This window comes from Zingiber officinale, chromosome 4B, assembly GCF_018446385.1.
Source record: "Zingiber officinale cultivar Zhangliang chromosome 4B, Zo_v1.1, whole genome shotgun sequence".
Taxonomy (NCBI): Eukaryota; Viridiplantae; Streptophyta; class Magnoliopsida; order Zingiberales; family Zingiberaceae; genus Zingiber; species Zingiber officinale.
In genome coordinates this window covers 74,522,512-74,594,600 of record NC_055993.1, presented here as the reverse complement: position 1 = coordinate 74,594,600, position 72,089 = coordinate 74,522,512, and the positions used below count along the sequence as shown (strand labels likewise).

The following is a 72,089-nucleotide window of genomic DNA, read 5'->3' as shown; positions in this document are numbered from 1 at the left end:
TCTGTCGTGAACAGAAGGCTCTGGGATCCATCACTGGATCGATTGGCCAGTCTGGATCGATCAGCCGATCGATCCAGAATATTGCCCGAGCACAGTAGCGTGCTGGATCGATCATTGGATCGATCCAACCTAAGCCCCACATACTGTAGCCACCTGGATCGATCCACGGATCGATCCGGCCATTCCAATCGATCCGTGGATCGATTGGGAGGCCTGACATCAGCAAGAAACTCTTAGTTAAGTTCCTTGACCATTAGGGGATGTAATATATGTCATGAATAGTTTAGATTACACCCCTTAGCACATGTAGAACCAAGAGATGATGATAGTTTAGTAAAATTTCAATTAGTACAGCTTCCGCACTTAGCTTTAATGATGGTCATGGAATAGTTAGCACAGATTAATGTAATGATTGGTCTCACAGCCTAGTCAGTAGAAGGCGGGTCGTTACAGAGTGGTATCAGAGCAGTGTTCCATACTTCCTACACACACATCAGCATTGTACCTGCAGCTTCCAAGTAAGAATACCTCTACTTAATTTATGCTCCTTGTTTTGTTATTACAGTTCATGTTTATATGCCTACTGCTTGTTAGTATGTGATAGTTTTTGAACATGATATCAGTAGTTATATAACTGTGATTTCATTAGTTATGTTATGTTCTCTATGTCCTTAGAAATGGCACGAGGACGCCCAGCTAGAAGGGCACTAGCTACTGAGCCCCAGCAAGAGGCAGGCAGTTCAGTGCCTCCTCCAGACCTTACAGCATTAGTGGCTCAGTTACAGCAGCAGCTAGCTGAACAGCAACAGGAAATAGTCACCTTAAAGGCTAATCAGCAGAATACCCCCACAGTCACCCCGGAACCGAATTTGACGACTCCGGTAGTCTTAGAGGTTCCACCAGCTCAGCCTACAGCACCAGCACCAGCACCAGCAGCCCCAGCAGCTGAGCCAAGAAAGGAAGCCTATCTGATCCAGTGGCAGCGAGTCAAGCCAGAGAACTTCTCAGGCACTAGTGAACCATGGGATGCACAAGCCTGGTTCAAAACACTGGAGAGCACGATGGAGCTTCTGGACTGGCCAGAACACGAGAAGGTGAAGTGTGCCTCCTTCTGCCTGACAGGAGACGCACGCATGTGGTGGGAAAGAATCAGAACGAAGCGCCCAGTAAACCAGATGTTATGGGCTGACTTCGAGAAGGAGTTCTTCGAGGAGTTCTTTCACATACGGGTCACAAACCGCCACTACGACGAGTTCACTGAGTTTCGTCAGGGCAACCTTTCAGTTGAGGAAGCCGTGAAGAAATTCAGCAGGTTGGCTCGTCTATGCCCAGAGCTAGTCAGCACAGAGAAGGAACGAATCCGGTTGATGCTCAAGATGCTGAGGCCAGAGATAGCAGTGAACGTGGCTGGTGGCATACATAGGCCACAAACCACAGAGGAGTTAGTGAGCAGTGCCTTGACCACAGAGCATTATCAGAACAGCATAAAGCAGCAGAGCAAGTCTCCTCAGAGTCCAAAGGCCAAGGAAACTCTCACACTCAAAAACAGCAAGGTCACAGCTCTAACTGGAAAGGGAACTCCAACAGCAAACGCAAATCAGGGAGTGACCCAAAAGGAGGACCATCTAGCAAGCGTCCCAGTTATCCAAAGTGTGCTACTTGTGGGAAATTTCACCCAGGGGTTTGTCGCAAGGGCATACGAGGATGATTTGAATGTGGACAAGAAGGGCACATGGCCAAGCAGTGCCTGAACAAGACCGGTCTTCCTCAGCCACAGCAGATTCAGTATGCAGGCCAGCCAGCTCAGTTATATCAGATGCAGGCCGCTCTAGAAGGTCCACTTATCAGCCAGGGCAGATTAAAAGCCATGGCGAATGCGAGGATCTACTCACTCACCAGAGAGGACGTAGCCAACGCCTCGACAGTTATTACAGGTCAGATTAGCATTTTTCAGTATAGTGCTACTGTTCTATTTGATACTGGGGCAACCCATTCATATATAGCCAGGGTGTTCTCCGAAAAATTAGAAATACCCTCCGAGGTACTTAGTGGTCAGTTTTTGACGGCACTACCTTCAGGAGAGATCATGGCATCCATGCACTGGCTCAGAGCAGTGCCGGTCATTATAGCAGACAGGGAACTCTTTTGTGATCTGATCCTGCTGGAAATGACTGACTACGACGTCATCCTTGGAATGGACTTCCTGATCAGATACGGTGCCTCCATAGAGTGTCGTAAACAGAAAGTCGTATTCCAACCCGAAGCAGAAGCACAGTTCGAGTACATCGGAGAACCAAAGAGAAAAGCCAGAAAATTTCTCTCAGCTATGAAGGCACAGAAGTTGATGGATTCGGGATGTACGGGGTACTTAGCACATGTAGTCAATACCAGCCAGGACAAGGACCAACAGCTAGCAGGGGTCCGAGTTGTATGTGACTACCCAGCAGTCTTCCCTGAGGAGTTACCAGGCCTAGCACCAGTCAGGGAGATTGAATTTGAGATAGAGCTCTTCCCCGGCACCAATCCTATTTCCAAAGCGCCATATCGCATGGCTCCAGCAGAACTAAAGGAACTTCAGGAGCAACTACAGGAGCTGCTTGACAAGGGCTTCATGCGCCCTAGTCACTCACCATGGGGAGCGCCTATACTGTTCGTGAAGAAGAAGGATGGAAGCATGCGGCTATGCATAGACTACAGGGCACTGAATCAGGTCACGATCAAGAACAGGTATCCTCTTCCCATAATAGATGACATGTTCGACCAGTTAAAGGGAGCAGCAGTGTTCTCTAAGATTGACCTCAGATCAAAATATCACCAAGTCAGAGTCAAGGAGGGTGATATACCGAAGACAACATTTAGGACCAGATACGGACATTACGAGTTCGTAGTCATGCCCTTTGGCGTGACCAATGCTCCAGCTACATTCATGGATCTCATGAACAGAGTATTCAGGGAGTATTTAGATAAGTTTGTTATTGTGTTTATCAATGACATTCTTATCTACTCAAGAACTCAGGAAGAACATGCAGAGCACCTGAAGACAGTACTACAGACACTTCAGCAGAACCAGCTATACGCCAAGTTCACGAAATATGAATTTTGGCTAGATCAGGTGTCCTTCCTGGGTCACATCATCTCCAAGGATGGTATTATGGTAGATCCCAGCAAGATAGAAGCAGTAAGTAACTGGAAGAGACCGAAGAACGCCAGTGAAATCAGAAGCTTTCTGGGATTAGCAGGTTATTACAGAAAGTTTGTAGAGGACTTCTCCAGGATAGCCTCCCCACTGACAGCTCTTACCAGGAAGAACAGGAAATTTCAGTGGACAGAGGACTGTGAGAACAGCTTCAGCGAGCTAAAAAGAAGATTGACCAGTGCTCCCATTTTGGCTCTACCAGACAATGCCAGCAGCTTTGACATCTGTAGTGATGCCTCTAAGTTGGGACTAGGAGCAGTATTGATGCAAAACGGCAAGGTGATCGCCTATGCCTCCAGACAACTCAAGGATTATGAGAAGAATTACCCTACTCATGACCTTGAGCTTGCAGCAGTAGTGTTCGCTCTCAAAATTTGGAGACATTACTTATATGGAGCTCAGTGCAGAGTGTATACAGATCATCACTCAGAAGGATCTGAACATGCGATAGCGCAGATGGCTTGAGGTGGTCAAAGACTACGATATAGACATCCTCTACCATCCGGGAAAGCCAATAAGGTAGCCGACGCACTTAGCGAAAATCCGGTGCTACCTTATTATCTCTTACTGCCATGTCACCGCCCATCGGAAGGAGATCGTAGATTTCGGTCTAGAACTCATCGTTGACGACTCTCTACTATGACCTTAGAGTCTACCTTGCTTGGTGATATTCGATCACTCAGGACAGGACCTGAAATTGAGAAAATCAAGCAAGGGCTAGCGTAATCAGAAAAGAGAATTCGAGTGTCCGATAGCGGGTGTTGTATTTTGGTGATGGACTCTGCGTTCCAGCAGGAGGAGCTACGAGGGAGATTTTAGATGAGGCTCACAAGACTCCCTACGCGATGCATCCAGGTTCCACCAAATGTATCAAGACCAAGAAACATTTTTGGTGGCCCGGATGAAGCGAGACATCGCCAGATATGTCAACATCTGCCTCACCTGTCAGAGGGTTAAGGCGGAACACCAGGAGGAGTTCTGCGGCCTATCGATTCCAGAATGGAAGTGGGAGGATATCTCTATGGATTTCATAGTGGGACTACCAACCACGAATGGTTTTGACGCCATCCGGGTAATAACAGGTTGACTAAATCACCCACTTCTTAGCTATCAAGATATCCTACTCCGTGGAGAAGCTAGCTCATTTGTATCTCCAGATTGTCGGACTACATGGAGTTCCACGGACCATCATTTCAGACGAGACAGTGATTCACATCACACTTCTGGGAGTGTGCAGTCGGCGTTGGGCACTAAATTAAAGTAGCACAGCATTTCATCCTCAGACAGATGGTCAGACGGAGCGAGTAAATCGGTACTCGAAGATATGCTCCGAGCGTGTGCCCTAGACTTCAAGGAAGTTGGTGCAAATATCGAGCTTAGCGAAATTTGCATACAACCTATCATGCCACTATCGGCATGGCACCCTACGAGGCTCTCTATGGGCGGAGGTGTAGATCTCAATCTGCGTATGAGAGTGGTGAGCAGAAAGAACTAGAGCTTCAGACGGATCTAGTAGCAGATACACAGCAGCTATATACAGCAGATCCGCCAGAGAATAGAGACAGCTGAGAGCCTTGAGAAAAGCTATCTTGATACCATACCCTTAGAGTTTTCCGATGGGGATACAGTGTTCCTCAGAGTAGCTCCCATGAAGGGAGTGATGCGTTTTGGGAAGAAGGGCAAACTTAGTCCCAGATATGTGGGACCATACCTTATCAGCAGAAGAGTGGGCAAGGTAGCATATGAGCTAGAGCTACCCCAGGAAATGTCAGCTGTCCACAACGTGTTTCATGTCTCTATGCTGAAGAAGCATACCCCAGATGCCACCCAGGTGATTGAGCTCCAGTCGGTACAAATTCGCGAAGACCTCAGCTATGATAGTCGGCCTATTCAGATAATAGACCGAGTGGTTAAGAAATTACGGAACAAGGAAGTACCATTAGTCAAAGTCATTTAGCACAGTCACACAGCAGAAGAAGCATGAGACAGAAGTACCCAGAATTGTTCTAAGTTCGAGGACGAATTTTTTATAAGGTATTGGGGATTGTAGCGCCCGAAAATTCTCAAACTTGCATTAGAATTATTCTAGGATTTTTCTGGAATTTTTAGATATTTTTCCGGAATTTTTCGAGTATCGGAAATAGCAAAAATAATTAGAAAAGTAAAACGGTCTAAGCGGGAATCAAACCCAAGACCTATGGTTTACGGATAATTCTAGTAACCGGTGAACCCAGCAGGGCCGTGCTGAAAAAAAGGAGAACCAATTATATTTATGTTAGAGTTGGATCGGGTTATCCACTTAATATAAATAGGAAAAACTTAAGTGTGGGTTGGTTTAATTTGGTTCGGCAGCCCTCTCCTCACAAAGCCTCACGCCACGTTTTCTCCAAAACCCTCACCGACGCCAACCCCTTCTTCTCTCCTTCTCTCGGCGCCACATCAAGGAAGACCTAGGGTTCTCTCCCTAGGGTCCCAAGGTCACTTTCCGGCAACGATTTCAGCACGAGGACGTTTCCCTCCGCGAGTAGAGCACGTGGACGCGAGCGAATCGTCGAGAAGTCGTCTCCACCGGAATTTCTAGCGATTGGATTTGTAAGAAATCTAGCATACGAGGTAAGAAACCCCTCACCTGCAGTATAATAGCTTCCGTTTGAGTTTTTATGCCTTAGTTAGGATGTATGCAGATTTTTATCGATATCTAGGGTGTATTTAACTCTCTTCGCAGATTAGGGATTTAGTTGAGCACCTCTAGATGGGCCGGACGCGTTTTCCCTCTTCAGATAGGAGGTTAGACGTTGTCGGGTGCCTAGAGGTGGTCTCCCTAATAGGGAGAAGAGTTAGAGCATCCTAGGTGCTCGATTAAAGGTCTAGCTCAGTAATAGACAGTTTAATTAACTTAGTAAATGCACTAGGAGCATTTAAAACAGCAAATTAGTTTTATATCAGCTTATGTAGGACTACAGTCCCATGGGTGGGCTCCCACAGTAGCCTCTAGGTTCAGACAACCTAGTTCTAGGTACAGATAACCTAGATTCAGCAAAATAAGTATATAGCATTCAGTATTTTACTTTCAGCAGTGGCACTGTACTGGATTAGATATCCACTGGGATGGACTCCCATAGTCGTCCCTAGGTTCAGCTAACCTAGTAAACCCTACTAGATTCAGAACTTGCAATCCCGGGTCTAGTTAGGGATGCGCGCACAGCAAGTACAGTTGCCAGGGCCCTACAGCAGCATGTTTAGTATTTTTATCTATTATATATAATAGTTTTCCAAATCAGTTTTAAAACATAATGGAATTCAGTATTAGCTCAGCTTCAGCTTAGCTCACTTTTGTATCAACTCAGCTTATTTCAGTTGTTAAATATGATAGCTTCATATACAGTTCTAGACATGTGATGATCAGTTTTATTTTATGTTCAGCTTATGTTATGCCATGCTTTGTATGATACCATGCCATGCCATGCTTGCATATTCGGTATGTTTTTCAAACCGCATGATTTAAAAGCATATTTGCATTGTGTGCATGATTTAGTGAGGTAGATGGTTTCTTACTAAGCTTTTTAGCTTACAGATACTATTTTTCTTATACTGCAGATACAGGTAAAAGGAAAATGGACTAGCAGTGGAGGCTGGAGGTCAGTGCAGATGAGGATGTGTGTGGCAGGAACTGGAATAAAGATCCTAGGGATCTAGTTTTATTTTACTACGCATTAGAACTTGTAGCAAGTCTAGTTATTAAAGTCTTGTTCTCTTTTCCCGTATGCTTCGCATTCTAGTATGGTTAATGGTATGAACTAGTGAACATGCATTACATTATGTCCAGAATGTTGCCCAATGTATGATAGAATAGTTATTAATATATGTTTAGAAGGTTTTACATTTAGTTTAGGGTTGACATGGGAAGTCTTGGCACGAACAAGTGCTGAAATCAGACTTCTAGTATGAAATCAGAAACCCCAATCGATCGGCTGATCGATTGGAGGCTTCTCAATCGATTAGCCGATCGATTGAGAAGTTCGTACCGCGAACAGTAGGCCTCTGGATCGATCAGCAGATCGATCCAGCAAATTCTGTCGTGAACAGAAGGCTCGGGATCACTGGATCGATTGGCCAGTCTGGATCGATCAGCCGATCGATCCAGAATATTGCCCGAGCACAGTAGCGTGCTGGATCGATCATTGGATCGATCCAACCTAAGCCCCACATACAGTAGCCACCTGGATCGATCCACGGATCGATCCGGCCATTCCAATCGATCCGTGGATCGATTGGGAGGCCTGACATCAGCAAGAAACTCTTAGTTAAGTTCCTTGACCATTAGGGGATGTAATATATGTCATGAATAGTTTAGATTACACCCCTTAGCACATGTAGAACCAAGAGATGATGATAGTTTAGTAAAATTTCAATTAGTACAGCTTCCGCACTTAGCTTTAATGATGGTCATGGAATAGTTAGCACAGATTAATGTAACGATTGGTCTCACAGCCTAGTCAGTAGAAGGCGGGTCGTTACAGAAAAACCACGAGAGCCCTTGTTGGTGAACAGTGTCGTTCTTAAAACCAAAACCCTCCAAATAGGAAATGATGAAAATGCTCCTCCCTCTTATCTCATTATTTTATCACAAGCCTCCCCTTTAAGTCTAGTCGAAGGAGGGTCAAGCCCGACTGACTAGACCAAGCCCAAAACAGAATCGCTACCGAACGTGAAATCATATCACTGGTCTCGTTTTATCACGTCGAACGAGTAGTTGTGGTGATGCTGAGTAAGTGACTCAAGTAGTATCGAGTAAGCGACGAGAAATAGTGTAGTCCAGGTAACGGAGATAATGCTGATCAGTTAAAAAGACGGGTAATCGAGAAGATGTCGATCAAGCAACCGAAAAAATGCGAACCAAGTAATCAAGAGAGTGTCGCGCGAGAGATGACAGCGATGCCGAGCGAACTACGAGAAATAATACCAAGTCGGCAACCGGACCAATGTCGAGTGAGCGACAAAACATCAAGCGAGCGACAGAGTAAAATGAAAGTAGCCCGAGTGACACACGGGATCACGAGTTGACCAAGCGAACGAGCGATGCCAAGCATGCGACTTCGAATATGCCAACCGGGCGATCGGAAGGATGTCGATCGGGTTGATAGACGTCGGGCGGGCGAGGCCGAGCACGTGACCGAGAAAGTGTCGGTCAGTTGACCGTAAGATGCTGACTAGACCATCGTGAGAATGTTGAGCGTTCGACTAAGTAATTTAAGTGTGGTCGAACGGACGACTGAGCGATATCGGTCGGACAACAACAAGAGTGCTAAACGAGCGGCCCGGAGAGTGCCGACCGGACGATCGTAAAATGTTGATCGGGTTACCATAAAATACGATCGGGTGACCTGAAAATGTTGAACCAGGTGATCATAAGATGCCGACCTGACGACCATTAGATGTAGAGGAAAAACCAGCGTGTGGCTAAGTGGACGATCGGGCGCAGGATCAAGCGGCCCAGAGAATACCGACCAGGCGACGAAAAATAGGATCGAGCGGCTGCCCGGCAAGCTATTGGGCGAACGCCAAACGAACGCCTGGACAAATACCGAGCGAGAGACGAAGCAGCGCTGGGCAGGAGTGGAGCCATAAGACTAAGCGGGAGCATAGCCCGTGAAATTGAGTGCGCAGAGACGAATGTCGTGAGTCGAACGGGCACATCGCACGTGAACTAAACTAGAGTGTAGCCCGTGAGTCGAAAGGCGCATGGAAGCGAAAGTCATGAGCCGAACGAGCACATCGCATGAGAAATCGAATGCGCACAGAAACGAAAGTCGTGAGCCGGGCGAGCTCAGAGCCCATGAGATATTCTGGTCTGAGACCAATGGAGGTACTCTCGTTCGCGACCATTGGAGAACCCGTGAAAATCGCTCGACCCTGAACAGGGGAGATAGGAGAACCCGCTGAGCAGGTCTGCGACCAATGAAGACCGCTCGGCCCCGAACGGGGGAGATAGAAGATCTTATATGCTGGTCAGAGACCAGTGACGACCGCTTGACCCCGAACAGGGGAGATAAAATATCCGATAAGCTGGTCCAAGACTAGTGACGACCGTTCAACCCCGAATGGGGTGGGGGGGATAAATGCTCTGATAAGCTGGTCCGAGAACAGTGAAGACCACTCGACCCCGAACGGGGGAGATAGATGCTCTAATAAGCTGGTCCGAGACCAGTGAAAACCACTCGACCCCGAACGGGGGAGATAGATGCTCTGATGAGCTAGTCCGAGACCAGTGAAGATCACTCGATCCCGAACGGGGGAGATAGATGCTCTGATAAACTGGTCCGAGACCAGTGAAGACCACTCGACCCTAAACGGGGGGAGATAGATGCTCTGATGAGCTGGTCCGAGACTAGTGAAGACCACTCGACCCCGAACAGGGAAGATAGATGCTCTGATAAGCTAGTCCGAGACCAGTGAAAACCACTCGACCCCGAACGAGGGAGATAGATGCTCTGATGAGCTAGTCCGAGACCAGTGAAGATCACTCGACCCCGAACGGGGGAGATAGATGCTCTGATAAGCTGGTCCGAGACCAGTGAAGGCCACTCGACCCTAAACGGGGGGAGATAGATGCTCTGATGAGCTGGTCCGAGACTAGTGAAAACCACTCGACCCCGAACGGGGGAGATAGATGCTCTGATAAGCTGGCCCGAGACCAGTGAAGACCACTCGACCCTGAATAGGGGAGATAGATGCTCTGATAAGCTGGTCCGAGACCAGTGAAGACCACTCGTCCCCGAACGGAGGAGATAGATGCTCTGATAAGCTGGTCTGAGACCAGTGAAGATCACTCAACCCCAAATGGGGGAGATCGATACTCTGATAAGCTGGTCTAAGATCAGTGAAGATGACTCGACCCCGAATGGGGAGATAGATGCTCTGATAAGCTGGTCCATGAAGACACGGGTTTAAGGTCGCCGCTCGATCGTCGGTGGAGACCTAGGTTTAATGTCGCCGCTCGACGGTCTTCACAGGGATTTATAGTAGCTGCTCGACTCTGGAGTTTAACGTCTCTGCTCGACGATCTTCACAGGGGTTTATAGTCGCTGCTTGACTCTAGAGTTTAATGTCGCCGCTCGACGGTCTTCTAATATAATTCAAACCCAGTCGATCAACACGGGAGTCTTCGTCAATGAGCTCGTGGCTCAGATAATATACACCTCGCCGATCGGCATGGGAGTCTTCGTCAATGAGCTCGTGGCTCAGATAATATACACCCGGCCGATTGGCACGGGAGTCTTCGTCAATGAGCTCGTGGCTGAGATAATATACACCCGGCCGATCGGCATGGGAGTCTTCGTCAATGAGCTTGTGGCTCAGATAATATACATCCGACTGATCGACACGGGAGTCTTCGCAAATATAATCCGGCCCATTGGCGCGGGAATCTTCGCAAATATAATCCCGGCCGATCGGTGAGGGAGTCTTCGCAAATATAATTTCGGTCGATCGGCGCAGGAGTCTTCACAAATATAATTCCGATCGATCAGCGTGGGAGTCTTCTCAATTGAGCATGTGGCTCTAATATAAGACAAGCCCGACCGATCGGCACAGGAGTGTTCGACCGAAGAACTATGGCAGATACTATGATCGAAAGAGAAAATACAACGGAAAAAACTGACCTACCGTCCAACAGAGGATCTGACTCAATTTCTCGACTCCCTAATACCCGTGGAGTGAGGAGAATATGATACGCTCATCGAACCCCACCAAGGTCATGAGTATAACAGAATTTTTCGGTGTCATCCATCTTCACGTTCTAGATCAGGCGAAGTTCCCACAGACAGCACCAAATATGTTCCTGTCGGGAATCTGGGAAGACGGAACTGCCAGAACGACGTATCTGGAATGTTGACTGCATCTCCATGACCCAGATGGTGTGCTGTCTTCTGTGTTGACCAAGTCATCCGATGTCCTCTGGTCAACACTACCTGCAGCCAGTGACCGGGTCGCCCTGATCTCTGGTACCCCGATGCTCGAGGTGGGTCCCACGAATATATAAGCAGCTGAATAATGTTAGAACAACTAAATAAATACAAGACGAGTACAGTGACGTACCCTAGCCCCGGGGGCGCCCTCGGATGAGTCGATGAGCTAGTCACGGTGCTGAGCGAGTCGTCGCGGCCTGGACGAGTAGATGAGTATGAGCCAACTGAGGAGCCGGATCTGGGGGTGACGACATGGAATCCGGTGCAGTATGGATCCAAGAGGCGGCATGTCAGCCGAAATATGATGACGGCTCTTGAGCCAGAGTAATACAGCGGCTCGCAGGCCAAGATATGATAACGGCACGAAGGCCAGAACATGATATCAGCACATTGACCCATATATAACACACAACTCAGAATCTAACATAAGGGTCGGGTGTCGAACAGTGACAAAGGCCTGAAGGCCGAAACACAACCCCACACAAAGCTGGACTAAGGATGAGATCAACGTGTGGAATACAGCCGCGCAGATTGCTGACAGGCGGCCTGAAGGCTAGCAAGCTGCAGCCGCCAAAGAGCGGCTATCGACGTATCGATGAACCTAGCGACCGGAGTGTACGCTGCCAGCACACAGAGTGGGAAAGCGGCGGCATCCTTCGGCATCCGAAGGTTTGTCCAGTAGTGGGATGGTGGCTGAAGTTGGGTTGCGAGAGAGAGAGAGGAGAAAACATGCAATGGCGTTCTCGCGTGAATCTGTGTGGCATCAGTGGTGTGAGGAGTTGAAAGCGGTTCCGACGGGAGTGGTTGTAGTGCCTGGCGGGAGTGGCTGCGGTGCCTAGCGACTGTGGCTACAATACCTGGCGGTTGCCGGCAAGCGAGGCTGCAGTGCGCGTAGAGCAGGAGAAGGCAGCGGCTGCTGCTGGTGCCAACGGCGTCTAGAAGGGGTGTGCGTGGCGAGGAAAAAAGGGGTAGGACTAGGCAACTGTAACACCCGAAAATTCTCAAAATAATTATTAGAAATATCCTAGTATTTTTCTGGAATTTTGGGATATTTTTATAGAATTTTTAGATTAGCGGAAGTAGCAAAAATAAATATAATCGTAAAATAGCCTACGGGGGAATTGAACCCGAGACCTATTGAGTCCTACGACTTATAGATAACTCTAGTAACCAAGTGAACTCAGCAGGGTCGTGCTGAAAAGAAAGGGAATCAATTATATTTATATTTGAGTTGGGCCGAATTACCCACTTAATATAAATAAAGATTTAAGTGAGGAATTGTTATTTTTCTTAAAGGAGAAAAACCTTTCCCTCACCCTAGTCACGCCGCCCCCTCCTCCTCTTTTTCTCTCGGCGCCAACCACAAGCAAGGCTAGGGTTCCGCCCCAAGGGCACTTTCCGGCGACGACTCCGACACGAGGACGTTTCTCTCCGCGAGAAGAACACATAGACGCGAGAAGGTTGTCGAAAGGATCGTCTTCTCCGGAAACCTAGCGATTAGAATCGTAAGAAACTTCGAGCAAGAGGTAAGAAACCCCTCACCTGCAGTATAAGTAGCTATTCGTATGAATTTTGTGCTTCAGTTTAGTAGTATATGGATTTTCGGCACAAAGGATGCGAATAGCGCATACCAAGTGTTCGATTAAATTGTTAGCACAGTTAAAATGCGACTTAGGCATTTTATTAGCTTAGACAAATGCAATAGAAGCATTTTTACAGCTTATATAGTCTTGCTACAGCTTTTATGGATTAGACGTCCAATGGGTGGGCTCCCACAGTCGCCTCTAGGTTTAGATAACCTAGTTCTGGGTTTAGATAACCTAATAAAAGCAAGACAGGAATTTATTAGCTTATATTCAGTATTTTATTTTCTCAGTGGCACTGTACTGGATTAGATATCCATTGGGTTGGGCTCCCATAGTCGTCCCTAGGTTCAGATAATCTAGTAACCCTACTAAATTCGGGACTTGCAAACCCAGGTCTAGTTAGGGATACGCGCACAGCAAGTACAGTTGTCGGGCCCAAACAGAAACATGATTATGTATTTTAATCTATTATGATAATTAGTTTTCAAAACTCCCAAATCGGTTGAGTATACAGTTTAACTTCAGTACTAGCTTAGTTTAGTTTAGCTCGGTTTATGCTTCAGCTCAGCTCTTTCCTATGATTATGTGTGATAGCTCTATGTTCAGTTTTGTTATACGTGCTTTAGATGATAGTATGCCATGACTAGCTTATGATTTCTATGTATTGTATGATAGCATGCCATGTTTTAGTCCAATCAGTACATATTTTAATAGCATGTTTTAAAAGCATATTGCATCGAATGCATGTTTTAGTGAGGTAGATGGTTTCTTACTAAGCTCTCAAGCTTACAGATACATTTTCCTTATACTACAGATAAAGGTAAAGGAAAGATGGACTAGGGGAGGCTGGAGGACAATGCGATGAAGGTGTGTGTGGATAGGACTTGGAATGAAGATCTCAGGGACCTAGCAATTTACTTTAACATTGGAACTTTAGTTTTATTCTTGTTACGCTCTCTAGAATGTTTAAATGCTATGAACTAGTGAACTATGTCATGTTAGAATGTTAGTTATTTATCATTAGGATGTTTCTCAGTCATTATTGGAGTTGTTGTATGTGATTTGGCACGAGTTAGTGCTGAAATCAGACCTTAGGCACGAAATCAGAAACCCCAATCGATTAGCTGATCGATTGGGGGCTTCCCAATCGATCGGTTGATCGACTGGGCAACTTGTTTCGCGAACAGTAGGCCTCTGGATCGATCAGCCGATCGATCCAGCAAATTCTGTCGCGAACAGAAGGCTCTGGGATCGATCACTGGATCGATTGGCCAGTCTGGATCAATCAGCCGATCGATCCAGAATATTGCCCCGAGCACAGTAGCGTGCCGGATCGATCACTGGATCGATCCAACCTGAGACCCGCATACAGTAGCCTGCTGAATCGATCACCGGATCGATTCGACCATTCCAATCGATCTGTGGATCGATTGGGAGGGCTGAAATCAGCTGGGAAACCTCTAGTTCAGCTCCTTGACCATGAGGGATGTAAATTACATTATGAATAGCTTAGATTACACCCCCTAGCATGCATAGAACAAAGGAATGACAATAGTTTAGCAAAATTTTGATTAGTACAGCTTCTGCACTTAGATTTAATGATGGTCATGGAATAGTTAGCACAGCATAATGTGACGGTCCGGCCTTACAGCTTAGTTAGTAGAAGGCGGGTCGTTACAGAGTGGTATCAGAGCAAAGTTCCATACTTCCTACACACACATCAGCATTGAACCTGCAGTTTCCAAGTAAGAACATCTCTCACTTTGTACGTTATTGCTTTCGTGTTTGTAGATAACCAAAGCATGCTTGTTTATGACAGTAGTTAACATGAAAACAATAGTTATTCCATTATGATTGTATTGGTCATGTATGTCCTTGGTTCCTTTAGAAATGGCACGAGGACGCCCAGCTAAAAGGGCACCAGCTACTGAGCCCCAGCATGAGGCAGGCAGTTCAGTGCCTCCCCCAGACCTGACAGCATTAGTGGCTCAGTTACAACAGCAGTTAGCTGAACAGCAACAGGAGATAGCCACCTTAAAGGCTAATCAGCAGAATACTCCCACAGTCACCCCGGAACCAAACTTAGCAACGCCAGTAGTCTTAGAGGTTCCACCAGTCCAGCCTACAGCACCAGTAGTCCCAGCAACAGAGGCAAGAAGAGAAGCCTATCTGATCCAGTGGCAGAGAGTCAAGCCAGAGAATTTCTCAAGCACGAGTGAACCATGGGATGCTCAAGCCTGGTTCAAGACACTGGAGAATACGATGGAGCTTCTGGACTGGCCAGAACATGAGAAGGTGAAGTGCGCCTCCTTCTGCTTGACAGGAGATGCACGTATGTGGTGGGAGAGAATTAGAGCGAAGCGCCCAGTGAACCAGATGACATGGGCGGACTTCGAGAAAGAATTCTTCGAGGAGTTCTTTCACATGCGGGTCACAAACCGCCACTACGACGAGTTCACTGAGTTTCGTCAGGGCAACCTATCAGTTGAGGAAGCCGTGAAGAAATTCAATAGACTGGCTCGTCTATGCCACGAACTAGTCAGCACAGAAAAAGAACGAGTTCGGTTGATGCTCAAGATGCTGAGGCCGGAAATAGCTCTGAACGTGGCTGGCGGCATCCATAGGCCGCAAACCACCGAAGAACTAGTCAGTAGTGCTCTGACCACCGAGCACTACCAGAACAATATCAAGCAGCAGAAGCAAGTTCTCTCATAGTCCAAGGGGCAAGGAGGCTCAGGCACTCAGAAACAACAAGGCCACAGCTCTAATTGGAAAGGGAACTCCAGCAACAAGCGCAAACCAGGAAGTTACCCAAAGGGAGGACCAGCCAGCAAACAGCCTAGTTATCCCAAATGTGCTACTTGTGGGAAATTCCACCCTGGAGTTTGTCGTAAGAGCACACAAGGATGCTTTGAGTGCGGACAGGAAGGGCATATGGCTAAGAAGTGCCCGAACAAGACTAGTCTTCCTCTACCACAGCCGATTCAGTATGGAGACCAGCCAGCTCAGTTACATCAGATGCAGGCCGCTCTAGATGGTCCACAGATCAGCCAAGGCAGATTAGAAGCCCCTCCAGCTATGACGAATGCAAGGATCTACTCCTTAACCAGAGAGGACGTAGCGAATGTCTCGACAGTTGTTACAGGTCAGATTAGTATTTTACAGCAAAGTGCAACTGTTTTATTCGATACTGGGGCAACCCATTCTTATATATCCAGGGCATTCGCCGAAAAGTTAGCAGTACCCCCAGAGGTATTCAATGGACAATTTTTGACGACGCTACCTTCGGGAGAATTTATGGCGTCCACGCACTGGCTTAGAGCAGTGCCAGTCATTATAGCAGACAGAGAGCTCTTTTGTGATCTGATAGTGCTAGAAATGACTGATTATGATGTCATATTTGGAATGGACTTCCTGATCAAATACGGGGCTTCCATCGAGTGCCGTAAACAGAAAGTCGTATTTTAACCCGAAGCAGAAGCACAGTTCGAGTTCATCGGAGAACCCAAGAGAAAGGCCAAAAAGTTTCTCTCAGCTATGAAAGCACAGAGATTAATGGATTCAGAATGTACGGGATTTTTAGCACACATAGTCAGTACCAGTCAGGACAAGGACCGACAGCTAGCAGAGGTCCGAGTCGTATGTGACTACTCAGCAGTCTTCCCTGAAGAGTTACCAGGCCTCTCAACAGACAGGGAGATTGAATTCGAGATAGAACTCATTCCCGGCACAAATCCTATCTCCAAAGCACCTTATCGCATGGCTCCAGCAGAACTGAAGGAACTTCATGAGCAACTACAGAAGCTGCTTGACAAGGGCTTCATACGTCCGAGTCACTCACCATGGGGAGCGCCGGTATTGTTCGTGAAGAAGAAGGACGGGAGCATGCGCCTGTGCATAGATTACAGAGCACTGAACCAAGTCACCATCAAGAACAGGTATCCTCTTCCCAGAATAGATGATATGTTCGACCAGCTAAAGGGAGCGGCAGTGTTCTCTAAAATAGACCTCAGATCAGGTTATCATCAGGTGAAAGTTAAAGAAGGGGATATACCCAAGACAACATTCAGGACTAGGTACGGACATTACGAGTTCGTAGTCATGCCCTTTGGAGTGACAAATGCTCTAGCTACTTTCATGGACCTCATGAACAGAGTATTCAGAGAGTACTTAGATAAGTTTGTTATCGTATTCATCGATGACATCCTTATCTATTCAGGAACTCAAGAAGAACACGCAGAGCACCTGAGAATAGTACTGCAGACCCTCCAGCAGAACCAGTTATACGCCAAGTTCACAAAATGTGAATTTTGGTTGGATCAGGTGTCCTTCCTGGGTCACATCATCTCAAAGGATGGTATCATGGTAGACCCCAGTAAAATAGAAGCTGTGAGTAACTGGAAAAGACCCAAGAACGCCAGTGAGATCAGGAGATTTTTGGGACTAGCAGGTTATTACAGAAAGTTTGTAGAGGACTTCTCCAGAATAGCCTCCCCACTAACAGCTCTTACCAGAAAGAACAGAAAATTTCAGTGGACAGAAGACTGTGAGAACAGCTTTAGCGAGCTAAAGAGAAGATTGACCAGTGCACCTATTCTGACTCTACCAGAGAACACAGATAGCTTTGATATATATAGTGATGCCTCTAAGTTGGGACTAGGAGCAGTGCTGATGCAAGATGGCAAGGTAATCGCCTACGCCTCCAGACAACTCAAGGAATATGAGAAGAATTACCCTACTCATGACCTCGAGCTTGCAGCAGTCGTGTTCGCTCTCAAAATTTGGAGACATTACTTGTATGGAGCTCAGTGCAGAGTGTATACAGATCATCAGAGTCTGAAGTACTTCTTCACTCAGAAGGATCTGAATATGCGACAGCGTAGATGGCTAGAGCTGGTCAAAGACTACGATATAGACATCCTCTACCACCCAGGGAAAGCCAATAGGGTAGCAGATGCACTTAGCAGAAAGTCCAGTGCTACATTATTATCGCTAGCAGCCATGTCACCACCCCTGCAAAAAGAGATCACAGACTTCGGTATCGAACTCATAGTTGGACAGCTCTCTACTATGACATTAGAGTCTACCTTGCTTGGTGACGTCCAGACAGCTCAGGAACAGGATCCTAAAATTCAGAAAATCAAGCAAGGATTAGCAGAAACAGAAAGTGGAGAATTCAGAGTATCCGATGGTGGGGTGTTGTATTTTGGCGACAGACTCTGTGTTCCAGATCAGGAGGAACTAAAGAGAAAGATTTTGGATGAGGCTCACAGGACTCCTTATGCGATGCATCCAGGTTCCACCAAGATGTACCAGGACTTGAAGAAGCGTTTTTGGTGGCCTGGGATGAAAAGAGACATCGCTAGATATGTCAGCACCTGTCTGACTTACCAAAGGGTTAAGGCAGAACATCAGAGACCAGGAGGAGTTCTGCAGCCTATCCAGATTCCCGAATGGAAGTGGGAAGACATTTCTATGGATTTCATAGTGGGATTACCCATAACCACGAATGATTTTGATACCATCTGGGTAATAGTCGACAGATTGACTAAATCAGCCCACTTCTTAGCTATCAGGATATCCTACTCCATGGAACAGCTAGCTCAGTTGTATCTCAAGGAGATTGTCAGATTACATAGAGTCCCACGAACCATTATTTCAGACCGAGACAGTAGGTTCACCTCTCACTTCTGGGAGTGTGTACAGTCAACATTGGGCACGAAGTTAAAGTTCAACACAGCTTTCCATCCTCAGACAGATGGTCAAATAGAGCGAGTAAATCAAGTACTCGAAGATATGCTCCGAGCATGTGCCCTAGATTTCAAAGGAAGTTGGTGCAAATATCTGAGCTTAGCAGAATTTGCATACAACAACAGCTATCAGGCCACTATCGGCATGACACCTTACGAGGCTCTCTATGGGCGGAGGTGTAGATCTCCAATCTGCTGGTATGAGAGTGGTGAACAGAAAGAACTAGAACTTCAGACAGATCTAGTAGCAGATACCACAGCAGCTATACAGCAGATCCGCCAGAGGATAGAGACAGCTCAGACTTATAGAACCCGAGACCTATTGGGTCCTACTACTTATAGATAGCTCTAGTAACCAAGTGAACCCAGCAGGGCCATGCTGAAAAGAAAGGGAATCAATTATATTTATATTTGAGTTGGGCCGAATTACCCACTTAATATAAATAAAGATTTAAGTGAGGAATTGTTATTTTTCTTAAAAGAGAAAAACCTTTCCCTCACCCTAGTCACGCCGCCCCCTCCTCCTCTTTTTCTCTCGGCGCCAACCACAAGCAAGGATAGGGTTCCGCCCCAAGGGCACTTTCCGGCGACGACTCCGACACGAGGGCGTTTCTCTCCGCGAGAAGAACACATAGACGCGAGAAGGTTGTCGAAAGGATCGTCTTCTCCGGAAACCTAGCGATTAGAATCGTAAGAAACTTCGAGCAAGAGGTAAGAAACCCCTCACCTGCAGTATAAGTAGCTATTCGTATGAATTTTGTGCTTCAGTTTAGTAGTATGTGGATTTTCGGCACAAAGGATGCGAATAGCGCATACCAAGTGTTCGATTAAATTGTTAGCACAGTTAAAATGCGACTTAGGCATTTTATTAGCTTAGACAAATGCAATAGAAGCATTTTTACAGCTTATATAGTCTTGCTACAGCTTTTATGGACTAGACGTCCAATGGGTGGGCTCCCACAGTCACCTCTAGGTTTAGATAACCTAGTTCTGGGTTTAGACAACCTAGTAAAAGCAAGACAGGAATTTATTAGCTTATATTCAGTATTTTATTTTCTTAGTGGCACTGTACTGGATTAGATATCCATTGGGTTGGGCTCCCATAGTCGTCCCTAGGTTCAGATAATCTAGTAACCCTACTAAATTCGGGACTTGCAAACTCAGGTCTAGTTAGGGATGCGCGCACAGCAAGTACAGTTGCTGGGCCCAAACAGCAACATGATTATGTATTTTAATCTATTATGATAATTAGTTTTCAAAACTCCCAAATCGGTTGAGTATACAGCTTAACTTCAGTACTAGCTTAGTTTAGTTTAGCTCAGTTTATGCTTCAGCTCAGCTCTTTCCTATGATTATGTGTGATAGCTCTATGTTCAGTTTTGTTATACGTGCTTTAGATGATAGTAGCCATGACTAGCTTATGATTTCTATGTATTGTATGATAGCATGCCATGTTTTAGTCCAATTAGTACATATTTTTAATAGCATGTTTTAAAAGCATATTGCATCGAATGCATGTTTTAATGAGGTAGATGGTTTCTTACTAAGCTCTCAAGCTTACAGATATATTTTCCTTATACTGCAGATAAAGGTAAAGGAAAGATGGACTAGGGGAGGCTGGAGGACAATGCGATGAAGGTGTGTGTGGATGGGACTTGGAATGAAGATCTCAGGGACCTAGCAATTTGCTTTAACATTGGAACTTTAGTTTTATTCTTGTTACGCTCTCTAGAATGTTTAAATGCTATGAACTAGTGAACTATGTCATGTTAGAATGTTAATTATTTATCATTAGGATGTTTCTCAGTCATTATTGGAGTTGTTGTATGTGATTTGGCACGAGTTAGTGCTGAAATCATACCTTAGGCACGAAATCAGAAACCCCAATCGATCAGCTGATCGATTGGGGGCTTCCCAATCGATCGGTTGATCGACTGGGCAACTTGTTTCGCGAACAGTAGGCCTCTGGATCGATCAGCCGATCGATCCAGCAAATTCTGTCGCGAACAGAAGGCTCTGGGATCGATCACTGGATCGATTGGCCAGTCTAGATCGATCAGCCGATCGATTCAGAATATTGCCCCGAGCATAGTAGCGTGCCGGATCGATCACTGGATCGATCCAACCTGAGACCCGCATACAGTAGCCTGCTGAATTGATCACCGGATCGATTCAACTATTCCAATCGATCTGTGGATCGATTGGGAGGGCTGAAATCAGCTGGGAAACCTCTAGTTCAGCTCCTTGACCATGAGAGATGTAAATTACATTATGAATAGCTTAGATTACACCCCCTAGCACGCATAGAACAAAGGAATGACAATAGTTTAGCAAAATTTTGATTAGTACAGCTTCCGCACTTAGATTTAATGATGGTCATGGAATAGTTAGCATAGCATAATGTGACGGGCGGCCTTACAGCTTAGTTAGTAGAAGGCGGGTCGTTACAGCAACATCTGCGCGGAGAGGAAGGCGAGGAGGCTGCTCGCGATGGCATCGGCACGGAGATGGGGAAGAGCAGCGGCTGTGGGCCTCGACCAGCAAAGAGGAGAGGGAGAGAAGAGGTGCCGAGGGAGACGACGAGCGTCGACGCAGAGAGGCTGAAGGGAAGGAGCTACTCACGGGGCAATCATCATCGGCGACCCTCCTTCGGTAGTGACCACGAGGGGAGAAGAAGTTCTTTCCCCATAGCGGCTGCGGAAAAACCACGAGATCCCTTGCTGGTGAACAGTGTCATCCTTAAAACCAAAACCCTCCAAATAGGAAATGACGAAAATGCCCCTCCCTCTTATCTCATCACCATATCATACTCTATGCTAAACTACAATAGCTAATTATGATCCAAACTATATGATCCTAAAAGGAATCTGTATCATATTTACAAACATCAAATGTTAAACAACAGCAGTAAATAATGATATCATAGTCAGAGTGTCAAACAAACATATAAATTATCATTAATATTTTAAACTTTAAGTGTGTATAATAATCTAAATAAATATTTATCTTTATTAATCAACATAAAGTAATAAAATAAATATATACTCCTACTAGATGAGTTCTTCTTTCATAAAGACTTTCGTATCCACAAAACATGCGCATGAAACACCTTAAGCACCAAGTCTTTGGTGAGTGGATCGGCCAACATGGAATCTGTGCTGATGTGCTCTACCATGATCTGACAACTCTAAACTCTTTCTTTAACCACTAGAAACTTGATGTCAATGTGCTTGGATTTCGATGAACTACGGTTGTTCTTGGCATAAAGTTCTGTGATTTTATTATCACAGTAGATCCTCAATGGCCTATTAATGTCATCAACGATCTGCACTGCTATGATGAAGTTCCACAGCCAAATCCCGTGATTGGATGTTTCATAGTATGCTATCAACTCTACTTCCATAGTAGAAGTAGCTATTAGTGTCTGCTTGATACTCATCCAAGATATAGCTCCTCTAGCAAGTATGAAAATATAGTCCGAAGTGGACTTCCTACTATCCAAACATCTAGTAAAATCGGAGTCTGAATATCTAATCATCTTCAGATGATCTGATCTCCGATACGTTAGTATATGTCCTTTAGTTCTTTACAAATACCGTATCACTCTCTTAACCGCTTTCCAATGTGACGGTCCTAGATTACTAACATATCTGCCTAGCATACCCACTATAAATATTATATCTGGTTGAGTACAAACTTGTGCATATATAAGACTTCTCATTGCTGACACATATGAGAATTGTTTCATCTCCTTATTTCAAGTTCAAGCAGTGGACACTGTTGCAAGTTGAACTTGTCACCTCTTGACACAGGTATGTCACCAGGTGTACAGTTCTACATACTATACCTTATAAGTCTTTTCAATATAGGCCTATTGTGAAAGTACAAGAATCCCTTTTGAATGATTACGATAGATTTGTATGTCTAAAACAAAGAATGCTTCACCAAGATCTTTCATTTCAAAATTACCAGATAGAAATGACTTGATTTTATACAACACACTCATATTATTGCTTGCAAGTAATATATCATCTACGTACAAAACAAGTATAACAAACTTGCTTTTATTGAACTTGGCATATATGCACTGATCGACGGGGTTCTCTTTAAATCCAAATGAGTTAACCACTTGATCACATTTTCAGTACCACTGACGGGATGCATGTTTTAAATCATAAATAGACTTCTTTAATCTACATACTAGGTGCTTTGAACTTAAACTCAAAGTTCTCTGGTTGCACCATATATATAAACTCCTCTATGTCTCCATTGAGGAATGCAGTCCTTACATCCATTGGATGTAGCTCCAAATCATAATGAACTACAAGTGTCATGATTATCCTAAAGGAATCTCCGTCGGTGAGAAAATCTCCTTGTAATCAATGTCTTCTTTCTGAGTGAATCCTTTGGCAACAAGACGAGCCTTATACTTTTTGTTTTAAATATCCATTTACAACTAACGAACTTCTTACTTTCAGTCAATTCGATAAGTTTTCAAACATCATTATTTGTCATATACTTTAACTTTTCTTGCTTGGGGTTAATCCACCTTTTAGGGTTAGAGCATTGTTTGACTTCTTAGAAAGATGTAGGATCTCTTTCTAAACCTATGTCAAAATCATGCTCTTGGAGATAAACATAATCACGAGAATTACTGGTTCTTCGTTCCCTTATAAATCACCTTAAAGGCACTTGTGTTTAAGGTGGTTGAGGTACTTACTCATCAATATAAGACAATACTTTAATTTCAGTGGTAGACTCCGTTAATTGCATTGGAGATGTTATTGGAATATCTTGGTTCACTACACTCACTGATATGTGATGCCCATAATATATGGTATGGTAATCATACCGCTACTGATCACACTAGTAGTGACAATAGGAGGATCACTAATGCTTTTCTCAAAAGATACTTCCCTGATTTATCACTCCAACTATTTGAATTTGGTGTTTTTCATTTTTAAAGAATGATTTATTAGAAGGATCATAAATTTATACCCTCTTGACTTCTCATAATAACTAGAGCTGTCAGACGGACCAACCCGTGGCGAGGTGGGTTGGCTCGTGGCGGGCTAGCCATTTGGCGGGGCGGGGCGGGCCGACATCTTGGCAGATTGAAAAATTTTCAACCCAACCTAATCCAAGGTAGGTTGCGGATTAGATGAGTCAACCCATGGGACCATCAACTTTTAAAAAAAAAAAAATTAAAAATGGATAGAGAACCTACGAGTAGGCTAATTTTTATGGGAACTTCCTTTATGAGTCGGCTAATTTGTATGGGAACTTCCTTTATGACCCATAATACTACCACTATGTTGTTTCTTTAGCTAGATTAATAATTCCATACAATAATACATATTCTGTAGCGGATGCTACCATTTTTTTATGTTTTAAAAATACTCACCACTTTTAAGAACTTAGAATGCCATGATAAAAAAAATCTCTTCAATAGGAAATGTATCATAACAACATGCACAACATGAAGTATCTTCTTTGTTTGTGCAAAGTCTTTGATGAGTGTGTACGTCGAAATAAAGCTAGAGGGGGTAATACTCGTGAGATGGACTTCGAAAGCTTTTTAGATTTTGTTTTGGCCCTTTAAAATACACACTTGAAGGATTAACATACTTATTCAAATGCCTTGAGTTATTATATCATTTCCATCTATTCCTTCTTATTGTTTTGCTTTGCTGATCTTGAAATTCACTCGCCAAGTTGTCATGTATCTTTGCTAGAGATGTTCACCAAAAGTAGATCGATGGTGGAGTCACCCATTAGGTGTTTTTATTTCTCAACCCGTGGGCTAAGCTAAGCCCGTCACAGGCTGACCCGCACGGGTCGCGGGCCAAGGTGGGACGACCCGTAACGGACTTGGGTTAATAAAATTTCAACCCAATCCACTTAAATTATTTGGCAGGGCGGATCAACCTGACGAGCCCAACCCAAATTGACGGCTCTAATAATAACCTACAAAATTACAGCTAATTGTTCTTGAGTCTAATTTTCTTTCATTGGGCCTATAAGGCCTAACTTCAACTGGACAACCCCAGACATGTAAATGTCTAATACTAAGTTTCCTACTTGTCCACATTTCAAATGAGGTTTTAGTTACTGTCTTACTAGGTACTCTATTGAGTAAATAAACTGTAGTCTTGAGCGTTTCACCCCACAAAGACTCTGGTAGAAAAGTGAAAGTCATTATACTTCTTATCATATCTTTTAAGATTTGATTACGACACTCAGCTACACCATTCTGACTGGGTGTACCAGGCATGATATATTGAGGCACAATCTCACACTCAACGAGATAGTTGGCAAAAGGTCTTGGATGTTGTTCACCTGATTTATCATATCGACCATAATATTCACCTCCATGGTCGGATCGGACGCTTTAATTTTCTTATCTAGTTGAAGTTCAACTTCGACTTTGAAAATTTTAAACATGTCCAAAAGTTACGATTTTTCATGAATAAAGTACAAATAGTCAAATCTGGAATAGTCATCTATGAAGCTAACGAGATAGTTGGCAAAAGGTCTTGGATGCTGTTCACCTGATTTATCATATCGACCATAATATTCACCTCCATGGTCTGATCGGACGCTTTAATTTTCTTACCTAGTTGAAGTTCAACTTCGACTTTGAAAATTTTAAACATGTCCAAAAGTTACGATTTTTCATGAATAAAGTACAAATAGCCAAATCTGGAATAGTCATCTATGAAGCTAATAAAATATGTGTGTCCATTCCAATATGCCTTAAGGAATGGTCCATAAATATCCATATGTATTAGCTCTAAAACGTCACTACAATGACTAGCCCTCTTGTTCCTTTTGTTAGTAGTCTTCCCCTTAACACACTCTATGCATATATCAAAATCTGATATGTTAAGTGAATCGAGAATTCTATGTGACATTAACCTTTCTAGGTGTTGTTTGGATATATGTCCTACACACATATGCCACAACATGGAAGAATTATCATCGATCAATTTGTGTTTCGTACTTATGCTATACATTATTATATTGTCAACTGTAAGAATAAAGGTGTTTAATTTATAAATCTTATTAACCAAAGGATCATTGTCAATCAAAACTAAATTAAGAAAAATACTAAACATTCTATTTCTAAATGAATAAGAATAACCTGATTTGTCCAAATAGAAAATTGAAATTAAGTTCCATCTGAAAGACGGTATAATAAATGTATTTTCTAAATTCAAAAAGACATTGGTTTCTAAATAAAGACTAAAAATACCAATTGACTTGACTTAAGTTTTCTTTCCATTTCCTATATAGATGTATCTTTTATCATCAAGCGGAAGTCGACTCCTGAAACAACCCTGCATAATGACACTTATGTGAGTAGTAGCACCAGTATCTATCCACCAAGTGTCAGTGGGTACAATAGCTAAATTGACTTCCAAACTAACAAAGTTAAGAAGTTTACACTTTTTTGCATGTCAATTGGTGTACTTGAGACAGTCTTTCTTTATATGATCTTTCTTCTTACAAAAGAAATAAGTGGGTTTCTTATCCTGCTTCTTGTGCTCCTTATGGTCATTGCCTCCAGAATCTACAGTTTGTTTTCCTTTTCCTTTGTTATTGATTCTCTTTCGCTTCTTGCTTACACTTTGAGAATCATATGCTAAGTAATCACTCTCAGATGTCTCCTTCTTTTGTCTCCCCTCCTATTGCACGCATTGAGCAATAAGCTCATTCAATATCCACTTTTCCTTTTGAGTATTATACGATATCTTAAAAGGAGTGAACCGTGCAGGCAAAGACATCAAAACGAAATATACTAACATACCCTTAGGCATATCGACGTTTAGTGCTTTCAGACTTGTCGCTATATTGGACATATCCATAATGTACTCCCTTATGTTTCCTTTACTATTGTATCACATGATTACCAACTTCGTAAGAAGTGTGGTAGTCTCGACCTTTTTATTTGAGGTGAATCGATTTGTCAATTAGTCTAGAAAACTCCTAGCATCTCTTTCCTCTGTTATTAAGCCCTTTATTGGTGTCGGTATGAAAAAACTCATTGTACTCAGACATATGCGATTTGATTTCTCCCACAACTGAAATTCAGCCCTCTACTCTATAGTGCTAGCACTGGTCAGAGGTGGTGATCATTCCTTAATGTATAGTCTAAATCCATATAGCCTAAGATTACAATCATGTATTCTTTCCATTCAGCAAAATTCGAAATAGTTAGTGTTGGGATGTTATTAATGCTGACAGTTACAGATTGTACTGAAATTAAAGAGAAAAATTTATTTAAGCTCACGATTTAATTAAAGCCAAAAATATGTATAAGATTATGTAAATAAAATAAAATTTTAAATGCACATAAATGGAATCTTTATGAGATATCAAGTATAACATAATGTGTCTTTCTTTGGGTCGACACATTATTTGTTAGTGATACTTTCTGATATAACTCAAACTTTAATCTGCCACACAATGTGTCTTTCTTTGGGTCAACCCATTGTGCGCATAATATGATATTTTATATGAGTTATATTTTGGTCCATAGCTTACAACAGCTATAATCAGCCACATAATATGCCTTTATTTGGGCCGACATATTTTGTACATAATTTGAACAAAACAATAATTTTGTTTCATAGTTGTGAGCTACCTTGAGCATATATTTGGTATAAAAATAACTTATCTACTGTATATGATTTAAAATCCTTTATGACGAAACTAGAGTTTCAAATAAGTTATATAAAATCATCATCAGATTCCCTATCAATATCTCTAAAATTTAAGGTAAATCATCAACTTTATTAAATTTAGAGAATCTCTTTTGATACACCAGCTACTCTAAAATTACCATATCTTTATTTATTTATTATTATTTCTCTCTCCTCTATATTTTTTTATTATTCATTTAATGTTTAGGGTAGTATTTTCATTCTCAAAATTTAAGGAGTTAATATTCATAGAATCTAAATTTAGAGAACTAGTAGAATATCATACAAAGGATTTTTTTAGATAAAATTTAAAATTTAAAATAAAATATATATTTAGAGTATCTAATGTAGATGCTATAATACATGCATACATTATACTCTTTAATGCCTTCCAATTGAATCGATTCAATTTAATAAGAAAACGATTCATTCAGGATTCTACTACATGCATGTATTGCAATTTTTTTATTTAATAAAATACTATTTTATTGAAACAGTTTGTTTATTTCATAAATACTGTTTCGTTGAAACAAGTTTTTTATACGGACTGTTTCAACAAATTGTTTCAACAACAATGCCAGGAAAAAAACGCAGTACGGTTTTTTTATAATGAACACTGTTTCATTGAAACAATGTTTTTTTACTCGAAACAATAACGGTTTAAATACTTTTACGAATAAAAGAAGTTGTTGAATTAAGAAAAGAATCTCAATCGAAAAAAAATATAATCGAAGTAAAAAACTGAATAAAAATAATTTTAATTAATTGATAATTATTATAGTTGTGAGTTTAAGACAGTTAATTTATTAAATTTTAATTTTTTTTATTTAAAAATTTTTTAGACTCGATTATTGCTTTGACCAATCTAATCAATTGAATCATCATAATTTTACTTAAAATTATGTTAAACAATAATAATTTTTGTTGTTCTTTTAAAAACATGAAAAATCGAAAACAAGTCTATATTAATTTTTTCTTACATATTTTTCAATGATAAAAAATTATGTTATATTAGAAAAACTTAATCTAGTATATAGAAATAAACATCGACGAAAAATTCAAACTTCATTATCAATAAAAATGACGAAACAGAACATGTGACTCTGATACCAATTAATAGAAGATGAATTTTCTCCTAACTGCATGAATTCTAGAAGCACAATAAGAACTCGAATAGAGAAAAGATAAAAAAACATATGAGCAGGGATCTTCGTTTCATCGAGAACATGACACAAGAAAGTAAATACATAAATACTGTAATTACGAAAAACTTGAACACAACTGATTTGTTATTGTTCTTCGTGTATTGCTCGTCGATCCAATAATCCTACTGAAGAAGAAGAAGGAGAAGAAAGTTGGTCTTCCGGAGGAGTTAGGGTTGACAGCGTCGAATCCTCTTCGTCAATGGGGAACGAAAAGACGTCTCAAAAAGATGCCCTAATCCTCTATAGACCAACTCATTATTGTTGATAATTCTAAATGCATGAATTAAAATGAATTAAAATAGTAAATGCTTACAGCGATCTCCCGCAGATCTGTAATCGGTGATGGCAAGACTCGCCGTCGGAAGAACGATCACAGGATCAGAAAGCTCTTCGCAATTCCACGAATCAAATCCCACCGCCTCAGATGTTCTTTCCTCTCTCTATGTCTCTTTATACCGTTGTGTGAAAACTTTTTCTCTCTTTCTTACCTCTAATAATCCTTGGACGCACCCCTTATAAAGGAAAATAACCTAGGGGTATAATGGATTTTTCCATTAAGAGTAGTGGGGAACGTGGGCATGTTCCCATGTTCCCATCTCCTACATCTCCCACTTGTTCAAGGTAAGTCACTAAGACTAGTTCATTCAGGTAAGTCACAAAGACTTAATAAATCACATAGACTATTTGAGAGTTTGGTCACAAAGACCTAATAAGTCACATAGACTATTTGAGGGTTTGGTCACAAAGATCATATTAGAACATCCAATCCATACTTAGAGAACATGGTTTGTGCGACAACAAGCACATAGAGCGATAGTTGCTAAGAAGATTGTTACACCTTACTAGCCGCTCTCTGAGCAATCAATGCTAATAAAGTTGTTATACTTTACTTAGTCGCTCAAATAAATTAGAGACACACTCTACATAGCACATAGCCTCTTTCCTGATGTCACATAGTCTTTATCCAGGATCCATCCAATCTCCCAATAGCACATGACCATTATCTTGGAGATATCCATGTCTTGCTATTTACCCAAATTAAATAATCTTCATTTACATCAATATAAACATCTCTAATCCTTTATAATGATCATTATGTCAAGAGAATGTTTCATATCCAATATTCACATTCATTTCTATACATAACAGAAATGGGTCGACCAGTGAGTAACATTTAATGATGTAAATATATTTAATTTTCCTTTTTAGCTAGAATATATTCATATTAATCAGTCGCTTTCCTAGTTATGTTCCATAGACCGAATCATACATAGCTATAGGATATATGCTAAAGTAGCAGACACCGATTAGAACTTCAAGTAAACAGCTAAATAGTCACTAAGGTAAAAACTTGAGATTAACTTATAATCTCAAAGGTCTCACATAGTAGAGAAATAGGGGGCTATTCTCCTACTACCTTTATTATCGCAATAACATATGTGGTATGAATCACATATTACGATGTTATTCTTTTTATTAAAAAGAGCACATATTTTACTCAAATTTAACATCGTACAGATTTTAATCTAGACATACCTAATGTCTAATCCTGAATTCAACATATGAATTCTAATATGGCCTTCAACAGGTTCAGTAAATGGTGGGTTCATTTACTTCGATCGTTATTAACACATAAATGATCTCATCTTGACACAATTATCAAGGCGACCTCAACTTATGGATCTGTCTCTAATTTCAGCTACATAAGTTATTTCATAAGTAACGGTCTTACCTCTATTTATACTTAACAAATAGAGATGATTGTCCATGTGAGTGGACCAATCTCAACCTGCCAACATGCTCACCGAGATCTTATATGAATGTAACAAATACAACATATACACTGAATAAATTATGGCAAATGACACAATCAAATCACAAAGTCTGATTGTTATTTCAATATTGTTATATTCTATGAAGTCCCAAAGACTATATATGTTCTTTAAATGACTTTTTAGTCATTGGCTTAGTAAAAGGTTCTACAAGCATAGCACGTATAGGGACATACTCAAGAATTACTTTTCTTTTAACTACAATATCCCTCACAAAATTATATTTAATTTCTATATGTTTGCCTTTGCTATGATATTTGGGATCCTTGGAAAAAGCTATTGTAGCTTGACTGTCACAGTAGATAGTTACTGGACTCCCACTATCCTCAGCAATTTTCAGATGTTTCAGGAACCTTCTCAACCAGACTGCTTCTTGCACAGCTGCTGAACATATCACATATTCAGCTTCCATAGTCGACAAAGCTACACAAGCTTGTTTCTTGCTATTCCAAGAGATGATGTGTCCATTCAGCAAGAATACATAGCCTGATGTGGATTTTCTATCATCCAAGTCCCCAACCCAATCTGCATCTGAATAACCTTTCAGACTCATATCTGATCCTTGAAAACATAGACAATAATCTGTTGTCGCCTTCATATATCTAAATATCCTTTTTACCGTCTTGCAGTGTCTCGGTCCTGGGTTTAACTAGAAGCGACTGACCAAGCCCATAATATAGTTGATATCGGACGTGTACACAACATAGTGTACATCAAACTACCAATAGCACTGACATATGATTTTTTATTCATCTAAGCTATTTTCTTTGGAGTTTTAGGACACATACTCTTACTCAAAACAGTACCTTTCACAATAGGTGTATGTTCTACGTTGCAATTTGACATGCTGAAATGATGTAACATCTTATTTATATAAGACTCTTATGACAGACCCAAAAGTCTTTTAAGATGATCTCTTATGATCTTCACTCTTAAGATGTATTCAGCTTCTCCCATATCCTTTGTATCAAATTGTGATGACAACCACATCAAATTGTGATGACAACCACTTTTTGACTTTAATCACATATCCTATGTCATTTCCAGCTATCAGCATATCATCAACATATAATGATAAAATGACATACTTTCCTTTTTCAATTTTCAGAAAAACACAATAATCCTCATTGATCATCTCGAAACCATAAGATAAAACGATTTTGTTAAATCTTATGTTCCATTGTCTTAACGCTAGCTTTAGCCCATATATAGACTTTCTAAGTCTACATACTTTCTGCTCTTGGCCTTTAGCAATGAAACCTTCTGGATGAACCATATAAATTTTTTCGTCAAGATCACCGTTAAGGAAAGCGATTTTTACATCCATTTGATGTAATTCCAAGTCATAATGTGCCACAAAGGCCAAAATAACTCGTATTGACACAAATTTTACTACGGGAGAAAATGTCTCTTCAAAGTCAATACCCTCCATTTAGGTATATCCTTTTGCAACTAAACAAGTTTTGTATCTGATAATCGATCCATCAGCTTTCCTCTTTATTTTGAGAATCCATTTATTCCCAATAGCCCTTCGGCCCGGAGGAAGATCAACTAAGTTCCAAACATGATTATGAATCATGGACTCCATCTCTTCAACCATTGTAACTTTCTATTTTTTTCTAACTCTACATCCCAATGCTTCCTCAATGAATTGAGGTTCGTTATCGTCAATTGGAAGTGTAATCAATGCCTCATTCTCAATATCAAACCTCTTCTTAGGTTTAATCTTACGAACACTTCTCCGTAAGTTGGGTTGTTGAGAAGTCAACTCATGACTCGGCATATCACTCCCACTCAGTTGATTAGACTCAGGTGTTCCTTTTGACACATCTCTTGTTGATAATATCTCATCCTCCTTAAATAGAGAAACATTTTATCAACATCACCTCTGATTGGGAACTCTGTTTCGAGAAAAAGTCGCATCTCTCGAGTCTATTTTGGAGATGGTTTCATCTAGTTGCTCACCTATGAAAACATAACCTTTGGAGATCTCATGATATCTTATAAAGATGTATTTCTTACCCCTAGGTCCCAGTTTTCCATACTTGTGAGAACTATTATGAACATAAGCAGCTGACCCCCAGGGTCTCAGATTACTTAAATATGGTTTTCTACTTGTCCAACGTTCATATGAGATAGATGGAACTGACTTTAAAGGCACTTTGTTAAGTATATATGCTGCAATTAATAATACATCTTCCCAATAGGAGATTGGCAAATTAGCCTGCACCATCATAGACTTAACCATTTCAAGAAGAGTCATATTTCTTCTTTTTGCTACCCATTTTGCTGTGGAGTTCCAGGGATTGTTAGCTATCTTATAATCTCTCTATCATTACATATTATCTTGAACATATCAAACAAATATTCCCCTCCACGAGCAGTGCGTAAAATCTTAACTTTACATTCCGTTTGATTCTCAACTTCATTCATATAATAAATGAAGCAATTCAATACTTTAGATTTGTGAGAAATCAAGTACATATGACCGAACCGAGATAAATCATCAATAAATGTAATGAAATAGGAAGCTCTATGTCTAGCGTTCACATTCATCGGCCCACAAATATCCGAATAAATTAACTACAATGTTGATTCAGATCTAATAGCCTTACCAAATGGTTTCCTAGTTGCATTTCTAATAAGACAATACTCGCATATAGACAATTGAATTCAGCTATAATATTTTTGGTTGTCATAATCTACCATAAATAAATACATTATTTAGTATTCAGTGTAATTCATATGCATGCAATTTATGATTGACTCAATATTAATTTGAGTTGGTTTACAAAATCAACTGACAACAATGTTTTCACTCATCATTTGTATGATCAATCAAATCAATATTGATCAATTCTATTACATACATCATAACCAATGAACTAATCATTTATAAAATCATAATTTTTTTAATTAAATGAACTGATCATTTAATAAATCATTATTACTTTAATTAAATGAACTGATCATTTAATAAAAATGAACTAATCATGCATCATGTCAAGTAAACAGCATAAATAAATGAATATATCATTAATATAAAATTATGCTACATATTGTTAACATATAACCGACTGACATGAACGAAATGGACTAAAAATGTTCACACATAATGAAAATAATAGAACTCTAGTAAACTAGATAGGCTACTACCACTCCCACTAGGACAAACACTAATGTAGTGGCCAACATTATCCCTTTCAGTCTGGACTCATTTGGGGTAATCTTAGGCAGGACAGCTTCAGGATTCTCTAATGGATCCTCAATTGAATCCTCTTCTGCATTCTGCACACACTCTCCTAGATCCTCTTCTGATTCTTCAAGATCTTCTGAATCCTCCTCAGATTCATATGGATCCTCCTCTGGATCTTCGGGACCCCAATAGAAATGAAGTAATTGTCTACACATCTTTGAATATGACATATGCCCATTATAATCATCCCAAAGTTGGAATGCTATTTGCCTAAGATTTTTCGACAGTAAATAGACCAGAGCTCATCTTCTGTGTGTGTCTTGAACTGGAAACTCTTTTCGCTCGAGTTTCTAGAACAACCGATCGAGCCGACCAATAAGCCATCCGACTCCTTGAATCAGGTCGAAATCAAGCTCCTTAATCTCCTCCCAAAGCTCATGTAAATCGCGACTAGTCATCTGAAAAATTGAAATTAAATAAGTCAATACAAAACCGACTAATCAGTACAAAACTGGTTTAATTCAATTTATACAGACATAGTACCAACATAATCAATCAAGAAAAATAAATATTCTCAATTTTCAGGAGTCTAAGTCGACTGACCCATTAGATCGGTTGATTAGGAATCCAGATCCTAAGCTTGGTCTATTATCCATAATTAAAACTGATCTAATTGGATAGGGATCTTTGTACTTATGTTCTGTTATCGTTTGATCTAAGTCCATTCCAGCCAATTTCATACTTATTGATCAAACTCAAGTTCGTTTGATTAAACCAATGCTCATTGGTTTAAGTCTGATCAATTAGAACAAATCTAATCCATTGATCAAATCTGACCCAATAGAACAAATCTGGTCATTTGATCATATTTGGTTCAAGCCTAATTAATCAATCCAAATTGATTCGGGTTTGGATCAAATTGGTTCGATTAAACCAATTAATGATTTAATTTAAACCGGGTCTAATTAAACCAAATTAATTTGGTTAAACCAACATAATTAATTAAAATTGGACTAATAATCTTAATTTCAATTAATTCCAACTTGCATAATTTATATATATATATATATATTAAACACATAAGCTTAAAAAATTTTGTTTAACATGAGTCAACCTATCTTTTTTTTTTTACAATTCAAAACTAAAAGGTTTCATTTTTTTTATTTAATTGCATGCGGCAATCCTTTTTTTATTTGATTTTTTAAAATTAAACTTTTCCTTAAGGACACTGTGCTTTGTGTTCACATTTTCTCCATCCGTTTTCTTCACCGTACGCTGCACGTCGCATGCCACATGTTGCACGCTATACACCACACGCCATGCAATCGCGACAAACTCGGTCGCTGGCCATGCCATCTGCCGACCTTCTAAAGTAGTAGTCGGTCCTTTCTGGCACTAGAATCCATTCGACTTTTAGGCTCGACGAGATCGCCAACACATGTTCTGCCTGTCCCAGCCACCAACACATCGTCGGCCAGCCGGGACGCCATCGTCGGCCACAGAATGCCATCGCCGACATATCCCTGTGGCCTAAGCCCTGCTCCGATGGTAATCGTTACATTGTCGCGATTTTTCAAACTTGGCACTGTGCACTATCGAGCAGCGATGCTAACGCCGGCGATGACTCTTACCAGCGACCCTGTCGCCGATGAGCGACGTCTACCAGTGACCCTATCACCGGTCTCCCTGTCGTGATGCAGTCGTCGACGCTTGTATGCTACGGCACATTAGTCGTGCAAAACAGTGACGAGAAATGGCAAAGCGATATAGAAATATCCGTTAAGCATTTAGAAATAACATGCTCTGATACCATTGTTGATAATTTTAAATGCATGAATTTAAACAAATTAAAACAGTAAATGCTTACAGCGATCTCCCACAGATCTGCAGTCGGTGATGGCAAGACTCGCTGTCGGAAGAACAATCACAGGATCGGAAAGCTTTCCGCAATTCCATGAACTAAATCCTATCGCCTCAGATGTTCTCCGCTCTCTCTATGTCTCTTTCCACTGTCGTGTGAAAACTCTTTCTCTCTTGCTTACCTCTAATGATCCTTGAACACACCCCTTATAAAGGGAAATAACCCAGGGGTATAATGGATTTTTCCATTAAGAATAGTGGGGAACGTGGGCATGTTCCCACATTCCCATTTCCTACAATTATATAGTGCACATACATTATTAACTCGTAGATGATAATGAATGTGGGTAATGAGTTCTATATGTTAGGACCCTTGGCGGTCGGAGGGGGGGGTGAATAACCCCTGCACAAATTAAGCAAACACAACCTTTCTCGAACTTATAACTTAATTAAAAGAACACTTGCATAAAATTAATAAAAAAACTAAAAGGAAAGAGACACCAAGAATTTACTTGGTTAGAACCAGGGAGGTTGTTAATCCAAGCCAGTGCTGCTTATATACCCTTGCTCGGGACGCCTGGAAGGGTTCTGGTACCTGGAATGGGATAGAATTCTATCCCCGACGCAACAGTCAAAAGTCACGTCATTGTTGATAAAAGTTGGGTTTCGGGCGCCTCGGACTACTCCAGACTCCTGGAATGGTTCCGAGTGCCTCGAACTGCTCCAAGCGCTCGGATGGTTCCAAGCGCCTTGAAGGTGAAGGTCAACCTTTTGTTGGCTTTCTCTCCGAGCCTCCAGCTTCAGCTCCACTTGCTTCGGTCCGGGTCTTCCGCTCCAACTTAGCTCATTTGGGTGATTTCGACCATCCAGAATAGGGCTCATGCGAACCCAACTTCCGATCTTATCGGGCAAGCTTCCACTCCGGCTTCTCGTCCCTCAGAATCGCCGCGTGCTTCATTCTCATCTACCAACGTACTCTTCCACAGTTTTTCGTCCCTCGAATGTACCGAGCCCATCAGCTCTCTCTCCCGTGATAACCTTCTCGCTAATTGCGTCTTTTGCTCCTCGAGTAATCTTCCGCTCCTGCCTTCTCGTCCCTCAGAAACACCGCACTCTCCCTTCTCATTCGTCAGTGTACCCTTCCGCAGCACCTCGTCCCTCAGACGCACCGAGCCCGTCGGCTCTCTCCCGTGTCGTCCTTCTCGCTAGCTGCGTCTTTTGCTCCACATCCTGTGCTCCTAAGTTCCTGCACACTTAGACACAGAGTTAAACACAATAGGACCTAACCTAACTTGTTTGATCACATCAAAACTACCTTGCGGTACCAACAATCTCCTCCTTTTTGATGTGAGCAACCTAAGTTAAGTTAGGACAAACCAATCATAAAGTAAAGATAATAATTTGCAATTAAATGCAAAAATTTGAAATGGGATACCAAAAAGTTAAGCTACCTTCCCCTAAACTTAATCTTCCCTTCTCCCCCTTTGATCACATAAAAATTGAGGTACCAAAAAAAATTAAGGATAATTTTTCAAAATAAGAAAGTTTTTATTTTTAAAAAAACTTTGAATTTATCAAGTTAAAATGACTTGGGGAAAAATTGTGAATCTTAAACACAAGTCTAAGAGAATACTAAAAAAAAAATCGAAAGTGAAAGCCTTAAGACAATTTTGAAAATCTTGAAATATTTTCTTAAAAATAGAGCATGCATTTTAACAGAAGAAATACATTTCAAGATTTCAAAAATTCCTTTTTTAAAAAATGTATTTAGCTAAATAACTCAAAAAATTCAGAAAAATATTCTTAGTTAGCAGGGATAACTCTTGCGAAATAAAAAATTTTGAATAACAAAATTCAAATGTTAAAAAAATGAGATTTTTCTATAGATGAATATTGAGTTCCTCTTTCTTAAAAAAAATTAGGATCAAATTAATTTCGAACAATAATTAAACTCGGAAGGAATTCAGTAGTTAAAGAAATTCAATTGCAAAAAAAAAATATTAATACAGCCATGATTTTAGAGTCCAAAATAAATTTCTTCCTACTAGATTAATAAGAAATTTTTTAGGTGCATGCTGTCTTAACAATTTTCTAATCTGTCCATTGTGATATTTAAATTTCTAATTTAGTCTATTATACTTTCTAAAATTCGAAATAGAGAATTTTGAATATGCAAGCACTTTTAAAGTTTGTATTTATTCCTTTAACATTTCATTTTCTATTATTAGTTTGTCGAAATCCTCTAATCGACAAGCTGTTGCTAGAGTTCCTTTTAACTCATTATTCTATGTTAATAATTTTTTATTTTCAATTTCTAATTTGCAAGTATCTTTCAACAATATTTTTTTAAGTTTAAACATTTGGTCAAGAGGTAGAGATCGTACCTGACTTGCCTTGTCGACTTCTGATGCTCCTCTTGTAGAGCTACTTTCCTCCGAAGACTCTCCCCCTTCATCGATGCTCATCTTGTTAGGTTTTCGGACCGTAAAAATCACTTTTTTTGCGTTGCGAAAACCCCGAAATCCCCGCCACCTGATCCGTGCGAAGAATAAAATTTCATATACATGTTTTCTACTCCTAGATCTACACTAGATCTACAAAATCAGAGGGTATACCTTTGAAGCGAAGCCCTTCGCGTAATCCCGCTCGTCCTAGGTTCGTCGGATCTTGAGAGTATCAAGGTAGATACTCCTCTATGCGTATCCACACGAACAAATCGATGGAGGAGAAACTTTAGAGTGTGCTAGCACTCTATGAAGTTTCGGCCAAGGGTGGAGGAGAGGGAGAGAAGAAAGAGCTTGAGGAAGAAGAAGATGGAGTTACCACACAAAATGAAACTCCTCACAAGCACAAAAGTGGCCGGCCACTTTTCATGAGGAGTTATATACTCCATGGAATCTCAAGAGTCAAAAACTCTTGATCTCCCTCATGAGGTGGCACACACATGTGCTAGCCTTGATGATGTGGCACATCACCATTAGCCACTTAATGCCAACTCACCAATGAGGTGACAAATGGTCAAGTCAAACTTGACCCTTCATCTTCCTCTCAAGTCAAGTCAAACTTGAACACTTCTCTCCCTTGGTTGATCTAATCTAACTATTGGTTCAAGTCAATTTTAATTTAATGAATCTCTATTCATTGAATTAAATTAATTAAATGAGTCTAAGTCCAAATTAGACTCACTTAATACATGAACCAAATTGAGTCCAACTCAATTAGCACAATTTGGATTACTCTTAATCCAATTTGGTTCATCACATGAACCTAATCCTTTAAGTTCATCAAATGAACCTAATCTCCATCTAATTGTCCTTTGTGTGTGACCCTATAGGTTCTTATAACGTTGGCAATACTCCTAAACTCATTTAGAAGCATAAGTAATGAGCGGTATCTAGCAACACATCATTACTACCCAAGTTATAAGAATGTTGAGATCCAACATCACCTGTGACTACTAATTGTGACTCCTCATAATATATGACATTGTCCTTCTATCCTAGACATCTAAATTGATCAATATGAGGCATAGACCGTGTCATCCTCTAATCAATCTAAATCTTGAATCCCAAGTAGACTCACTCAATCAAATGAGCTCAATATCTCATATTAACTCATTTGGGCATAGCCATGCACTTAGTGGTCTCACTCTATCAAGAATATCGATGTCACTCCCGTCATATAGGAGGGATAGATCCCATCTACATCACTCACATCCCTCCGCATAATTTGTTACATACCCAGTAATCGCCTTTATAGTTACGGGTGACGTTTGACGAAGCCAAAGTATGTAACTCCTTATGTAGGGAACCATGGTGACTTCAGGTCCAAGGACTAATAGTCATACTAATAGCCACATGAGAAAGTATATGACACTCATATAACGATCCATGATACTTTCTCATGGCGGGTCATTCAGTATACATTCTCCAATACATACCCATGTGTCAACTTGATATCTCTATATCCATGACTTGTGAGATCAAGTCATCGAGTTGACCTACATGCTAGTCTCGTCGCATTAACATTGTCCCTGAATGTTAATACTTGACTAGGAATGATTAAGAGTAGTGTTCCCTATATCATCTCACTATTGATTCAACCAATCGATTGATATAGGTAAGAACCTTCTACTCAAGGACGCTATTATACTTAGTTATTTGGCACCAATACAAGTAAGTATAATAACCAAAAAATAAATATCTTTATTTATATATAAGAATATGATACAACGAGTTCATACAACAATCATCAAATGATTGGCTCTAGGGCTCTAACTAACACATCTGGGATGAGCTTTCTGTGTCCTCGGGAAGGAATTTGGCTATAAGGACTGTCCTGACAATTTCTTCATTCTCAGATTCTTCTGACGACTCGGTGTCCATCGAGGAGTTGGATTCGTCTTCAATTGGTTCTTCGTAGAGCTTCAAGAAATTTTCCCAAAGTTCTTTTATAGTTTGGTAGTTGTCGATTCTGTCGAAATCTCCCACCGGTAGTACGTGTAAGAAGAAGAATAGGGAGAGAGCAAAAAATAATATGAGAGCAATAAAATCTATTGTTCATTGATATTTGTCCTAAGGACAATACAATATATAATGTTCAAAAAGATGATATTCAACCTTACCGTTTGACGTAAAGTCATCGCGCTGTTTTTTTGTCCAAAGATGTTTTTTAATTCTTCTCTGTTGTGTTCTTTAGTGCTTCATAATCACATTTCATTATTAATAAAATATTAAAATCTGTTTTAAGAAATACCTCCATTCGTCGCTTCCAAAACGCGAACTCCCCCTCAAATACTGGTGGGTGGATGCTAGCTTTGGCCATCGATTCGGTGCTTCGATCGGCGGTTAGTCCTCCTGAAGCGTCCTAGCTCTGATACCACTTGTTAGGACCCTTGGCGGTTGGCTAGAGGAGGGTGAATAGACCCTGCATAAATTAAGCAAACACAACCTTTCTCGAACTTATAACTTAATTAAAAGAACATTTGCATAAGATTAATAAAAAAAACTAAAAGGAAAGAGACGCTGAGAATTTACTTGGTTACAACCAAAGAGGTTGTTAATCCAAGGCAGTGAAAAATCGCACTAAAAATCTCCTCTGGGTAGAGAAGCCTCTTACAGCAATGAACGCACAGAATCATAAAGCTAAACAGAAAAAGCATACAAGTGTCGTTTCACTATTTTTCGTTGTCTTTAGCTTTTGGGAGCAAGGCTACTTATGTAGCCCTGCTCGGGGCGTTTGGAAGGGTTCCAGGTGCCTGGAATGGGATAGAATTCTATCCTCAGTGCAACGGTCAAAAGCCACGTTATTGTTGATAAAAGTTGTGCTCCGAGCACTCGGACTGCTCCAGGCACCCGGAATGGTTCCGGGTGCCCCGAAGGTGAAAGTCAACCTTTTGTTGGCTTTCTCTCCGAGCCTCCAGCTTCAGCTCCGCTTGCTTCTATCCGGGTCTTCCGCTCCGGCTCCGCTCACTTAAATGATTTTGGCCATCCGAAATAGGGCTCACCCGAACCCAACTTTTGGCCTTCTCGCGTAAGCTTCTGCTCAGGCTTCTCGTCCCTCGGAATCGCCGCGTGCTTTCTTCTCGTCTGTCAGCGTAATCTTCCACAGATTTTCGTCCCTTGGACGCACTAAGCCCGTCGACTCTCTCTCCCGTGCTAACCTTCTCACTAGTTGCGTCTTTTGCTCCATGAGCAATCTTCCGCTCCTGGCTTCTCGTCCCTCAGAAATACCGCACACTCCCTTCTCGTCCGCCGGTGTACTCTTCCATAGCACCTCGTCCCTCAGACGCACCGAGCCCGTCAGCTCTCTCCCGTGTCGTTCTTCTCGCTAGCTACGTCTTTTGCTTGACATCTTGTGCTCCTAAATTCCTGCACACTTAGACACAATGCTAAACACAACATGATCTAACCTAACTTATTTGATCATATCAAAACTACCTTGGGGTGCTAACAGTATACATATGAGGTGCTAACACTATACATATGAGATTCACATTCAATAATTCGAAAACTCAACTTTAAGTTAGATCACTTAAACATATTTAGTTTGTATTAGCATATATAAATTACAATTAAACCCATATAATAGAGATAAAATCAAATAAATATATTTGAGAATTTAGATTTAGAAACAAGGACATTTAAACTTCTCTAATGTAGTTGTCTTTCAAAAAAGATGAAGTGCTATTAATTAGAATTGATAGACACATCCTATGTATTTTAATTTGTTTCTAATAAATTATTTAAAAGTTTGTTTTCTCAATTAAAGAACTTAGTTGATCTAGATTAGAAAATTTGTCGAGGACTTATTATCTTCGGGTGGATTAAGATAACGTTGTTTTATTATTCTGTAAATGTTATATTTTGTATATATTTTCTTATGTTTTGTTTGTTTCTAGTATATATAAGATCTTATAGATATTGTTAATAATTTTGATAACTTAAGAAGTTATAATTGGGGTGAAACAATGTATAATTGTATGATTTATCAACTCTTAATATTTGGGGATGATGTTTTTTAAGAAAGACTCCTAGTTGTACCATTCCTCAACTCTTAGCTGGTTTACTCACTGTAAATTTTGATTGTTTAGTTAATTTCTTTGATAATGGGCAATAGTGTATAACTGTTGAATTATGACATAAGATTAATTTCTTGAGCATATCCCTATTTAACGATCAAAAAATACCATAACGCTCAAAATACGTAAGTGAAAGTTTACTTATTCTCATATAAATAAAGTAAGGGTTAACTTAGAAGGAGTCTAACCTAAATGGGTAATCGTTATATGCATTTCAAGTATTGTTGAAATGATTTTATGTAGTTTAATTTTTTTAATTAATTATGTATCATAATTAATTTTGTAAATTATTATTGATATTCTCCTTATCCTTAAGGAAATTGATTTACTTAGACCTCTCTCCTTCTTCACATGGAGCTTGCATCATAATAGGCATGCCCTCGAGGTTATGGTACAGTGGCAGGACATCTAAGTTATCACCCAGGTATCCATAGTTCGAGTCCTAGTTATGATGAATTTGTAGAAATTTTTCTTCCAAATGGGATACGCAACTAAAGGATGCTGAGCTCCTGGGCTGCCCGCTGCGAGCGCTTCCCGATTTACCCTGGTGGCCGGTGGCAAACTTCCGTGGGACCGGGCCGGTCACACCGGGCTCGACGTTACTCAGCCTGGTTAATCATTTTTTTTTTACATCATAACATCCATGACGTCCCCGGGGTATGCAGGTTGTCACCCTGGCACCCACGGTTCGAGCCCAAGCTATGGCAAATTTATAGGAATTTTCCTCCAAATGAGGCACGCAACTAAAGGATATCGGGCTCCTGGGCTGCCCGCTGCGAGCGTTTCTTGATTTATCCTGGTAGCCGGTAGAAAACTTCCGTGGGATCGGATCGATCACCCCAAACTCGATGTTATCCAGCCTGATTAATCTTTTTTTTCACATCATAACATGCTGAGACACTAAGGCTACGTTTGGTTAGGTGTAATGTAATGGATCTTGTAATGTAATGTAATGTAATCTTGATTACATTACTATGGTTGGTAAAATAATGTATGTAATCTTTGATTACAAGGGTGATTACATTCTTTTGTTTGATGTCCATTATTTTTTATAAGGAATATAATTCATATTATTATAAAATGACAAAAATATCCTGCGACTTTTACCGACGGGCTGCCACACCTCTGTCGAAGCTTGCGGTAGTCACCACTGGTCGATGTTGGCGGCTGGCGGCGGGCGACCGGTGGAGGGCGGCCGATGGCGGGCGACCGACGGTTGACGGCGGGCGGCCGACGGCCGACGGCGGGCGGCCGGTGGCGGGCGACCGATGGTCGACGGCGGGCGGCCGACGGTCGGCGGCGGGCGGCGGGCGGCGGGCAACCGACGGTCGACGGCGGACGGCCGACGGTTTGCGGCGAGCGGCCTACGGTCGGCGGCCGGCAATGGCGGGCGACAAGCAGTGGCGAGGTGCGGCGGTTGACTAGGGGTATATTCAACATTCAAATTTTAGTGAAGCAGTGACCTCGTAATGTAATCGGATTATATAATATTTACTTTGTAATCCAGATTACAAAACTTCACTACCTTTTATAATTCAGATTACATTACAATACAAGTTTAAAGTTAAACCAAATAAAATAATCAGCCTTGTAATGTAATCTTGATTACATTACAAGGTGAATTACACCCTACCAAACGTAGCTTAACTGCACAATTAACTCTACAATCACAGGAAGTAGCTAGATGTCCAAGTGACATTGAAAAAAAAATAATCCAAAGCTTTACCCGCCATAATTCAGGGTAGGCTAAATAAAATGAAGAATTACTTGCTATTATGAAAAAGAATTGCAAATCTCCTCATCCTCAAGATGCTTCAACTAATCTAATGATACCCAGTTTGATTAATCATTTTTTTCAACTAATCTAATGACAAGGAGAGTGCGCGACACAAATCACTATAACCTATACCTAAATTAATTAATTATTTTTTATACAAGGTATCCTTATCTTACAACCTGACTAATCCTTGGATAAACGATCAAGCTCCATGTTCCGTCCATCAAGTAAATCCAAAAAGTATGGTGGCTCCTAACATAGCGCCCCAGTTTCAACAATAGTTCGATCGTCGTAGGTGTGTCTTGCATAAGAATTAAACCTGGTTGTTTAGAAAATACACTCTGTGTCACGCCCCAGAGGGGTCCCTGCCAGACAAAAATCCGACAGCATTTTCGCTGTATGAGTGATAATCTAAAGCAATAAATACACACAATACATCTATATAACCATTAGCCCACACGGCTGGAACAAAATAAACACAACCACGCAGTTTAATATCATCAGCCCACTCGGCTGAAACAAAATAAACACAATCACGCAGTTTAATAAGCCTACATGGCTGAAAGTAAACATGCACGGCGGAAAACATAAAATAATACGAACATAAGACCAACGATGACACTAACAAAAATACCTGCAACCACCACACTAGACCCCAAAATCCACATAGACTTATTGAAACACAAAATGCGTAAAATCACTATACTACCAAATAAAAATACGATCGAAAAGTAACTGTCCTCGAGCGTGACGTGGGACTGGCAGCTGACATCTCTCCAAGCAACTTCTCAATCATTTACCTGTTACTTGGCGAAAGAAAACCATTTTATGGGGTGATGAGTATTGGAACTCAGCGGGTAAAGAAAGATAGTGCATAAACATAACATACCACTAGAAAGTGAGCCAAGAGTATACAGTCTCATAAAAGAAATACCAGATACTAAAACAGAACCATAATAGATGCTCATACCTGAAACCATATCCTAGGCTAGGTATAGAAGGTCAGAAATGGTACAAATATGCTACAGTACTGCTCATAACTACAGAGGTAATGTGTAAGGTATATAAACATTTCCAATAAACAAACCAAGGTCTAATCACCTACAACGAGAGCATATCTCAACATAAGACAGCCTATCAACATAAGTAAACAATAGCAAGAAACAACGGCAACATAAACATACCACAGCAGCATAAGTAAGCAATAACAGCATATGTAAACAACAGCAGCCAAAGCAAGTATAATAACAGCATATGCACGGATGGTCACCCCACCCACCTCTCTGCACCACGACCCTTGTATGGTCGAGAGGCCGGATCGATGACAACTGTACCACTCAAAGGTCGCCACTCCTCACGAGTGACCGGATGGATAGGTGCTAAGTAGTTATCTAGCGACCAAGCGAAGGGGATCCCTGCTGCTCACAACTCCAGCTACTACTACCCATGAGTAGTCGAGTGCGGCACGACAGGACAAGCGACATCTCCTCCAGCTACCACTACCCATGACTGACCGAGTGTGCGACACAGCCCGACGGCTTACTCCCCCACAAGGAAGAAGTGGTCACCTGCATGCATGCAATGACATGATGCGTACAATGCAGCAGTCATCATATAAATATAAGCTAAAATCAGGTATAAGGTATGCTACATGAAACCAGCACGCTAAATACGGTACATAAGTAAACAACAAACAAAACATACAAGGTTGGTATATAGTATCTGCTAAATATCATTGATAGCAACAAGAGACTGTATGGATATAAAAATGAATATCTCAAAGGTCGCGTGGAAGTATCAAGCATAGGAAAAAAATTACGAGTGGAGTCAAGGTAAAGTAGTTCTTATCCAAAATAGCTCATGCACTAAGTTCAAAGAACTAAAGAATCGAAGTAAGAAGTACCCGCCTTTATCTGTCGATCGTGATAAATAATCTCACGTCGATACGCTCATCTCAAATCAACATCCTTGAGGTTTGACAACAATTCAGCAGCTCACCTCCTAACAATCCACTGTCCGAAAGCTCATCAACCCTTTACCTCCTCACCCGTGACCTCCCGTGACCTCCACAGCTTCAAGAATTGAAGTGGCAGTGATCGACAACAGGGATATCCACCAATACTTTGATTTGATGCCTTCCTCTATGTCAGAAATCCCAATGCTACGACGGTGCAAAGCTAGGGCAGAGGCAAAGGTAGCTCGGCGTTGCTTGGCTAGCTCTTGTCGTGGGCAGAGGTGGCAATGGATCGAGCGTGGAGAGATCGCAAGGAAGGGGAGCGGCGCAATGAAGGAGAAGCTGGCGGCTGGGGCTTATCGCGACCGACAGTGGTGCGGCGTCTCTGGTAATGGCGTGAGGAGAGGCCGGCGGCGTCCGAGGTGCCCGCGCGAGGGAGAGCCAGCGTCGCGAGGTGTCCGCGTGAGGAGGACCGGCGGCTGGGTTGCTGGAGATCGTGAGAGGGGGAGGGAAGAGAGGTCGTCGTTGTGAGTTAGGGCACGGGAAGGTGGAGTTCGGCGAGAAGAGGAGGAGAAGGTATCGGGAAGGGGGCGTCGGCGTGAGAAGGAGGGGAAAAAATTAGGTTTTTATATAACATATATAACTTAGGTTTAATAAATCAAAACCTAAGTTTATTCCTCAATCAACTCCCACCTCCGGGTATCCCAAACGGGCTTTTCCCGGGCCCATGAACGCATCCCCTCTAAATACGTCATACGAGCTCCGATTAAATCCAAAAAAATTTCTAAAAATCCCTAAAAATTCCAATAAGCTTATTCGCCCATTAACTTTATTATTTAATTATTATTTTATTGTCGTATTTTACATTCTCCTTCACTAATAAAAATTTGATCCCCAAATTTACTACTAACTCAGGAATCCTTATCTAAGGATAACAACCAAATAACACACCCATATACTAGTCCATCATAGTGTCATGATCAAATTCTTAACCGAAAAGGATGCTTCTGTGGGTTATGGACTCATCTTGCTTCCGTTGCGCCACTCTGATATTCTACCTTCACTTATTGACACATAGAGAATCAGACTTCAAAGTTCACAATATCATCCTCTGCATTTTGCCTTCCCATAATTGTTATATATACAGGGAGCCTTAGACCTATGTAAGAATAAGTCGGTCTCATACTGATCAAGCTAATAAGAGTAAATCGATACTCTATACATCGGGTCCATAAAAATATGTAGGACACTGTAAACCTAAATAGCAATAACAAGGGTTCCTCATGTCCGTACAACAAATATAGATCAATGGCCCAAAGTCTATAATCTAATCTTAAACTAAAATCACTAACTCCATAATTATCAAGGCATTATACTCTTTAAGTTACTATCAACATCAAAGACTAAATAATAGACCATCAAGTCTAATGTCCACTAATAGATCATCAACAGACAACATATCACCACATCTGATCTAACCAATGACTGACACAACACAAATCATACATGGTATAAACACATTATACAAACAACTAAACAAGTACACATGGTATAAACAACTACCCAAGTATTAACCAAAGTGTATGATAACGGTATACCACATACCTCCTATAGCTTGGAGATTCCTGCCGCTGCCTGGTCCCACAACTCGAGAGTCACATCGAGGGATCAATTTACAAAGGGAAAACAAAACAATCGGAACACCAAAAATCTAGAACATGAAAAACAACAGACATCGTACAATTTGAAACAAAAAAAAATAGGCTTCGCAACATGGCTCTGATATCACTAAATTGGTATCAGATTAACTCGACAATCCAGATCACGAAAAATAAGAATCGCAAATCGGCTCTGATACCACTAAATTGGTATCAGATTAACTCAAAGAATCCAAAACGAAAAACAAGTATCGTATACCTTGCTCTGATACCATAAAATTGGTATCAAATTAACTCGAAAATCCAAAATACGAAAAACAGGAATCGCAAACCCGCTATGATATCATAAAATTGTCACGCCCCAGAGGGGTCCCTGCCAGACAAAAATCCGGCAACATCTTCCCTGTACGGGTGACAATCTGAAGCAATAAATACACACAATACATCTATATAACCATCAGCCCACACGGCTGGAACAAAATAAACACAACCACGCAGTTTAATATCATCAGCCCACTCGGTTGGAACAAAATAAACACAACCACACAGTTTAATAAAGCCTACACGCTGAAAGTAAACATGTACAGCGGAAAACACAAAATAATACGAACATAAGACCAACAACGGCACTAACAAAAATACCTGCAACCACCACACTAGACCCCAAAATCCACATCGACTTATTGAAAAACAAAATGTGCAAAATCACTATACTACCAAATAGAAATAGGATCGAAAAGTAACTGTCCTCGAGTGTGACGTGGGATTGGCAGCCGACATCTCTCCAAGCAACTTCTCAATCATTTACGTGTTACCTGGCGAGAGAAAACCATTTTATGGGGTGGTGAGTATTGGAACTCAGCGGGTAAAGAAAGATAGTTCATGAACATAACATATCACTAGAAAGTGAGCCAAGAGTATACAGTCTCATAAAAGAAATAGCAAATACTAAAACAGAACCATAATAGATGCTTATGCCTGAAACCATATCCTAGGCTAGGTATAGAAGGTCAGAAATGGTACAAATATGCTACAGTACTGCTCATAACTACAGAGGTAATGTGTAAGGTATATAAACATTTCCAACAAATAAACCAAGGTCTAATCACCTACAACGAGAGCATATCTCAACATAAGACAGCCTATCAACATAAGTGAACAACAGCAAGAAGCAACGACAGCATAAACAAACCACGGCAGCATAAGTAAGCAATAACAACATATGTAAACAACAACAGCCAAAGCAAGTATAATAACAGCATATGCACGGATGGTCACCCCATCCACCTCTTTGCACTACGACCCTTGTATGGTCGAGAGGCCGGATCGATGACAATTGTACCACCCAAAGGCCGCCACTCCTCTCGAGTGACCGGATGAACAGGTGCTAAGTAGCTATCTAGCTACCAAGCGAAGGGGATCCCTGCTGCTCACAACTCCAGCTACCACTACCCATGAGTGGTCGAGTGCGGCACGACGGGACAAGCGGCATCTCCTCCAGCTACCACTACCCATGACTGGCCGAGTGTGCAACGCGGCCCGACGGCTCACTCCCCCACAAGGAAGAAGTGGTCGCTTGCATGCATGCAATGACATGATGCGTACAATGCAGCGGTCATCATATAAATATAAGCTAAAATCAAGTATAAGGTATGCTACATGAAACCAGCACGCTAAATATGGTACATAAGTAAACAACAGACAAAACGTACAAGGTTGGTATATAGTATCTGCTAAATATCATTGATAGCAACAAGAGACTGTATGAATATAAAAATGAATATCTCAAAGATCGCGTGAAAGTATCAAGCATAGGGAAAAAATTACGAGTGGAGTCAAGGTAAAGTAGTTCTTATCCAAAATAGTTCATGCACTAAGTTTAAAGAAATAAAGAATCGAAGTAAGAAGTACCCGCCTTTATCTGCCGATCGTGATAAATAATCTCACGTCGATACGCTCATCTCAAATCAACATCCTCGAGGTTTGGCAACAATTCAGCAGCTCACCTCCTAACAATCCACTGTCCGAAAGCTCATCAACCCTTTACCTCCTCACCCGTGACCTCCCGTGACCTCCACAGCTTCAAGAATTGAAGTGGCAGTGATCGATAACAGGGATATCCACCAATACTTTGATTCGATGCCTTCCTCTATGTCAGAAATCCCAATGCTACGACGGTGCAGAGCTAAGACAGAGGCAAAGGTAGCTCGGTGTTGCTTGGCTAGCTCTTATCGTGGCCAGAGGTGGCAGTGGATTGGGCGTGGAGAGATCGCGAGGAAGGGGAGCGACACAATGAAGGAGAAGCTGGCGGCTGGGGCTCATCGCGACCGATAGTGGTGCGGCGTCTCTAGTGCTGGCGTGAGGAGAGGCCGGAGGCGTCCGAGGTGCCCGCGCGAGGGAGAGCCGGCGTCGCGAGGTGTCCGCGTGAGGAGGACCGGCGGCTGGGTTGCAGGAGATCGTGAGAGGGGGAGGGAAGAGAGGTCGACGTTTTGAGTTAGGGCACGAGAAGGTGGAGTTCGGCGAGAAGAGGAGGAGAAGGCATCGGGAAGGGGACGTCGGCGTGAGAAGGAGGTGTAAAAATTAGGTTTTTATATAACATATATAACTTAGGTTTAATAAATCAAAACCTAAGTTTATTCCTCAATCAACTCCCACCTCCGGGAATCCCAAACAGGTTTTTCCCGGACCCATGAATGCATCCCCTCTAAATATGTCATACGAGCTCCGATTAAATCCCAAAAAATTTTTAAAAATCCCTAAAACTTCCAATAAGCTTATTCGCCCATTAACTTTATTATTTAATTATTATTTTGTTATCATATTTTACACTCTGCCTCTTACCATCACACCAAGCCCTAGGGCTCAGCTAAATTAATTACTGATACAAACTGTGATAACGCTCACACCAAGTGCCTCTCATCATCGATCCACAATTAGATGAAGGGAAGTAAATCAGATACTGAGTGACCCCTAAGTGGGAGAGATTTACCACAGTTACAACTCAAACCCTTACCCATTGATGCAAGTCTACTACTTAAGTACCAACTTAGCTACGCCATGTGGACTCACCTATATTAATTACTACATGATATAGAGAAGGAGGTCATAAGTATCTATACCATAAAATCAATTTTAGATGGAATGAAAAAGACATACGGTAGAATCATAATTATATAATATGACCCTAATCGCCTAATAACTATTGGCTATTATGCAAAGGATTTTAAATTCAAGAAAGAAGTATAATTCAGGTAACATTTTAAAGGAGTTGCAAATAGATCCACTAGTTCACCAATTATTGATGGTTCTATGATCGCTAAACTTGCATTACATATAATAGCACCTAGAATTACAATTGAAAAAAATGTTGAAACATCTATTTGAATGATAAGCACTAACTTAGTTTTTTCAATCATATTTTTAATATTGTTAATCGTCAGATTACTTTTTTATTATTATTTCAACTCACTCCTTTGAATGGATTTATCATTTTGAATAAGAGATTTAAGAGCATCCACGTTAACTTCCTAAATACAAAATTTATCTTAAATTTTATATTTTATATAATTTCTTTTACATCAGCTACCCTATCCATTTTCTAAATTTAGATTTTATGAATAATATTTCTCTAAATTTAGGGAATGAAATATATTCATTAAATATTAAAATATCATTTAATTTAAAAGAGAGAAAAAAAATAGAGGGTATATATTGAGTAATGAAAAATAGATATTATGTAGGGAGAGATAAAAATAAAAAAAAAGAGAAGAAAATAATAAAAAATTAAAAATAATGGAAATTTTAGGATAGCTGATATAGCGTATAGTGAAAAATGATTATCTAAATTTAATAAAGTAAATGATTTATTCTAAATTTTAAAGATATTATAAATATATTGATGTGAATACTCTAAGATCTACGTGTAGGTACAATTTTTTCTATATTACTTTCACTCAAGTGTATAATTATCTTTTAAGATATACTGATTTACTATTCAAAATATTTTAAACCTTTTTTCTTTTTTTTCTTTTTTCTGAAAAGACTATTTGAGAACACAATAAGAGAAGAACTTGCAACTGAAAATTAAATAATTTGAGGAAGGAAAAATAAATTAATCTATGCATTAAAGATTTTTTTTCATGAGGTGATAACCCTTTTAAAAGGATGAAAAAGTATGTCTTTTTTTTAAAAAAATAAATAAATTACTAAATTAATTTATTAAGATAATAATTGGATAAATTGCTCTAAAATCTTCATACAAATCTAAATATTTGCATTCAGACCCTATGTCATAATCTCTTTCCTCTCGATACCTGACCAAACTGATTTGTTTATTTCAACTTCTTAACCCATACAAAATTACCAACTTACCCTCATATTAAATCAAAACATTCAAATATTGCTTATTTCTCTTCCAACTACCAACGCACTCCCTCCTCTTACTTCGAGCCTCCACGACTCCAAGTCATTGATGATGTAGTCCCCGACTTCTCCTCCAAACTATCGGAGACGACTTGACCTCCTCTTACTTTGACCCTAAAGCATCTTCATCGACGTTGAATATAAAAATCAGAGAACCGACAGAACCCTACTTTCACCTTCAACCCAAGAATCATCGGTACATTATAATTTTCTGTCCTAGATTTCGAATAATTTGTTATTCTTATGTAAAAATTTTAAGCTTTAGGTCATGTGTGTTTTAGTTCATGGGTATTTTCGATTTTGTGAGGTTAAGGTTGAATAAAATTCATTTTCTATTTCAGAATTAAAAATTTATGAATGAGTTTATATTGCATATTCTTCAATAAAGGAAAAAATGATATATATGGATATTTTGTAGTGATTATTAATAAATAGAGTATTGCACCCAATTTAAGTAGTATGATGCTCAAAATTTATGAGGTTGAATAAAACTGGGTTTGTGAATAAGATAAGATTTGGGGTTTAGTTTTCTGGTTGGGTTTGTGCTATTTAGAGATGAATTGATGGTAAATTTTTATTGTTTAGTTCTTGAATAGAAAAAACCTTAAATCATTAGGAAATATTTGGGGAAAAAATTATTGAATTGTATATGAATGAAGCTGTGATATGCAGTTTTTATATCATTAAATCAAATGTTATGTTTTTCTGGATTATGTTAAAATGGATTCTAAAAGTGGGCCTTGTAACCTTGCATTTTGGATAGTTGTAAGTTCAAGAACTAGTTATTTATGATTTCAATTTTCAGTGGTTGTAGTTTAATCGATATATATGCGAGTCTTGGTAAAAAATGTGCAGAGATTACTCCTGAATCTAAGATTCTGTAATACGTAGCTTCGCAACATAAGATGTATGTGACTTTGAAGAATGATGGGGATGTGCACAATATGATACATTTTTATATGTGTATGAAACTAAGCATGATCAATTTGAGGGTAGAGAGTAGAAATGAACATGTTGACAATAACCTAAATTTGAGGAGGTAATATATATTATATCCCTCTTCATATTATGGTTTTGATAATATTATATGTTACATCTAGTACAAGTGTATATGATATAGTTAAGTTTACTATTAATTGTATCAAACTGATAAGGGTTGAGGAGGAATAGACACAATCAAGGAGTGATGAGGAGATCGAACATGCCCCATTGTCAAATATTGTAGATGTTTGGATTAACTGTATCCATGGCAAAGGGTAAAATTTTAAGGATGTTGTTGATTTTAGAAGATGTGTTAAAAATTATACTGTTGCTACAAGATGTTCATTTTTTTATAAAAGAAATGATCGTGAGAAGGTAATTACTATTAGTAGTGAAAGGAGTTCTGATGGAGAATTTATGCTTCAAAATATAAAGAAGATAGTATATTTAGGATCTAAAAATGTAACCTATGGCATACATATGGTGAGAACAATCAGCATAGTAGAGGATATATATCCTAAAGCCGATGCAACTTGGATTGCTAATGTGGTGAAAGATAAATTGAGAGGAGAGCCCTCTTATCGCCCTTGTACAATTTAAAAAGACTTACAAAGAGTTTATGAGGTAGAGTTAGACTGCTACAAAGTGTGGAAAGGCAAGGAGTTAGCGATGCATGATATTCATGTCACAAAGAAGGGATGCTAGGATAGGATAAGATGATATTATCATGCTATTAGAGAAACAAATCTTGGCAATGTTGCTGAGTGCGAGATTGATCCCATAACATCTAAATTCAAACAGTTATTAATTTATTTCAATGCATGTACAATTGGTTTTCTTACTGGTTGTAGGTCATTGATTTTTTTTGGATGGGACTCATATAAAGAATAAGTATAAAGGTTGTATCTTAATTGCTGTGTCGAAGGATGCTAACGATGACCTTTTCACAATTGGTTATTCTGTAGTGGATGCGGAGAATGACACTAATTGGGAATGATTTTGTTATCATTTGAGATGTGTCCTAATTTCGTGTCAAATCACTTCGTTCAATGAGTTCACTTTTTTCTTCGACAGACATCTTGGGATTATGAAGGCAGATGAGCAATTATTTGTGGGTAATCATCATTCCTATTATTTGAGGTATTTAGTGGATAACTTTATGAAGCAGGTAAATAATTAATTATTTACTTTTGTCCGGATACATGTTTTGAATATGAAATGATTAGTTTACCTCATTCTAGGTATTGAAAAGTTATCCAAAATATAACAAAGAGCATTGGTCTTCGATATTCAAGAAAGTTGCATATTTTCTATCTTTGTAAGAGTATGAACAATATATAAATAATATCATCAACTCCATGCCACTTGCCAGAGGGTTTATTGTATACAATCTTATCCTCCAAGTTAGGCAAATACTTTATTTCTTAGTGATAGATGTGTTGGTTAGTCCTAAGAAAATGTATCGGTTCCACTGTACAAAAATTTTTGTACGAGTGTCGAACCTTTCCTTAAATAACCTATTGTGTTCTTTAGAAGTTAAATTAGGAATCGCAGACGGAACTTAACATCATTGATTCCAAATTTAACTTATCTGTTCTTAATGGTTTAGATTTGAATCGTAAGCGGAACTTAACACTATTGATTCAAATCCACCTATGTTATTAATTCCATTAAATATTAATTTATAAAATTGGCTTCCAGGACTGCATGGCGAGGCACATGACCTTCTTGCATATGGGAGCAACCACCACCGCCTAGTCAAAAGCCTTTTAAGGAAAGCTAATATTTAATTTCCTTAAATAACTCTAGGTTAACCAAAAAGAACAATCGAATCATAAATTCGAAAAAGAAGAAACACAAACTCGAAAAACTTATTCAAAAAACTAGATCTAATTGCCTCTTGTATTTAGAATTCTTACAAAGAAAAATAACTAGTATGATGCGGAAGAAAATTACTAGTTATACCTTCTGTTTGTAAGCTAATGACCCCGAGATCTTCTGTCGTATTCCTCGCCTCGCCTTGGACGTCGTGTGGACGACGATCCTTCAAGATGAACACCACCCAAAAGAGCTTCTCCTCCTTGTAATATTCGGCCACCACCACCACAATAGAAAAGAGAGCAAAGGGAGAAGAGAGGGAGAGAGGGGCCGACCACCAAGAGTGTCTCCAAGCCAAAGAATAAGAGTTGTGTCTCATGAAGCCCCCTCACCCCTTCTTTTATATTACTTGCCCAAGGCAAATAAGGAAAAACTTTTACAAAAAATAAAATCATCCAAGAGTTTTTCCTTTTCCCTTTTAATTTTTCCTTTTCTTTCCTCTTGATTGAATCAATCACCAAATCAATGGTTGTAATCAATCCTATTTGGTTTAGGATTGAGTTTGGCCGACCCCTTACTTGGGTGCCAAGCAAGGTGGCCGACCACCATATTTAGGAAAGAAAAAAAATAATTTTTTTTTATAAAATTTTACAAGAAGAAAAAACTCTTATAAAATTTTACAAGCTCTCTTTCCTAGAGTTAAAAAAGGAAAGTTTTAAAAAAAAATTAAAACCATGTTTTAAAATTTAAAACTTCTCTTATAAAATTTTCTTTTTTAACATGATGATAGAAAATTTTAATTTTAAAACTTATCTTCCTCCTTTTTTTCTTAAACCATGAGGATGGTTAAAAAAGAAAAATTTTAAAACTTTTAAAAACCCTCTATTAAACATGTGGCCAAATTCAAATAAGGAAAGTTTTTAAAATTAAAATCTCTCTTTTAAAACTTATAGTTTTATACAAAGAGAAGATTTTAAAAATTCAAAAATAACCCTCCTTGTTTGAATATTGTGGTCGGCCCCTACTAGCTTGGTCACCAAGCAATAGGATCGGCCCTTTAAGAGGAGATGTGGCCGGCCATTGCTTGGTCACCAAGCAATGGACCGACCCCCTTCTTGGACACCAAGATGGACCTTTCTTTGGATAAACTTAAGGCTATAATGAGGCTACGACAGGGACCTAGAGGAGAAATTGATTTTGGCCTCCCGATGAGCTTGAGTATTCCGTGCTCGCCCTGAACACACAACTCAAGTTCATCGATAATAACTCATTCCACTAGAGAGTTATTACCGCACTACCGCACCAATCCCAAATTACATTATGAGCTCCTTCTTATTATGAGTGTGTTAGTCTCCCTGTGTTTAAGATTACGAATGTCCACTAATTAAGTAAGTTACTGACAACTCACTTAATTAATATCTAACTCTAAGAGTAGTACCACTCAACTTTATTGTCATGTCGGACTAAGTCCACCTGCAGGGTTTAACATGACAATCCTTATGAACTCCTCTTAGGGACATTCTCAACTTAAATAACTAGGACACAGATTCCTTCTATAATCAACAACACACACTATAAATGATATCATTTCCCAACTTATCGGGCATATTGATTTATCGAGCTAAACCTCACCTTTTGATAAGTCAAAGAAATAAATATTAAATATATGTGCTTGTTATTATATTAGGATTAAGAGCACACACTTCCATAATAACTAAGGTCTAGTTATTTTACTATGTCAGTACAAAAAGAACTTACCTAAATGGTCATACTCAATACACTTAAAGTGTATCAGTGTAATTTATTAGTTAAGATAAACTAATACTTAATTACACTACGACTATTCTGATGGTTTGCTCCTTTCCATCTTAGTCGTGAGCAACTGTTTATAATTTATAGAGAACCGATAACATGATCTTCTAAGTGTGACACCACACTCCATGTTATCTACTATATAAATTAATTGAACAATTACATTTAACAAATAAATGTAGATATTGACCAATGTGATTCTTTTATTTCAAAAATAAATGTTTACAAAAGCTAGGCTTTTAGTATACACTCCAACAAGATGGGGTGTTATGAATAATAACATAGCCAATTGTTTGAATAATTGGGTTAAACCAGTTCGTTATCTCCCTATTCTAGCTGGTGGACCACATACGCATGCAGATCATGAACATAATGCATTGACAATGTGAATCAACATTGGCGATGGTTAAGGAATTAAGTCTGAGAAAGGAGAAGGCTATTGCTAGAGTATATCTTGAATCTCGAAATTTAAGAGTGCATTGGTCATGTAATTGGAGGCTTGAGGTAGTTGATGGTAAAAAATCCTTTGCTATTGATTTAATGGATAAGAATTGTTCATGTAGAACTTGGCAGATCAATAAGCTTCCATGCAAGCATGCTTGCACCGCTATTGAGTCGAGGTCGTTGTCATTGTATGATTTTTGTGACAAGTATTTCAAGACTGAAATGTATCATTAAGCATACAAAGGAATTATTAATTCAATCCCAACTTTTGACATTAATGAGTCAAATCTTGATGAAGGAAATGTAATCAACGCTCCTAATGTGCGTAGTTAGCCAAGTTATCCTCTCGGGATAGTCTAGTGGCTAACGCATGAGGTGTTGCCACCATGAGGTCTGGGGTTCAAATTTCGGCAAAGTCGAGGTAAATATTGTTAGGACCAAAAGTAGCTAGAGGGGGGGGTGAATAGCTCGTCACGTTCGCTCGGTGCGCTTCGTTGCTTGGCGTTGCTTGTTTCTTCTTGGATGTGCAGCGGAAAATACAGAAACAAACACAAAACGCTAACACTAGGATTTTACTTGGTATCCACCTCACAAGAGGTGACTAATCCAAGGATCCACACCAACGCACACACCCTCCACTATGAATAACACTCCTTTATGGTAACTACCAAAGGCGGAGAAGCCCTACAACACTCTCAATACAAGAAGAAGAAAGGGAAATACAAGTTAAGCAAAAGCTTACAAGATGTGCAGTAAAAACCCTAACCCTAACTTCTTCCTCTTGCAATAGATCCGCCTCTTGACTTGGAAAGCCTCCAAGAACCTTCAAGAACTGGCGATCACGTGCTTGTAGAGAGCTGTGGAGGAGCTGGAATGAATCTGAGAAGAGCTCGTGAAGAGATGCCGAAGACCACGCTCGCCTGCGGCTTTAAACCCGACGCAACGGTCGGATCCCGATCGATTCGAATGTTCCGAATCGATCGGGGAGGCTTTGGATCGATCCACGGATCGATCCAGAGCGCCTCTGTGCTCAGGAAACGCGCCTGGATCGATCCACGGATCGATCCAGCGCTTATCGCGCGAAGCAGCATCGTCCCGATCGATCGGCTGATCGATCAGGACCTCTGGATCGATCCACGGATCGATCCAGAAGCTTTCTGTTCGCTGGGAAGAATCTGGATCGATCCACTGATCGATCCATAGCCTAGATCGATCCACGGATCGATCCAGCACTTGGTTTTTGCCCAAAACCAAGTCCCAAACCTCCCTAACCAACATCCGGTCAACCTTGACCTGTTGGTACATCATGCCTCGCATCTGGTCACTCCCTTGACCTGCAAGGACTCCCCACCAAGTGTCCGGTCAATCCCTTTGACCCACTTGGACTTTTACTCGTCGTGCCAAGTATCCGGTCACTCCATTGACCTACTTGGACTTCCACCAGATGTCTGGTCAACCTTGACCCATCTGGACTTCCTTGCTTGCCAAGTATCCAGTCAATCCTTTGACCTACTTGGACTTCCACCAGATGTCTGGTCAACCTTGACCCATCTGGACTTCCTTCCTTGCCAAGTATCCAGTCAATCCTTTGACCTACTTGGACTTCCCAACACCAGATGTCCGATCATTCTTGATCCATCTGGATTTCCTTCCTTGCCTAGCTTCACTCACTAGGGTTTTCCATCTGCCTAGCTTCACTCACTAGGACTTTCACCTGGCTTCACTCACCAGGACTTTCACCTAGCTTCACTCACTAGGGTTTTCCATCTGCCTAGCTTCACTCACTAGGACTTTCACCTGGCTTCACTCACCAGGATTTCCTTCTGCCTAGCTTCACTCACTAGGAACTTTCACCTGGCTTCACTCACCAGGACTTTCACCTAGCTTCACTCACTAGGGTTTTCCATCTGCCTAGCTTCACTCACTAGGACTTTCACCTGGCTTCACTCACCAGGATTTCCTTCTGCCTAGCTTCACTCACTAGGACTTTCACCTGGCTTCACTCACCAGGATTTTCCATCTACCTAGCTTCACTCACTAGGACTTTCACCTGGCTTCACTCACCAGGATATCCTTCTGCCTAGCTTCACTCACTAGGACTTTCACCTGGCTTCACTCACCAGGATTTTCCATCTGCCTAGCTTCACTCACTAGGACTTTCCATCTGCCTAGCTTCACTCACTAGGACTTTCACCTGGCTTCACTCACCAGGATTTCCTTCTGCCTAGCTTCACTCACTAGGACTTTCACCTGGCTTCACTCACCAGGATTTTCCATCTGCCTAGCTTCACTCACTAGGACTTTCACCTGGCTTCACTCACCAGGATTTTCACCTAGCTTCACTCACTAGGGTTTTCCATCTGCCTAACATGCCAGTTAGGACTTCCCAGTCAAGTATCCGGTCAACCTTGACCTACTTGACTCTTCTTCGATCAATATCTTATTGTCAAACATCTAAACCCAAACCAAGACTCAGCTTGGTTAACCAGGTCAACCTTGACCTGAGGGATGTTGCACCAACAAATATCTCCCTTATGTACTAGTCACTATTCCAAAGGCTAATAGCCGCCCATGATTTACCTCATCCGTGTTAGCCTTGGGATGGGTTGGCGGGGGTGCTGGGGGCGAGCGCATTCGCATTTTGCCACTGTAGTTAGCCAGGTTGTAAGAGGACTAAGAGGATACCATCTCAATTTGAAACATGTGTGTTAAAGTGTAGTCGTTGTCATCAGAAAGGCCACAACAGAGGCAGTTGCAAAGAAGCTATAAACTAGTTATTATTTTATTAAAATAGTGTTTAAGTATTTGATTTATCATTTGTTAGTAAATATATGACACTTAGTTTATTTGTGGGTAGCTTGACTAATACTTTTTTTTTACACTTCCGTAGGAAAAAGAGATTGCTAGAAGAGGAATCAAGCATGGTCTTACATACTACAAGGCCTACATCGAGTAGTAGCATTGGTAATTTACGCATTGTATGATGGTTCTATTTTTGAAAACCTTCTGCAAGACCTAGTTTGTCTATTTGTGTAGTATACTATGATCTATTATGTTTTTATATGTTAACATGTATGAGTTGTATTTGTGGTTTATGTTGACTTTGTATCATATAATAATTACTGTTGTGTTTGTGAACGATGTTAGGAATATGAATAATATGTGTTTGTGTTTTGATATTTGATATGTATTATTTTGTATACTTTGGTTCAAGTGGTGGGATTATGAATGACCATGTCCAATTTCGGCAGAAACTTGACTATAAAAATGTTGACAAATTGGTGTATGATGTGCAAGGATGAGTACAAATATTGAGAAATTATGTATATGATGATAATAACCAATTAACTAAAATATGGTATCATAGGCATGTTTGGTATTGACAAATTGAATATACGACATGTAATGATGTTCCCTCAATAAACATCCAGGAACATGTGGTATATGCAATGCACAATCCCTCAATCAACTTGAATATGGATATATTATACCGAATCAAGTAGTGTTTTTAGTGTGGTGTCATAAGAGTGCCTAACCTTTGTCCAAATGTACTCGATAGTTTACAAATTGTACTAACATTGTATAAATATATACTTAAATTAGAGTCAATTGTGCCTGAATTTTTTAAATATGAATTTTAAATGAGCTTACTAAATATGATAAAATCTCCATAAGCAAATGAGATGTCACGCCCCCAGAGGAGTCCTTGCCCGAAGAAATTTCGGCAGTATCTCCCCTGTATGGGTGACATTATGAAACATTACTACATACAAAATATAACATAATAACATATTCAATAGTCCACACGGCTGGATATAAAATTAACACAATCACACAGTTTAATAAGCCTACATGGCTGAAAGTAAACACACAATAGTGTAAACGCAGCGGAAAACATAAAACAATACGAACATAAGACTAACAACGATACTAACAAAAATACCTGCAACCACCAGACTAAACTTCCAAAAATCCACCGTGACTTGTTCAAAAGCAAAATACGCAAAATTAACATATCACCCAAACAGTAACAAAACCCAAAAAGAAAACTATCCTCGAGTGTGACGTGGGATCGACAGCCGAGACTCTCCAAGCATCCATGACTCATCTACCTATTACTTGGCGAAAGAAAACCAATTTGCGAGGTGGTGAGTATTGGAACTCAGCGGGTATAGGAAAGATAGTGCATGAACATAAAATACAACTAGAAAGTGAGACAAGAGTATACAGTCTCATAAAAGAAATAGCAGATACTATAATAGAACCAAAATAAATGCTCATACCTGAAATCATATCCTAGGCTAGGTATAGTAGGTCAGAACTGGTACTAATCTGCTACAGTACTGCTGATAACTACAGAGGTAATAAGCAAGGTATATACAAATTTCCAATGACTAAACACTTACAATGAGAATATATCTCAACATAAGTAAGCATATCAGCATATGTGAACAACAGCAGTAAATAAACAATAACAACATATATAAACAGCAGCAGCCAAAGCAAATATAATAACAACGTATGCACGGATGGTCACTCCCGCCCACCTCTCTGCACCATGACCCCTGTATGGTCGAGAGGTCGGGTCAGTGACAGACTGTACACCACTCCAGCTACCACTCTCACGAGTGGTCGAGGGGACAGTTGCATAGTAGCTAACTAGCTACATCTGCGATGGGGTCCCTACTGCTCGTAACTCCAGCTACCACTACCCATGAGTGGGTGAGTGCGGCATGACAAGACAAGCGACATCAACTCCAGCTACCACTCTCTCGAGTGTCCGAGGATGCGGCCCTGGTCAACGACTCTCTCGACCGTAAGGGAGAATTGGTCGTTGACATGCATGCCATGACATGATGCGCCAAATGCAACAATCATCATACAAATATAAGCAAAAATTAGGTATGCTACATGAAGCCAGCATGCTCAATATAGTACATAATAAACAATAGTCGAAGCATACAAACATGGTATCTAGTATCTGCTACTGTTCATGGACAACAACAAGAGACTGTATAGATATGGAAACCAATTCCTCAAAGATTGCGTGGATGTATCAAGCGTAGAAAAATAAGAGTGAAGTCAAGGTAAAAAAATAATTCTTATCCAAAATAGTTCATGCACCAAGGTCAAAGTACTAAAAGAAACAAAACAAGAAGTACCCGCCTTTATACGTAGATCACGTCAAGTAGTCTCACGTCGAGACGCTCGCCCCAAGTCCGGTGATCATAATATGTATTTAGCTAATTACATATATAGCAAATAGCTAAATAAAATTCCCAACCTATTTAGGAAAATCCTAATCGAAATAATTAACCTAATTCATTAGCCCAATTAGGTTTAACTCATCCATGATGCCTTCACTTCAATCCTACTCATGAGTTAATCAATTTAATCATGGTTATCTTTTAAGATCAATACATACTTAATTATTCCACAACAAATCAATGATCCTAACATCAACCATGCATCCAACAAAGTCTGATAAAAGAAAAATCTATATCCACCAACCCATCTCAATTTGATGATTCTAATAATGACCATGAAATCATCTAAATCATCTAATCAACCTAAATGCCACAGGAAACTAAAATCAAATCTCCATCTCCCTGACAAATTTAATCTCTTCCATCACTAGATTAAATCCAAAAACCTTAAGCATTCCACAACTAAGTCAAAGTTAGTTTGTATAGAAAATACCTCCAAAACTTACCCAAGTCCAAGGTGATCACCAGTAGATAACAACCAAAATAGTTTCACTGATAGAAGAGTATGACCGGAGTTGTGGGTCTTTTGCTAACAATACTTGAATGCTACAATAACTAGCAATCATCACATCTCCACGATTGCCTGTGGGAAAGATGGATTGGATATAATATCCCTCAAAGCTTTGTCAAGTTCGTTTAGCGATTCTTCATAATGACTGGAGCCACTTATCCTCTTAAACACGCCCTGGAAGAAGCAACCCCAATGGACAACGTTCTTGTTAGTGGCAACGTCCCAGACAACAGGGAGACCCGAGAACTGGTAGCTATTGGTGAGAATTAGGATGTCAACGAAGCCATTGACAAGGAGCAGGAGGTTGTCGAGAGAGACGTCGGAAAGAGACCAACCCATCGCACCATCCAACCTCGGCTTGGTGAGGAAGAAAACTCGCGAGAGGGAGAGGGAGGTCATCGGCATCTGGCAACGACGATCGGCCGTGGGGTGGTGGTGGTCGACAGCGGCGCAAAGAGGGGAGAGCAGCGCCAACGGTCGGCAAGCGGCAGTGGATCAGGTGGAGAACTCAGCGTCGCCAAGATCAGGAAAGGGGCGACGTACGTCTTGGTGCTTGCACGTGAGGAAGAGAGCCGACGGTGCAGTGCTTGGGTGAGGGAAGGAGGGAGTCGGCGATGATGCGGAGGTTAAGAGGAAGGAGGTGGCGGTGGATCGGCTGGAACCGAGAGAGAAGAAGGGAGAGGCGGCATCGGGCTTAGGGCACGGGAGGATGAGGATAGCGATGTGGGAGCTAGGGCACGGGAGGTATTTTATACTTAGGGATTTTAAAATTAAACCCTAGATTCATTTCTCAATCACCTCCCACCTCCGGGCATTCCAAACAGACTTTTTCTCGAGCCCAAAAGTGCATCCCCTCTAAATACGCTGTACGAGCTCCGATAAATCCCCAGAAAATTTCTAAAAATTCCTAAAAATTATGTTAAGACTATTAGCCTATTAAACCTTATTATTTAATTATTATCTAGTTCGGTATTTTACATAAGATGTTCATATTCAATTCCCACAACCAAGAAAAGAACAAGAAACAAATTTATGCAAAAAATAGTTACGGGTACATTCATCCAACTATTTTTTATAAGAGATACATTCATCCAACTTAAACAAATCTATTAATTAATCACTAATATATAGAAAATTCAATTTGTTTATTAACTCTTCATACATGTCAGCGATTGTAGATGCATTTTTATGGTACTTATCAAATAAATCTAGCTGAATATTGATTAACTTTGATAGTTCTTTAGTTTGCTTTTTTTTTTACTATAACTTGAAGAGGTAGTTGAAGTTGATGTCGGAATTGAGCTCGAACCTCTGTTGCAAGTAGGGGCAAAGGAAGCACGTTGTCTCTCCTTGTATGAATTAAAAGTTGTCAATGCTTCCTCTTTACTCAGATACGATTTGTGCAACACGCCGCTATATTTGTTAACTTCAGCATGATTTTCTTTCCAACTGTCATAAACACTAGGGTCCCTTCCAATAAAAACAACATACATTTTTCCCTATATTTGCAATAAACAAACATTTCGACCATGAATCCCTTCTAAAACAGTGTGTTGAAATAAAATCATAGGGCTCACCATTCTAGTACATAAATCTCTCTTGTCGTTGCTGCCTATCTTGTTGTCACCGCCTTTGTTGCCATCGTCGTCGATGTTAGGATACAGATCAAAATTTGAGAGAGGGAGGTGGGAGGGAGAGGATCAATTTTAGGGAGTTGGGTGGGAGATGAGCGATTAGGGTTTGGTAGGATTTTATCACTTCTACTTCGACTTTTAAAATTTTTTACTCATGCACGTGAGGATCATGTGCACAACAACTGTTAAGTATTTTATTTTAATAGCGCGGTAAAGACATATTTTAGATGAGTGGCTTTGTACCTGGATACTCAAATCTTGTATAATTATACTCAATTAAACTACATTTATACTCAATTAAACTACATTTATACTTTATTTAGGATAATTTGTACCTAATTTGTGCATATTGATGATTGATCAATCTATTATAGATAGTGCTCAATTGGATAAAAAATATACTCGATTTAGTTTAAATTATACTGAATCAAGGTGGAATCATACCTCCTTTTAGACTTTTTATACCTAATTAAACTATATTGATATGATAAATGACATATAAATTTGGACATTTAATTGTACCAAATTAATATACAATTAATTATACTTAATTTTGGAAAATTTGTAGCTAATAAAGTTGAGCAATAGTGTCATTGACCCTAATTTATATTATATAATCACTTATGTACACAAGGTAATATGGCTAAACCAACTCACAAACATTAACCTCTTATAGAATATTTTTATGAGTATATATCACATCATGTGAATATCTCATATATTTTCCTCTTCTACTTATGAAGTATTGACTCTCATATTGGTTCATTCATATTTATGTAAATATGACTTTTGCTCCATCGATGGAAATAATCATCCCTAGTGATGTTATTGACCACACTAAATGCGAATTAGTAGGTTCCACAAAATCCTAATTAATGCCTATATTGCATCCAATTATAACCGATACTTTACAAATTGTACTAAAATTGTATACATATATACTTTAGTTTGGTAAAATTATACCTAATAAAGCGGATTATATACATTATACTACATTTATACATGAATTTGGATATTTTATGGATTTATACATACCTTATACTAATAAAGTGGATTTATACATGAATTTGTACAAGAAATAAGTTGAATCCATATTATATGATTAAGTATGTACATAAGATGATATGACCAAAATAACTCATAAACATTAACCTCTTCTAGAATTTAGTTATGAGTGTATATCACATCATGTCAATATCCCATACATTTTCCTCTTCTACTTATGAAATATTGTCCAAGTGATTATAATTATGTACCATCATGTGATCACATATTCACATGTAAAATATTACCTATTATAGATAATGCTCATTTTGAGAGGAATTATACTAGATTTAGTAAATATTATGATGTATTTAGAGGGAAGTATATATGATTTTGGACTTTTTGTACCTATATTTTGTCACATAACTCTAACAAGTTTTGATAGACCCATTATAGATAGGAATTATACTAGATTTAGTGAACATCGTACTGGATTTAGAGGGAAGTATACCTAATTTTGGATTTTTTGTACCTATATTTTGTCACGTGACTCTAACAAGTTTTGATAGTCCTATTGTAGATAGTGCTCATTTTGATAGAAATTATACTAGATTTAGTAAATATTATATTAGATTTAGAGGGAAGTATACCTTATTTTGAACTTTTTGTATCGATATTTAGTACCTAATTAATAGTGACATCATTGACCATTATATACTATTATGATCAATAATGTCTCTTAAAAATATTTTGAGCAATAGTGCCCTAGGTTATTGATCGACCTATTGTAGATAGTGCCCAATTAGCTACAAAATATACTAGATTTTAGTATAAATTATCTTGAATTTTAGAAGTATACCTGATTTTTGACCTTTTATACCTATAAATCGTGTGCTTAGATTGTTATCACTTAATAGAATTTCTATAGAATAAAAACCATATGTCTGTTATCATTATAGTATAAAAACTAACAGTACGAGAAAAATTAGCCATTACATTTGGTTTTCCATAAACAACTCAGAGGACGAGAAAAATTAGCCAAATGTTGTTTTCAACAATTCATTATCATCCGATAATATCATTGATGAAACACGTGCTCGATAGTTGTTCATCTTCACATCATTGGCAAACCTCCAGAAATCATTAGTGCCATGGGATAGACACTCGACCCACATGCAAACATAGATACCATAATCAAGAGTGACACCTTGGTGACAACAATCTACTCTGATCACCTCTTGACTGCCTATGACTAAACTTGAAAGATGAGTAATGCAACCGACAAAAAATCATGCCTGCAAAATAGGGAATGCTTTAATACTCAATCTTAAGACTTATTGGAGTAGAATATTATCAAACTCACATATACTTTGGCTGTACTAGCTAAAAAGGAATCATAGCTTGAATTCCATAATTTGAATTTTCCTTCAGATACTTTAAAAACTAACAGATACCAATGCCACATATGATTAATAGGGAAGATTATATATCTGCATCTTATAAATATATCTTCATTTAGATCCTGCAATATTTCCTTAGTGGTCTATGTCAACCTGGTAAGAAAAGGTCCGTATTCCATGTTTTGTAATTATTGTATTTGCCATATACCTTCAAATGCAGCACCACTTCTTGCTAGATATTTAAAATAAGAGTACAAATATTATCTTAATCCATCTTAATCTAATAACAAGTACAATTAAATATCAACCGTACTACGAACCTGCACAGTAGTGTCCATACATTATATCTTAAATTCATAAGTCAGACTCTATTTTTTCATAATTCTTATGTAAACATTTATGATTTGACTATCAATAGACTTGCCAAACAAAAAAAAAGGATAGAATACAGGTCTAATCAAGCTCAGGAAGTCATCTTGCCAAATGACAACACTACATAAAGGGAAAAATTATTTTCATTACAAGTATTGAGAAAAAAGTGTTAAGAAAAAATTTAACATATTCAAATTAAACTTACTCCAATTCATCCCTAGACATAAATTATGTGAACACCTTTTTCTCTTCTTCTTCTAATTCTTCTTCATGGCCATAGAAATCACCTCTTCCTTTATATGCATCCATTTTATTCTTGGCAAGACTCTTGCCATCATCCTCAACATCTACGATGGATCTTATCTATGTGACAACATATTTAGTAATATAAGTTAAAATCCATGCATATTTAGCAACAATATATAATAACACACAAAAATTATTAGACTTCAAAATAACCATTCTAAGTTATGCTCCATCTACCTGTTTTATTCTCTTCCTCTTGTATTTTGATGTTGAACAGGGGGAGTCACAAACATTGACGCCTTTCTTTTCACCATACGATCAATTCTAGTCCTCACAATATCCACAATAGAAGATTGAAAAAGACTGATCTTCTTTGTTTTTAAAGTAGCAACGTCACTACCAGAAACATGCTCTTCACTTGAACCACTATTCTTTTCTACTTCCAATCCATCACCATCAGATCCTACCAATTTAGTGTTTTCTTTATTCAATTGAGAAATAAGCCTCCAAATCATCATTACTCTTTTCTTCATCGCTTGGTTCAATCATCATCTTCTTATTAGCTAATCATGGCATCTCACACAATGCTTTTACCATTAAAATAAGAGTAATGTAGTAAAAAATATCTTATCATAATTATTTAACATAAATAATTTCACATCATTATTGAATATAAGTAATTTCATTGTTTTTATATTTACCAAAAAACTTTCTTATTTGTCAGTTAATAGAATTTTCTCATCCGAAAATGGTATTATATATAACACTTTTTCATAATTATAAATAAAACATTATTTCTACAATCATATTTAGAAAAAATATACTAAAAACATAGCAACTTACCTTGCTGAAATCAATGTCGATGAATAATCTCTCGACAACATCACATTGGATGGAAATCTTATTCCTTTCTCAACGAAACAATAGGGGAATAAAGGTATTCTTTCATATAATCAAATCTGAATACACAAATATATTATTACAATAATATGAAATATATCACAATCGTATTTCAAAAATTAAAAACTCACTATCAAGCCAACAGTACAACCATCTATATACTTTTTGCTTCCTTTTAGCCTATTGCATTATTGGTATGTAAAATAAGTTGGTGGTACAAAATTTGTATGCTGCATCTCCCCATAAGTAATCAAATAATCTTATCAGATTATCAATGTAGGGCATAATAAATTAAGGAGTGAATAGTTATCAATAGGAAAAATAATACAGTTAAATAAAAGACAAATAAACAGCTTAACAAAATCATCCACTTCAGAATCCTTCTCTGATCCAACTAATATAAGCATTTTATCATGAATTTAGTCTTATTTACGTTACCAACTTTTCCTCCAAATAACCGAGCCACAAATTTGGACTCTATGCTGACATCCAAATTAATAGGTTGCCCCACATGGACCAAACCAAGGATGATGCAAAACTCGGTTGATGTGAATGGAAATGCCACCAAACAAGAAAGAATGTGAAGACTGTTGGAATCTGTTTATTACTAAATCTATTCTGGTACTACTAATTGACATCTCAGGAATTTCAAACCATGAAGTAAGTGGAGTCTTTTGATCTCTCTTTTTGCTTATTACAAAAATTAGGCAACACTTCATCCAATACAACTTTGAAATATGTCGGTGAACAACACGAACGTGATTGTTTGTTGTTCTTGCTCTTGCTCTTCTCCACGAATTTCCCCTTAACATCCTTTAATCTATAGCTCTGATTTTTTTTCCCATTTCTATATAAAAATATATTACTTAACAATTCACACTATAAACTACAATCCATGGAAAATATGGGCATTAAAGTGCTTAAATTGAATATATTATTCAATTTATTGATAATCACTACACAATTACCACATATCTCATTTAATCATTCAATTAAAGAAGATAAAATACAAATACATTCATAAAATAGGTTGTAATTAGAAATCCAAAACCCATTTTTATTCAAACTAATAAAATCAACCACACTCAAATAACTAAAATAATTTATAATTCATATCATAAAGTACAAGTCATGGAAAATATGAGCATCAAAGCGCTTAAATTAAGTATATTATTCAATTTTTTGCTAATTAATACATAAAAGTAACATATATCTTTCAATTCTTCAATTGAAAAAGATAAAACACAAACACAGTAATAAAATTATAATTCAAACTTTATAATTAATTTTATTCTAACTAGCAGATTGGATAATACCAAAAATTTTAACTATTTACTTATTCATATCCTAAAGTACAAATCCTAAACATTTTGAGCATCAAAGAGCTTAAATTGAGTATATTATTTAGTTTATTGATAATCAATACCTAAAACTAATATATCTTTCAATTCTTAATTGAAGAAAATAAAACACAAGCACACTCATAAAATTACAATTTAAACATCAAAATTAATTTTATTCTAACTAGCAGATTGGACAACATAAAAAATTTGAACTATTTACTCATTCATACCCTAAAGTACAATCCTATAAATTTTAGGCATCAAAGTGCTTAAATTGAATATATTACTCAGTTTATTGATAATTACTATAAAATTTACACATATATCACATTCCTTGAATTGAAGAAGATGCAATACAAACTCATTCATAAAATTACAATGCGGACACCTAAACCTAATTTTATTGAATCTCAACCTCACAAAATAGAAAAGATTCATGAACTAAAACACCTATGAACTAAAACTTCAATTTTTTTGCAAAGGAATAACAAATTAGTCGAAATCTAGGGCATATAAATTTTACTTATCGATGATTCAAGGGTTAAGATGGTTTAGTCGGGTTCTGCCACCTCTCTTATTTTTGCCTTCAATATCGATGAAGATGATTTAAGGATAAAGTCGAGGAGTGCGTCGTTGATGGTTTGGAGTCGTGGAGGAGGAGTGTGTCGCTGAGGTTTGCAGTCGCGGAGGCGGAGTGTGTCATCGAGGTTTGGAGTCGTGAAGTTGGGGAGTGATGCATCGGACGTTGGGAGAGAAAGGAGCAGTTGTGCGTTTTAAATCCAAATGAGGGTCATATGATAATTTCTCTAGGGTTAGCAAATTAAAATAAATAAACTGGGTTGGTTAGGTATTGAGAACAAATTTATATTGACATGAGAATTGTATGTAAAGTTTAATTTTGGATTGGGAAATTGAAGGCAATTTCCTCATAATTTTTTCTTAAAGAACTAGTTAAAGTTAAAAATTTCAATTAGTTAATCAATCAATTAAATAAATAATTGATTAATTTCTTATTTTTTTTTAGTAAAATGTCAAAAATAATATAGATTTCTTATGTTAATTTCTCTAGAAATTAAGTTCTGTTTTGCGATCTATAGTCACTATAAATCGGCATCATATCAGACCGAACCGGTTTGGTTTTTAAAAACCTCCCCACTCAAAAACCCTTCCTTCTTCGCCGATCCCGTTGCCCACCCCAAGCACGCGCGACGCCACGCCGCCACGCCGCCACCGTCTTCTCCGACGCCTCTTCCTCCTTCTCTCCAAACTCCGGCGCCGGAGGCGGAATAGCAATCGGACTTAACTCTTCGCATTCTCTCACCGAGGATCGCGCAATCCCCCTCCCCGCTCCGTGCTCTTGCGTCGACGTCTTCTGTTTCTCCCAGCCACACCACTACGAGAAAGGAAAGGCGTGACGTCCCCATCCTCTCCGTTACTGGCGCGGGGGAGAAATACAGCCGAGTAGGTGGGAGTTAGCGGATTGTTTTTATTTGCGTTGATTGGGTTGTAGCTGCGCATGTAGGGTTTGAGTTTTATCCTTCCTATTCGATGTTCTACCTTGCTCTTTGAGCAGTAGCCGATGATCTCCCTACTCTCGTCTCTTGTCGTAATCCCGCAGATGCCTTTTTCCGCCCCTTGTCCCCGAGAACCGTAGCAGCCTCCTCTTCCATACGCGTCCGTCTCTTGCCATTATTTTCCTTTATCAGAAGCCCTTCTTCCCTCCTAACACACGCCATTGTGACAGTTCCTTTTCCTGCAGCAACCGAGAGTGAGTCCGAAGAGGTCCTGGGGCTCTAGAGTTTTGTATTTTTTTCCCTTCTAGATTAGCTTTTCTCTCTTACTTTTCTATTTTTATTTAATTAATTAATATTTTTGCTGATGTGCTCTGGAACTTCGTTTCTTAGGTTGACAATGGCAATGGATCAGGAACAATCGCACAAGTCCCATCGATCACATAAAGCGGGTGCTTCTGCCAAAAAGAAGAACAAGAAGGGAAATTCAGAGGAAGATGGAAAGAATAAAAATCCAAAGGTTCATGGAACAGCCAGCCAAGCGAACCACTTTTCCATATTTTTTTGGGGATTTTTTTCTCTGTAATCATTAAATAAAAGGATTTTATCTTTTTGTCTTCCTTTAGGCATTTGCTTTTAATTCGGCTGTGAAGGCCAAGCGACTTCAGTCTCGAGCTGCAGAGAAAGAGCAACGCAGGCTTCATGTTCCCACCATAGATCGCTCTACTGGGGAGCAACCTCCTTTTGTTGTTGTTGTGCAGGGACCTCCCAAGGTCATATTTTAATATCTCAATCACAATAAAATTTTAAGTTGCTTTGGTCTAATTGCTTTGAGAGGGTGGTTTGAGAAATAGGCATGATTGACCAAAAAATATTTTGCAGGTTGGGAAATCTCTTCTGATTAAGTGTTTGGTAAAGCATTACACTAAGCACAATCTTTCTGAAGTTCGTGGTCCAATTACTGTCGTGTCAGGTTTATATTTTTTTTCTTGCGTAGTTATTGCATTACCTTCCCTTTTATCTGGCATTTTTTTAGATCTTAATATGAAATAATAAAATATTTCTTTTAATTTCCTAGGAAAGTCAAGGAGGGTGCAGTTTATCGAGTGCCCAAATGATATTAATGGTATGATAGATGCAGCAAAAATTGCTGACCTTGCACTGATGCTGGTTGACGG

General features: G+C 39.5%; 1 protein-coding gene across 2 annotated transcripts in view; it reads left to right on the top strand.

The window, feature by feature from the left end:
• The first annotated feature begins 70,549 nt into the window (after positions 1-70,549).
• The window catches only part of LOC121975156 (ribosome biogenesis protein BMS1 homolog), a 19,707-nt gene continuing 18,167 nt past the window's right edge, over positions 70,550-72,089 (top strand). The window contains exons 1-5 of one of the 2 annotated variants that reach the window (XM_042526605.1): positions 70,550-70,861; positions 71,305-71,431; positions 71,538-71,684; positions 71,794-71,884; positions 71,990-72,089. The exon at positions 71,990-72,089 is cut by the window's right edge and continues 19 nt beyond it. In XM_042526605.1, coding sequence (XP_042382539.1) covers positions 71,312-71,431; positions 71,538-71,684; positions 71,794-71,884; positions 71,990-72,089 — 458 coding nt within the window. In that variant the 5' untranslated portion in view covers positions 70,550-70,861; positions 71,305-71,311. Of the gene's footprint in view, positions 70,866-71,304; positions 71,432-71,537; positions 71,685-71,793; positions 71,885-71,989 lie in introns of both variants that reach the window. The other variant, XM_042526604.1, reaches the window with a different exon arrangement.